The sequence below is a fragment of the Bos indicus genome, chromosome 2 (assembly GCF_029378745.1).
Source record: "Bos indicus isolate NIAB-ARS_2022 breed Sahiwal x Tharparkar chromosome 2, NIAB-ARS_B.indTharparkar_mat_pri_1.0, whole genome shotgun sequence".
Taxonomy (NCBI): domain Eukaryota; kingdom Metazoa; phylum Chordata; class Mammalia; order Artiodactyla; family Bovidae; genus Bos; species Bos indicus.
In genome coordinates, this window is record NC_091761.1 from 57,667,667 (window position 1) to 57,739,755 (window position 72,089).

Here is a 72,089-nt window from a genome sequence, read left to right on the forward strand (position 1 = left end):
GAGATTCCTCAATCAGTTCAGTAATTTTCAATGGATACACATGTCGTTGATATCTTTAATGCTCTGCCATAACAAACTACCCACTCGTTTTCACTGCATTATGCTGAGCATCATTTTCAGTTGGTATGTAAACACCAGTGCCTTGTCTGACTCCTCCAACTATTCTATTTTCTTAATAACAACAGCTGCTGTCGCTATCAGCAGCCTGATATTTGCTAGGCACAGTATTAGTGCTGCACATGCTTTCTATCTTAAATCTTTAACAAAAATCCTCCTCAGTACATATCCTCACCATCATTCTATTAAGGCAAAGATGTTCAGTGAAGTCACATAGCACATTAAGTGGTGGAACTGGCTTCGGGAGCACAAAACCAAGGCTCTCTTCCTTTTCAGCCTCACCCTCAGACCCTAACACATGTTCAGCTTCCTCTGAGTTCTTAATAAACACAGTGACTGACCAAACGAAACAACAGGTTAAAGCATCATTAACAAAACATCGTTAATGTGACTGTGAGTGTAAAAACAGATAAATCGTCACATTAGCCACTTTGCTCTGGAGTCACTTACACAAATACGCACTCTTAGACCTCATTACCTGCCTGGGACTTTAACAGGCAGAGTCTGATTTCTGATCATACAGAATAATTGAACCAAAACTGTTTGCGTGTGTGTGTGTGCGTGCTTTTGCAATCTAATGGAGTTACCTGTTCATGATTCCCAAGAGGGTATTTGCCACCCAACTCAATCAGACCCTGATCCAACATCTATGAATGTTGCTTGCTAATGAATAGGTGTTTAATTTTCTGGTTTTTAAAGCTGAAAACAATGACTTTCCTCTTGGGATTTCCTTGTCCCGGGTGGTTGGTATGACGAGCAGCAGTGCAGGTGGTTAGGGTTGTAATTATACTCTAATGAAAACGGCTATTTACAGTTGAAAGGCACCTCTGTAGTCTGGCCTGGCTCCGAGAACTGACTTTCTTTATGCTATTTCACTTTTTTTAAAAATTAAAAATAAACCTCTTCCAGTACCTGTACGAGGTGCTTAAAATGTCATTACCACCTGCAATTACACGGAGAATCCAATTACCACAGCTAAGGAATCAGATTGGTAGGTACCATTTGTACATGTCAGCTATAAAATTTTAACAGGAGAAGCTCACATAGTGGGTATTTGTGTGGATCTTGTATAAAGCTCTAAAAAGCAGTTACAATGCAAAAAGTAGCATGGAATAATAAGAATAAATGAGTTGCACTGAAGTCCTGGCATTTCACAAGCTTAATGGTGAGCTTCACCTTCAAAAAAGTAGGAAAAAGGGACTTCCCTGGTGGTCCAGTGGTTGGAAATCTGCCGTCCAGGGTAAAGGACCCAGGTTCTATCCGTGGTCTAAGAATATGCCATGGGGTGGCTGGGCCCACGTGCTGCAACTACTCTAGCGCCCGAGTCACAACAGAGTCCAAGTACTACAACTAGGACCCAACATGGCAAAATAAACAAACATATTTTTTAAAAGTAGGAGAAAATTATTACAGCAAAGATGTATAACAACATACTGGTAGAGACGTAGAATTGTTTTCGTGTTCACTGTGCAGACTTGCATAAAAAAAATGAGCGAACCCTCCACAGACACTGAGAGGTTGCTAGGAAAATACAGGGTGGTTGAACCTCTGTGAATGTTGGAATCATGAAACAGAGCCTACCAAACCTCTGTGACATTCATCACAGCAGTTACATGAGTTACACTAAATTATGATCCTTTTTCTTATCGATACAGAAGTGACAAATACAGAACTGTCTGCCAGCTTATTATACGGTCAGTAGCAGTGAAAGGAATGGAAAATGACAGGAATAAATAACATAATCTGATCAGCTAGTGACACAGAAAGACTTCTGGGGCTCTGTTTGGTATGACAATATCTGGTCTCCTGAGAGCTACCATAGAAAGATTGACTTTTGCCACAGATAAGTTCAATTATATGAAGGACAGAAAGCATCCATTTTTATATGCTAGCTAGATTTTGTCTATACTACTTGTGTTTGATGTAAATGGACACTTAGTGCCTTGATATAAAATAAATTGCCATGCCAAGTGGAAAAAAATACATGTTTCCTAATCAGATTGCAACTTCTTCCTTGATAGAGTTTGTGATTATTCACTTCTTTCCAAAATATCTGCAAATATTCATAAATCCAGAGGAACTAGATACCCCAAAAATGTTATATTCTGGATTTTTTATATGTACATTGTGCAAGAATGTTCATAATAGCACAGCCTGTCTCTTGAAGAGTTCCTGGTCCAGACACAAACAATAATCTGAATTTTCAGATTAAGTGGTTAAGTGGGATTAAGTGGTTAGTATTACATAGCACACCAGATTACACGGCCTGATTTATTTGCCAATGAACTTAGTATTGTCAGCTTCTTGAAGATCTTGTTGGATTCTTTCTTTGTATCTTTTACATCATCATGCAGCCGAGACTTTCTTTAAAACTCTCTCCTCTCTTTTTCTCATGACACAATATTCATAGTTCTCCTCTGACTTCAAACCATTCTTTTCAGTCTTTTTGGCTGACTCCTCTATACTTAGTCCTCTTCTCGCTCAGAAATGTCCCTGGCCAATTTCATATACCTCTGTGGTTTCACTTCCATGCATATACCATTGACTTTTAAACCTATGTCTCCAGCTGAGTCTCAGCTCCTGCCGGAAAAATATTTTTAACTGCTTTCTAGGCAGGTCCTCTTCATTTTCTAGAGCCAGGTAAAAACCAGCCAATACTGAATGTATCATTTTCCTTTCCATATTATATCTTCCTCTTAATCCAAAACTTGACTCTTGGAATCACCATTTCAAAATTATAAGCCAGATACTATCAAGTCTTTTTCCTTTCCCATCACTCAAACTAAATTTGTGTGATCTGCATTGGTTAATTAAGACTTAATACAGCCAAAAATAAATAAATTAATTAAAAAATACATTTTAAAAAATAATAAATGCCTGTAAAAACTTAGAATACCCAACTCTTTTGCGACCCCATGGACTGTAGCCTGTCAGGCTCCTCTGTCTACAGGATTCTTCAGGTAAGAATATTGGAGTGGGCAGCCATTCTCTTCTCCAGGAGATCTTCCAGACCCAAGAATTGAACCTGGGTGTCCTGCATTGCAGGTGGATTCTTCACCATCCGAGCCACCAGGGAAGTGCGTCCTAATCCAATATGATTGATCTTCTTACAAGAGGAAGCTAGGACACAAATGTATAAAAAGGAAAGACAATGTGAAGACACTGGGAAAAGACAGACATTGATAAGCCAGAGAAGCCTTAAAAGAAATCAACCCTGCTGATACATTGATCTCTGACTTCTAGTCTCCAAAACTGTGAGGGGGAGAAAGCTCTGTTGATTAGTCCACCCAGTCTGTCGTACTGTGTCATGGTAGCGCTAGCAAATAAATGCACTGATCTGACCTTTTTTTTTTTTTAATTAAGGTACAAATTATATTTGTCAGGATAGTAAAATCTCAGTAGAAATTAGATAAAAGAGCAAAACAGTTAAGAGGTCTCAGAGGTATGCTGAGTCAGAGTGAAAACAATAATCATAATAACTTTATGGTAAATTATATAATACAGGTTCAGATGAGCTCAGAGAAGGTAGGTCACTTTCTCAATATCACACAGATAGTGATTGGGCAAACCATCAATCAAATGAGGCAGTTTACTTCTTGAATCCATGATGTTAACCAAAATAAAAATGAAAAATTCTAGCCATCTCTGTGTTTAGAGTTATTTACAGATGGCTACAAAGGATGAATTAAAAGCTTGAAACAAATAGTCCAAGATCCAAAAGAAAACTGTGAGGGATGAATAATTGCAAGGATACAGAATAAAGTTGGTAGGTCAATTTCAGGCCAACTTGTGACTATAAGGTACAATGCTGATTATGCATCTTTGCATCATTTCAAAAACCGTAATGCAGTTTACATACAATGTGAGGAAAACAGGAAAGACTAAACATGGGATATAGGAGAACAAAACTTCATCTCTTTGTTATGGCATGAAGACAAGGAGATGATATAGGCAAAGTGAGAAGATTCTGTTGATAATATATACACATAATTCTCAATCAGAACACAGTACTGAGAATATAGATGAAGTCAAGAAGGGAAACAAACAAAGTATGGCTTGAGGGTTTTATAGGAATATGTAATCTTGGGTGTGCATGCTTGAAAACTTCTGAACAATGCAGACTTGTTGCTTCTGTTGATGATGATCAAATCAGTGCCCTCGTTCTCTGCACACTGGGCAAGTGCAGCCTCCAAAGTCCTAGCTTCCTCAATCTCTGTCGTCCCAGTCCCAAGCCTTCTTATACAAGGAACCAGAAAGGCCTTTCTTGTGCATTGTTCTCTCCAGGCAGCAACATGGATGAGCTTCAGAGCAGGTGGAGCCACACAGAATCACCTGGTTATAATTCCACTTGGATTATACAGAATTCAGTAACAGTTATTCCTAGTCAGGAATATATACAAAAATGGCTTGTGAAATCTGTAGATGGAGAAAAAGTAAAGCTACTTAATAGCAATATTTATGGACAAAATAAATGTATCACACAGAGTGAAGTCAGAAAGAGAAAAGCAAATATTGTGTGTGTTCATGCATGCTAATCTACTTTAGTCACATCCAACTTTTTATGACCCTGGACTCTAGCCCACCGGGCTCCTCTGTTCATGGGATTCTCCAGGCAAGAATGCTGGAGTGGGTTGCCATGCCCTCCTCCAAGGGATCTTTCTGATCCAGGGATTGAATCCAAGTCTCTTACCTCTCCTGTATTGGCAGGTGGGTTCTTTACCATTAGTGCCACCTGGGAAGCCCCCAAATATTTGTATATTAACCCATATATATGCAGTCTAGAAAAATGGTATCAGTTCAGTTCAGTTGTTCAGTGGTGTCCGACTCTTTGTGACCCCATGAATTGCAGCACGCCAGGCCTCCCAGTCAATCACCAACTCCCGGAGTTCACTCAAACTCACGTCCATTGAGTCGGTGATGCCATCCAGCCATCTCATCCTCTGGCATCCCCTTCTCCTCCTGCCCCCAATCCCTCCCAGCATCAGAGTCTTTTCCAATGAGTCCAATGAGTCTTTTCCATGAGGTGGCCAAAGTACTGGAGTTTCAGCTTTAGCATCATTCCTTCCAAAGAAATCCCAGGGCTGATCTCCTTCAGAATGGACTGGTTGGATCTCCTTGCAGTCCAAGGGACTCTCAAGAGTCTTCTCCAACACCACAGTTCAAAAGCATCAATTCTTTGGCGCTCAGCTTTCTTCACAGTCCAACTCTCACATCCATACATGACCACTGGAAAAACCATAGCCTTGACTAGACGGACCTTTGTTGGCAAAGTAATGTGTCAAAAACGGTATAGACAATCTTATTTGCAAAGCTGAAATAAAGACACAGACATAGTGAACAAAGATATGGACACCAAGTGGGGAAGAGGGGACTGGGATGAATTGGGAGACTGGGATTGACACATATACACTATCGATCCTATGTATAAAATAGATAGGGGCTTCCCAGGTGGCTCAGTGAGTAAAGAATCTGCCTGCAATGTAAGAGACACAGGAGACGTCAATCCCTGGGGTTTGGGAACGCAGGGTTCAATCCCTGAGTCGGGAAGATCCCCTGGAGGAGGGCATAGCAACCCACTCCAGTGTTCTTGCATGGAGAATCCCATGGACAGAGGAGCTGGCAGGCTACAGTCTACAGAGTCACAAAGAGTCAAACACAACTGAAGCAACTAAGCACACATGCACATAAAATAGATTAACAGGGAACTTTTACTCTATGCTCTGTGGTGACCTAAATGGGAAAGAAATCCAAAAAGAGGGGGTATGCGTATACGTATAGCTGACTCACTTTGCTCTACAGCAGAAACTAATGCAACATTGTAAAGCTACTATTCTCCAGTAAGGTTTTTTTTAATTTACCAAACTAAAAAATAGTAGCCATACTTATGGGCAAAATAAGCATATTTCTGTGTGTATAATACACATATATATACATAATTTACTCATAATATATATAAATATGTTTCACATATGTTTAAAACATTCTAAATGATTACACCAACAGTTTTATTGCTCAATAAATATGTTTATTTACTGGTTTTTTTCCCTTGAAGATTTATAACTAACTTATTTTTAAATATTGATCCTATTTTATCCTAAAATGTTGTTTTCTTTATGAATTCTGTTTTTGATAATCAGAGAAATGTAAACCCCAAATAAATGTGCATTCCTTCCTGGAACCAAATGCTATTGAGCCTTGAAGAGAATTTGCTTGTCACTCTCCCCTTAGCCTTGAGCATCATTAATAACCTTTCAACAAACCATTTCTGTCCTACACTGCTTTTTATCTCCTAATCTCAAACACATAGCAAACATTCATTTTCCACAATGGCTCAGTGAAAGCAAGCATTATTTTCCACAGTATTATAAATGAGCAAGGTGAGCTGGAATGACTACCCAAGGGGACTTACTGAGAAGGGCAGAGCACAGAACAAACCTCTGTTGCCAAGAGCTAGCCTGGGTAAGAAATACCACCCACCTGTTCTGTTGAATTAGACCCTACTTCCGTTTGCTAGCTTAAAATTGGGGAAAACATCATCCCTTTGTTTCCTGAGGAAGTTTCTTTCCTACTAATTCACCTTGCCAGACAAATTTCTCGGTATTGGGTGTATTTTAGTGAAGAAAATATACAAAATCTATGTAATCTATCAGTATTACCTATGCTTCTTACCCAGGCTTCCCTGGTGGCTCAGTGGTAGAGTCTGCTTGCCAATGCAGCAGCTTTGATCCCTGGACTGGGAAGATTCCCTGGAGGAAGAAATAGCAACCCACCCCAGTATTCTTGCCTAGGAAATTCCATGGACAGAGGAGCCTAGCAGGGCCACAATCTGTGGAGTTGCAGGTCAGATACGACTTAGTAACTAAACCACCACCACCATATGCTTCTTACCCAGCCAGTCCTTTTTTTGTGCCAGGATTCCACACTCAATATTCTGATTTTCACCTCCTAGTCACCAAGTACAGTAGTTTTCTCAGTTACCACTCTGAGAAGCATGAGAGGCATCTGATGTGGAAGGCTGGGGCTATATTCTTTTGGGCTTATAACCTGTGTAAGGATTTTGAACCTGACCTTACGTAGCAGAAAACACACTGAAAGATTATACACAGGAGATTGGCAACATAAGATTTAGCTTTTTAAAAGATCACTTCAGATGGATGGAGAATTGGATGGCATGGTTGTGGAGAGACCAGTTCAGAGGCAATTGTGGAGCCATTAGGGATGGAGTTGATACTGAAGTGCATAAGATTTGTGTGCTAGGAGATGGAGAAAAACATTTAAGAGACCAGTTTTTCATAACTTAGAGATTTATTGAATATGGGGCACCAGAGAAGACATATAAAGGAGATTCCCCGGCTTCTGAAAACAGAACAGAAAACTATTTTGCTGCTGCTGATTTAAACAAACAAAACTTCCAAGCTTCACCTGTATGGTATGTTAACTATCTGGCAGGGCCCTGGACTTTGTATGTTTCCTTCAGTCAGTTCCTCTTCCATGTCCCAGGCTGAGCCTTTGTTCAGAATACCTTTGTACAGTGAACAGATTATCATCTTGCTCTACTTTTTCTTCTCCAAAAAATTATGGCTGAAAGAAATTCAACAACTTAGAACATATGATATAGAGAGATTTAAATGAAAGATGTGGGGATAAATTTATTGTTGGTGCCTCTCATACACATGTGGTATTTAAATGTATCTTGCCGTTACTTGGCTTCCCTGGTGACTCAGTGGTAAAGAATTCACCTGCCAGCGCAGGGATACAAGTTTGATCTCTGGGCCTGGAAGATTACCTGGAGTAGGAAATGGCAAACCACTCCAGTATTCTTGCCTGAAAAATTCCCTGGACAGAGGAATCTAGCAGGCTATAGTCAGTCCATAGGGTTACAAAAGAGAAACGACCGAATGACTCAGCACACACACACACACACACACACACACACACACACACAAATACACACACATGTATTCAGAATACATCCACTTATAATTTTTGGTGGCAACAGAAATATTATAGCAGAGTTAAAACGAATATATTCTAAATGCTAATTTGTAAATTCCTTCTTTCACATTCATTCCTTAATACAATTGGCTATTTTTAACCACCCAGTGGAACATTTTAGCTGGTAGCTAGAAGGTTGAGCTCATGATATTCCAGAGAGTAGAAAAACTTTTTTTTTTTAAAAAAAGCAAATCCATTGGATACATATGAAAACTGTATCATCCTAGTGAATTCTGTAAATTTAATTTCATTATCTTGCTTTCATTTATCCTTTTAACATTCTTATGACAACTAAACCTTATTCTCAGCTTTCAGGATAATCAAATTGCTACAAATGCACCAACACTTGCTTTAAAAGTCTATTAGGAGCCTCAGGCCCCAGATTGCAGACTTGAGGAATCATATAAATTCCCTCAACCACAAGTAGACCTTCCTATGTCTTCTTGGCTCAAAATTCTTCTCTCTCTTTTCACAATGTGTGACAATTAGAAAAAAAAAAAAAAAAAAGAAGTCTCAAGATTAGGAAAAAAAAAATTCTTAATGCAATTTGAAACTGTGCTACTAGTGATTCTCTTATGTCTGTATCTACTGCAAAACAAATTAAAAATATGAGAGCAGGGAGATAGTGAAGATATTGTGGGAAGAATTTGAGGAGGCTTAAACCATTTAGATATATTGCTTGTATGTGTCTGTCTTGTGTTGTGCTTTGGTTTTGTTTTATGGATGTTACAGGATTTGGCATCATTATTGTCAAACTATTAAGAATTTAAAGAATCAAGTCACATACTTGAAAGAAAAAAAAAATGAGTGGAATGAGTTTTTCTAAGGTTCATTAATAAAGTCTAACTGGTCATTTGCGAACAAGGTGTATCCCTGGAACAAAAGTCACCCTTGTTCTTGATCAAGAAATGAAATCTCATGCAGTGGATGTATGTTTACAGCACAATAGTAAACAGGAAGACATTCCCGTGAGCTGCCTGTAAAACATGACTAGCCCTTTAAAGCTCTCTTCCTTTCCTAAAAATCATAAAGTAGAATATTAAAAGGCTCAAGATACCTAGTGATAACCCATCTGTGTTGCCTTCTCATCTGGGTTGGAAACTTCTCAAATTCTCTTTACTTTCTTTTTCACTTTTGACAAAATGCTTATATTCCATGTGCATATACTACACTCTCTTAGATGTGACAAAGTCAATAAGTTCTTTTGTTCATTAGTGGAGAATGTCATAAGCACAACGGTAGCCTTAAGAGATAGGTATGAGTGTGAAGGTAATGTTTCAACTAAGAAAACCCTGGGGTAAAGATAAAATGTATGCATTCAGACATAAATGCTGCTGGTGTACCTCCCCTGCTTATGCGGATGTTCTGTTCCCAGAGCAAAGATTGGGATTTCTGAGGCTTGTTTTTATAAGAGTAAGTGACAAGAAAGTTTGTGTTCCACCTGGATTTGGTGCCTGACATCAGCATCCGTGCAGCTTTCTTCCCTGACTGGCTGAGAAGGGCCCTTTGCTGAGCTGTAGTTACCCAGTTAATTATTTTCTGGGAACTGTAATCTAGGAACTCAGTTGGGCTTGCTTTCAATTTGCTCAATTTCAGAGAAACCATAATACCCACTGATTTCACTGTCACCTCCTACACTGTTCTTTTCTGAAAGAGCCGGGGACTGAGCTCGAAGACAATCAAAAGGCAATGAATTTTTAGACTTCTGGTTTGTGTGGGAAACTGCCTGTGATTGTTTTTGTTGTATAGTTTGTTGATCCTGTTTATGTCATAAAGAATGAAGTATAACTTCTGGAATGCTGGTCAAGAAGGAAAAAACAAATTCATTATAAAGTTGCCAGTACCAGGACTTCTCTGATGGTCCAGTAGTTAAGACTCCATGCCTCCACTGCAGGGGCCACGGGTTCCAGCCCTGGTCTGGGAACTAAGATCACACATACCACATGGCCAAGAAAGTAAAATAAATAAATAAATAAAAGCGTAACATAAAAACTGGAAGCCAAATGAACAACTAAAACAGTTTTTATTGGTTTGCATAGCATTCCTTTACTCTTCTTGGTCATACAACCTAAAATTTTATTCTTACCCATAAACATTTATATCTCTTTTCCCTGATTTGTCTTTTTTTCTGTTTTGGCCAAAAAGTAAAAATAATATGTCTGACTCTTGGTGACGTGGTGGGCTGTAGGCCACCAGGCTTCTCTGTCCATGGAATTCTCCAGACAAGAATACTGGAGGGGGTAACTGTTCCCTTCTCCAAGAGATCTTATGAACCCAGGGACTGAACCATTGAACCCAGGTCTCCTGCATTGCAGGCAGGTTCTTCTACCTTCTGAGCCACCAGGGAAGCAATAGTTATATTAATAATAATACATGAATTGGTCAAAGATATTAAAAATACTATTGAAATATAAATAAAGCTGTCAGTACTCACTCTTGAGCCCTCACCACCTCTAAATGCAATTATCACTTCTTATTTCCAGAGCTTGGTAAATGTTTTTCCCTGCAATCCCCACCCACCCTGCTCTTCTAGGTGCATTCTGTTCATCCTTCAAGTTCAGCTCACAGTACGATTAGCCTGAAAAGTACATGTGCTGTCATTTGGTCTTCATAGAAACTCTTTGAATCTTCAAAATGCTACTTGTATTTGTTTCCTGAGGCTGGCCTAACAAATGGCCACATATTTGGTGGCTTAAAAGAACAGGAATCTATTCTCTCACATTTCTGATGATCAGAAGTCCTAAATCAAGGTCTTAGCTGGGCCACAGTCTTTGCAGAAACTCTGGAGGATAATGGCAACCAACTCCAGTACTCTTGCCTGGAAAATTCCGTGGACAAAAGAGCCTGGTGGGCTACAGTCCAAGGGGACTGACTGAGTGACTGACACACTGCCTCTTCCAGGTCCTAGCAGCTGTTGGCTTTTCCTGGCTTGTGTTGCATCCCTCAGGTTTGTCTTCTCATCACCTTCTCTCTGGGTGTCTCCCCCAAAGTGCCCTCTGCTTTTGATAGTGATTGCAAGTAGGATTCATGTGGATAATCCAGAATATGCTCCTCCTCTCAAGATCTTTCATTTAATCACACGTTTTGGCTATATATAATACTTTTGCCATGTAAAGTAATATTCACAGATTTTGGAAACTGGTACATGAACATATCATTTGGAGGCCACCAGTAAGCTCACTACACTATTAATATCTCAGTTTTAAAGATAAAGGAACTAAATATTAGAAAGCTGTGTTTGTTAACATGCCCGAGACGACACAACCAGTAATATGCTGAAGTGAGAATTTGAACCATCTGTTTAACTCCAAGTCCATGTCCTTTATTACTAGATGTAATTTCCTTTCACCTAAAGGCTGATATAGGCATCATTCTTAGTGCTCCCTATCATTCTGACACTAAAGTGTTCCAGCCTAGTTTCTCTGATGTTTCCTCTACTACACTGTTCCCTCCTGGGCCATGTCTGTCCTGGTCTCCAGTGGTCACCTGTGCCAAGCAAAATGCCTGACACATAGTCAATGTTCAACAAATGTTAGATCTGCCTCTGCATTGTGCCCAAGGAAACCTGAAACAAAGAGCTGCTTTAAAAATAACAATTTAGTTTTCTAAGTCATCTCCTTCTGCTACTAAATCACATTTTACTTCATTATCTTATACCTAAATAGGCTTTTTTAGCTACTGATACTTTGGCACTGATCTAAATATAATACACTAAAAAGAAGTTAGTCTGTAGACAATCATCTCTCTGATCGTCTGATGTCATTTTCTGAAATAGTATAGATGACTAAGTATGTAACCTTCTCTCAGTCTTATGATAAATACTTGATATTCTTTTACATTCAATTTTTATTGGCTGTGCAGTTGGCAGACTAATAGTTTCACTATATAGAGTCAGTGCAGTGCTTTCAAATAGAGAAGAAATACATATTGAAAATGATATATTTTTAAAGCCTTTAATTATTCCAGTGTAATCAAAAGCCTGTTTGTTAAACAGATTATATCGTTATTTACATTCAACTTTCATTTTCAGGATGAAGAAGGGAGAAAACAGTATTTTAATAGGAAAAAATACAGATGAGTTTCAGCTCTGTCATCTGCTTGAGAAGATGGGCCATTTAACTTGTCGTTTTATTCCAGAATCTGAAAATGGTATTTCTGTTTCTTGTGTGTGTTAGTTCCTCGGTTGTGTCTGACTCTTTGTGACTCCATACACAGTAGCCCACCAGACTCTTCGGTCCATGGGATTCTCCAGGCAAGAATACTGGAGTAGGTTGCCATATCCTCCTGTAAGGGATCTTCCCTACCCAGGTATTGAACCTGGGTCTCCTTCATTGCAGGCAGATTCTTTACCATCTGAGCCACCAAGGAAGTCTCTTCTATTTCTTAGGCACACTACAATATGAGATAAATTAAAGGATTAGAGGGTGGGCAGGCTTAGAACATATTCACACTCCATGCTCAACTTTCCTAATGCAGACAGTAACTATTTAAGGGAAATAGTTATTTTGGTATGTAGTTTACAGTGTTGGTAAGTAAAGAACCATGTAAATGAAAGGTCAAATACTGCAAATAGAATCTAACCTAGAATCAAAGACCATAAGTTTCCATCTTTGAATTGAGTCGGTCATGTGAATTTCAGCAAGGCCTTTAATTGCTTCTTGCCTCACTGTGCTGGAATCATAAAGCTGAAGATCTCCAAGCTTATCTTGTTAACTACCAAACTCATTGTCTGGCCAGCAACAGGGGTCCAGAGCTCAATGATAGAAAAAGTGCCATAAATATATAAAAATGTGTGATAGCTGTGTGTAATAAAATAACAAGTGATGGGAACATTGTTGTGCTCAGTTGCTCAGTCATGCCCGACTCTTTGCAACCTCATGGATTGCAGCCCGCCAAGTTCCTCTGTCCATGGGATTCTCCAGGCAAAAAAACTAGAGTGGGTTGCTGGGCCCTCCTCCAGGAGATCTTCCCAAACCAGGGATTGAACCCAGGTCTCCTGCATTGCAAGCAGATTCTTTACTGTCTGAGCCACCAGGGAAGCTGGATGGGAACACTGACTAATTCAAATTTGAATTTGAAATTTCCCTGATTGTCATTCAATGTGAAATTTCAAGCATTATTGGCCAAATACTTGGACTACTCTATAGCATTTTGATTTGTAGTTTTCCAGATTCTGTGCTGTGTAATAGGGACAAAATCTTCAAATCCCCTTTACAGTTCAATACTTTAAAAACATTTTTTTTTTCATGAATCCGTGAAACAAAGAAAAAGAACTATCTACCATCCAAAGTGGCTAAAATACTTTAACACAGCAAACGATCAGATTAACTTGGCTCTAGAAAGTATTTCTAGATCTAAATTTCTATGTTTTTCTAGATCATCACTCTTCCAAGTGAGGTCGTTAGACCAGCAGCAGTAGCATCACTGAGAACTTGTACAAATGTAAAACCTGATGTCCTACCACATCCTACCTGGATCAGAAGTTGCATTTTTAGGAGGCCAGTTTTTCAGGTTTTGTTTTTGGGTTTTCTTTCTTTTTTTGGCCTCACCAACCTATGGCTTATGGCAATCTTAGTTCTCTGACCAGGGATCAAACCTGGGTCCCTGACCATGAGTAGAAGCATGAAATCTTAACCAGTGGACCATCAGGGAATTTTCCAGGAGTTGTGTTTTTAATGAGATCCCCATATGATTTGTCTGCACTTTAAAATTTAAGAAGTCTGCATTAAAGGATGTAATATGAAAAATTAGACTTAACCTGCTAAAGAAATAAGTCAATAGTTAGTTTTTGCATGAAGAATTGAGATATGAGGCTCCAGGAGAATTTATGCAGTCTTTGTTACCTTGAGATTTTGAAATTATTTCCTGGAGTCTTACTTCTCTGATAGGAATAACACACTTTCTTTCCAAAAATAAGGGGAATGGACTACCTGACCTCTTGTTCTGGTCCAGCCCTGCCGTTCTTAGGATCACATGCGTTTGCTTGAAATTCAGTGTTGTTTTAAATGGCTGCATTCACAGAATGGGTTTCAATTTCTTTCCATCCTTGAGGGAGCAGGAAAAGGTTGAAAGTTCAGCTTTCATTTACACATACAATTTAAGCTTCACACTCCACAGGACTAGTGGTTTTTAAGGAGAAATATTTCTCAAGCAATGTAGATAAAATTGAATATTCTTGGCAAATATGAATTCAGGCCATTGATGAAATGAGTGCTTTTTTATCTGTTCATCAGTTATAAGCCTAAAACGGTTGTGTCAGCATACTTTCTCAGTTCTAAAATTTTTAGGGTAATTTTGTGCATATAATTTTCAGATCCTTTGCAGAAAAATCTTTTCAGGCAGTTCTGAAATATCATTTTAATATTAAACACAAGATAATTCATGACTATTCCTTTTAAAATTGAACACATTGTCTAATTTTAAACATTCACTGAGGAGGTCCTCAGTTCTAGGTAAACAGTCATCTTCTCAGTTGTTTAGGTTTAAATTTCAAAGGTATTATGTGCCAATAAACATGTTAAGCATGTCTTTTTTCATTGGTGAACTCCCATTTCCAGCTTAGAAGTTGAGATAGCATGCATAAGAAATGTTTTAAAGAAACAGATTCACAAACATAGAGAACAGACTTGTGGTTCCCAACAGGAGGCTGGCATGGGAGAGGGGTAGACTAGGAGTTTGAGATTAGCAGATGCAAACTAGTCCAGTTGAATGGATAAACAACAAGGCCCTACTGTATATCCAGTCTCTTGGGATAAACCATAGTGTAAAAGAATATAAAAAAGAATGTGTATTTGTGTATAATTAAGTCACTTTGTTGTACAGCATAATTAGTACAACATTATAAATCAACTATGTTTAATAAAAAATAAAATAAAAATAAAGTGTTTTAAGTGAATAAAAATGGCGCATGAATATATCTCTTCTCTCTTGCTTAGGAATACATCTAAGAGGTGGGGAAGGGAAATGGGTGAAATGTGGGCAAAAGGTACAAACTTCCAATTATAAGATAGATACATTCTGGGAATATAATGGCAGTGTGGTTACTATTATTTTAACAGTACCGTATATTTGAAAATGGCTAAGAGAGTAGCTCTTAAAAGTTGTCATCATGAGAAAAAATATTTTGTGAGATAATGAATGTGTTAACTAAACTCATTGTGGTAATCATGTGACAATATGTACATATATCAAATCATTATACTGAATATCTTAAAGTTATACAACATTATATACCAATTATATCTCAGTAAAAGTGAGAGAGAAAAGGAATATATCTTATGATTGGCATGTTAAATATATTGGAAATTGAGCCTCACCTTTTAAGTCAAACTGAGTGGTAACTATTACCAAACAAAAAGTACATTCAACCAAGATGTTCAGTCATTATTTATGTAATTGTAATTTTTAGAAAACTCCTCTAAGTAGCCAAACAGGATGTTTGCATATGGATGACATCCTGATTAAAAATTGTCTAGCTGCCAACTGGAGAATGGCATTCTGACCTTGCAGGCACAATTAACCTTCTATTTGCTATTAGCATCTGTTCTTACCAGCAGAAAAACACGACGTATCACTCCCCAATTTTCTTTACTTTAGCTTTTATTAATCACCAGTTTGTTGGGCATTGAGGAGGAGATACAAAAAAATGTATTTCTTTTGAAAATGATAAGGAAATTATAGGCCAACATTTTCTTATATGGAAAGATTGCCATTACTCAGAAAACTAATTTTGGAAAGAGACTTTAACTTTGGTCATTCTACAGAGGCAACAGTTTTTGTTAAGCAAAAGTAAGACAATTTAACATTATTAGTCTCTCAAAGAAGGCACTTATTTATTTATTCATTCTTGTCTGTGTCTGTGCTAAGACACTCCCATCATGTCTGACTGTGACTGTATAGATTGCAGCCTGCCAGGCTCCTCTGTCCAAGGGATTCTCCATGCAAGAACATTGAAGGGGGTGGCCAGGCCCTCCTCCAAGGGATCTTCAGACTCAGGGACGGAACCCACATCTCTTATGTCTCCTGCTGGCGAATTCTTTACCTCTAGCACCACCTGGGAAGCCTCTTACTCATTCTTACTCATTACAAATATTAAAATAGGTAAAGAGAAATAATCTCTTCCTCCCATCTAAACATAAGATGGCCAGAAAGTATAACCTGCACACACCACACAAAATAAACACTTTATATTGAGAATTGTGAGAGTCCTGGTCATACAGTTAATTTTCTCTATGCTTGTATTTGTCAAGTAATTCTGTCAAGTGAAGAAGAAAAAGAGACTTTGTGCCATGGGTGATAATACATACAAGATACATAGTCTAGAGTTGGCTATAACAATAATTTGGTTTAGAATATTCATATGCCCACTGTGTGCTGGCATGCATATAACGAGATATTTGGTTACTTCTACTAGAAATACTAATTGTTTGATTTAATAACAGTGTTATAGATTAAAAGACAGGCTGTAGTCCTAATCCCTGTACCTCAGAATGTGACCTTCTTTGAAATAAGATCCTTATAGAAATTATCAAGTTAAAATGAAGACTAGGTGGGACTATAATCCAGTATGACTAGTTTCCTTAATAAAGGGGGAAAGTTTGGACACAGAAACAGACACAGTGGAGGGAAGATAATGTGAAGACACACAAGAAGAACACCAGGTGACACTGAAGGCAGAGATTGGAGTGATGCATTTATAACCAAGAGAACACCAGAGATTGTCAGCAAGCCCTCAGAATCTAGGAGAGAGGCTTGGAATTGATGGTCCCTCACAGGCTTTGGAAGGAATCAACCCTGCTGCCATCTTGATTTAGAACTTAACTTCCAGAAATGTAAGACAGTAAATTTCTGTTATTTCAGCCATTGAGTTTGTGGTACTTTGTTACTGCAGCCCTAAAAGCTTCTGCTGATGGATTGTTGTTCACACAACTATATTACAACATGAAGCTGGATCTTTTGATAAAACAAAATAATTGAAATGTAAGACTGAATGAATCAGTAGCACCTTTTGAGAATTTTTGAAATGATCATGAGAGAATTTTTGAAACAATCATGTTTATCAGTCTTGACCAAGAAAAGATGACTGAATTTGGCCAAAATTCCATAACACCATCTGAGGGTGACGTGAAAATAAACACTCTATCAAATAGATCTGTATTAAGGCTTTTTTTAATGTTGCATAGAGTTGGTACTTTTAAAGATTCAATATGTTCAGTGGACCTTCAGTTCAGTTCAGTTCAGTTCAGTTGCTCAGTCGTGTCCGACTCTTTGAGACCCCATGAATCGCAGCACGCCAGGCCTCCCTGTCCATCACCAACTCCCGGAGTTCACTCAAACTCACATCCATCAAGTCGGTGATGCCATCCAGCCATCTCATCCTCTGTCGTCCCCTTCTCCTCCTGCCCCCAATCCCTTCCAGCATCAGAGTCTTTTCCAATGAGTCAACTCTTTGCATGAGTGGACCTTAACCAAGGTCATTAGTGTGCCTGCAAGCCTTTTCTGTTGTATACATAATTTTTTAAATCCATGAAAATGATATTTAGGGATATTCCTTCAATATTACATTTACTAGGCTCTTGCTATAGACCAAACACAGATGTTAGGCTAGATCATGCTTCAGTAAGAAACAGCTCCCAAATCTAAATGATGTATTGCACTAAAGGGTCATTTCTTCTTATGCCATATATCTACCATTGATCAAGTGGAGGACAGGCCCAAAGTCTCTTAACTTCCAGACCAAAGTCCACAGAGAAGCCATCATCCACATTTACTTTAATATAAGAAAAGGTGTTCTACAAAGTTCACAGACAATGAAATGCTCTGGCCTGAGATTGACACGTGTCACTTTTGCTCATAAGAGATTGGCCAGAACTAATCATTTGTCACCACCCAGATTTGAGGCAGCAAAGAAAAGCAATCCTACCCTGTGCTTAGAAAGCGGAGATAGAAAATCTTTGGTAAGCATCACCAATAGTTACCAAAATTATATCCTTTAATTTTCATGCATTTCTGACTTATAGAGTCAGTGACACTCAGCCAAGATGGTACAGTTCATAAGTGGTGGTTCTGGACTTTGGGCTTCTAACGAAGATACTTAACTCAAAGGCTGCTAACAAAAATGCTACAATGTGTTTCTGCTGTTTCCCACCCCCCCACCCCCCAGATCTGAATTTTTCTATGAAAATTGAATTAAAAGTAGAGTAGAAATGGAAAGAAAATAACTGAAAGACAAACTGTGGAAAATGAGGTGAGAAGCCAGTAAAACAAAGGAAATTCTATGTTTGTTAGTGATTGACCTCTTCCTTGAAATCTCACTTGATTTAATTTTTACCATGTGAATGTTTTTACATTGGAATGTGTGTAACATATTTCATTTTTTTATTTCTACACATGAAAAAGATTTCATTTTCTAAAATCGCATTCTGTGCTCCACAGTATTCCATGATGATATTGCTTATTTCTGTAAAACAAATGGCTCCCTGCAGTATCACTTTCAGATGAGATCATATCAGACTTCCTAAGCCGAACCAAGCAGGGATTGTGCACAAATGAGCTCTCCAAGGAAAATCTAGACACTGTAAGAAAATACTTTCAGGGACTCAATAAATAACATTTGGAGGTGATTAAATAATGATAACAAAAGAACGTCTCACCTTTAGCAAGCTGTTAAAATTCAATATCATGGTACTTAGATGAAATTAAACCAAAACCCTGGATTATAGCAACCTTTGTGTCCATTTTCATTTGTAGAACTTATGAAAGCTTCAGGAACTATCGAGATTCCAAGGACAGAATATCATTATTTTGGTTTGCAGGAATTTCCTTCTTCTTCCTTCAGGATCTCTCCTTTGGATTTCCTAGTAGAGTATTTTGCTTAATTTTGTCCACAGTATACAAGGGAATTAAGAACTAACTAACTACATATATATATATTTAATATACATTGCAAAATATTCATACTATTCAACTATATAAATACATAAATTAATGAAATATTATTATTTCAGTTCTTAAAAAACAGTTCTTAAGGCATGACTTATAGACTGAAGGAGGAAATGGCAACCCACTCCAGTATTCTTGCCTGGAGAATCCTATGAACAGAGAAACCTAGCAAGCTATAGTCCATTGCATTGCAAAGAGTGTGACAGGACTGAAGAGACTTAACACGCACACAAACACCTCCGTGAAGTCATTAGAGAAGGGCTCATAACAGGGCACTGACCAGATGACGTGTAAGTTGTTTCCATTCTAAGATCCTGTGATTCAGTTGATAAAAACAATGTAAATGCTCAACAAATCCTATTCAGCACATCTTACGACTGAGCAGTCATCCAAAAAACAGACCTAATTAATTTTGGGAAATTCTACGAGGTGAAGGGGCAGATTTGGTTATCACAAGAGGTGATGCCAGTTTACTGCAGCTCTAACAACACCTGGCAAAACACTGGTGTTGGAGATGGAGTTTTGAACACTCTGAGTCTCCACACTAGGAAACAAAAATGTCATCAAATTAGAATGTGCAAGGATTGGGAAGAGGAGGTCACATTAAATGAGAAAAGGCAGGAGGTAGAGAAAACAGATTTCTGAAGTTGGGAAAAGGGACATCCTACTGTCAGGCTGTACCCTGTATCAGGCAAGTGCTTTCAGAGGAATAATGAATAAAAGATTAAAAAACCCTTTCCAAAGATTAAGCTCATACCAGCTCCCTAGGGAAGAGAGAAAGGGACTTAGCTGTTATGATGGCAACTTTGAACATCTCAGGCACTTAGCGAGCACACTCCTGGCTCTAAAAGACCAAATCAAGTCCATTAAATACTTAAGTTTTAAAAGCTCCAGTAAGTTTTATCCTCTGAATGCGTGGGTTTTTAGTGGTGGCTTGACAAAGTTCAATAAATAGTTTCTAGGGGTACTTAGATATACAAAGTGCATAAATGTATTGTTATTATTCACAATTTAAAGTACCTAAGTACCTCTCAAATAAATGCATTTGCACTCTGGCATTTTAAAAGCAGCCTGTTAAAAAAAAATCTATATTATTTTAGATTTAGTCAAGAAGAAGGAGATTTGTATGGGTTATAAATGGAGGAAAAAATTGTTTTAGTAAAGGACCAAAGGAAATCCTAGCATATTTTTGATAAATTACATAGTACCTTTCATTTCAAAAATGAAGGCCTCAGCACAAAGGACAGAACACATATAGAAAGAGATCAATTTGCACATCATTTTAACTGATCCACTTCTTTTTGACATTTATTAGTATCAGAAACAAATATACTATATATATTAGTATATAGCATACAATAACTAATATACTATTAATAGTTTGCGAGTGACCACATATGTGGTAACAATATGCTGGAGAAAATGGGAAAGTGGGATGGATCCAATAAGAGACTCCATGTCACACATTCTGTGCATTTCTCTGGGTGAGGGGAAAGGGCCTGGCATCTAACAGCTACAGTGGCGGATACAGATTTGCCTATTTTAGTTACCACAACCCTTAAATCCTCATCATGGCCTGACATGTGTCAGCACATCTGCTTCTCGCATGTTCATTGTCCAACTTTCTGACAACCTGGTGTTGGAAACTATCAGCACAGCACAAGCCCTGGACACAAGTGAGCGATCAAGGGCAAAAAGTCATCGCCAGGAAGCTGGCTTCAAATGTAAAGCTTATTATACATGCATTATCTAAGAGGTTAAGCAAAGTCCTAACTGTTATTGCCCGTTTGTCTTTTCCAGTCCTTGCAGCCATCATGTCCCATGGCAACCAACTCTTAGACTTTTTAAAATTTATTGTTGTTGTTGTTCAGTTGCTAAGTCATGTGTGAATCTTTTTTGACCACATGGACTGTAGCTTGCCAGGCTTCTCTGTCCATGGGATTCTCCAAGCAAGAATACTGGAGTGGGTTGCCATGACTTCCTCCAAGGATCTTCCTGACCCAGGGATCAAACCCACATTCCCTGCTTTGAGGGTGAATTCTTTACCGCTGAGCCACCTGGAAAGCCCTTTAAAAAAAAATATTAAAGTATAACTGTTTTACAGTGTTGTGTTAATTTCTGCTGTACAACAAAGTGAATCAGCTCTATGTATACATATATTTCCTCCCTCTTGGACTTCCCTCCCTCCTACCCACCTCCATCTCACCCATCTAGGTCATCACCAAACGCCAAGCTAATCTCCCTGTGTAGGTTCCCGCGAGCTATTTTATACATGGTAGTGTATGTACTAGAGAAGAAAACAGCAACCCACTCCATTATTCTTGCTTGGAAAATCCCACAGATGGAGGAGCGTGGTGGGCTACAGTCCATGGGGTCTCAAAGAGTCGGACACGACTGAGTGACTTCACTTACTTACTTACTTAGTGTATATATAGACTTTTAAGCATTACTCTCTCAAATATTTGGGGCCATTCAACCTCCATTACTGTGCTTGGGAATCACGATATTCCTATAAGATCAAAAAGATTATCAAGTGGTATATTCTACACGCTGGTGTCTAGGCATCAATTATTTAGTATTTTTGGTCTTTAAGGTGTCCTCAACTCAATGCTTATGTTGAATGCAATTTAGTCGTAGTAAATATTGAATCTCAAAATAGGATTTAGAACAACAGAAAATCAATTGAAAAGGTCATTGTCAGATTTCTCTGGTTCAGTGTCCTGGTATTTTCAGTCTTTGGTATTATCTCCCTGAGTTCAACCACCTAGAAACCAGTGAGGATAAGGATGAAAGAAATTCCCTTGTCCTTGTGGAACATAGTCAAGCAGGGAATCTATTGAGTCTCTTGTTTCTGAATCAGTGGGGGTGACTTAAGCAAGTATCACATTAGTTAAAATATGACTACATCATACACAAACGCACATTTTCATTTGTTGCTTCTAAGAAGAATCAGTGAGTTAAAATAATTCATCCGCACTCATTTTCTGGCACGCATTTAGCAATTGTTTAGTTCAGAATTGCTATACTCTAGTTCAATGGAGCTTGAAATCACAGTATTATTTCTCATTTTGCTCATATGTTATCTGTATGCTTGAATGTACTGCTAAATAGATTTGAATGTGAACTATCAGTACTAAGTAAAAAAATTCTTTTTCATGATTAGAGCACCTTTCATGTAAATATTCTGGGATGTGCTCTAGTATTTTATACTGCATGTTAGATTATTGTGTCATCCTGCTTTCTTAAGGATTTTTGAGCATTCAACAGGGCTCATCACTAGCAATCTAAATAACATGGCAGGGGAATGCATTTTCACTGGCAGTCTGTGTTATGTTGCTTATTTAAAGAAAAATTACTTATTTTCAATAATTTTGAAATGTTGCTCTGCAGACAAGAACCTCATTTCAAAAAAGGTCACATATTGTTTAACATTTAACTTCAAATTACTAACATGTGCTGAAGTATAACTCTTACCTGCTCATTGGCAACATCAGCAGTTAGATGGTCACCAGAAAGTTGCAACAGTGCAAAGATACATGACTCTAATTCATAAGATAACCTTACCTTCCTTCTGAGATTGGTACCATCCGGTGGATCACTTGACTGCAGAAAAACCATTGAAGCATATGCAATGACAAAGCAGCAAATCAAGTAAATTGGAAGAACAGATCTGGGGTAATAGACATCTAGTATTTTTGAGAATGACTGAACCCAGGTTCGGCTGCTTGCCACTCATAAGCCAATAATCAGAGAGGCAAGTGTCAGTAGAAAAGGAAAGGGCTTTAATCAGAACAGCCAGTAATTTGGGGAGATGGTGGATTCATATCCAGAAACCACCTCTGAGCGAAGATTCCACTCGACCACGACAGTTTTTAAATGGAAAAAGGGAGGATTGAGAGAAAGAGTATCAGTGAATCACCGAGGCAGGAGGTTAGGTTCTGCATCCGTGCTTTGTTGCATGCCTACTTGCTGACTCTCTTTTAAGGTTATCTTGCTCATGAGATCTCCCTGTAGAGATCCCCTTGGAGAGGGGAGTGTTGTGGGTAGAGACCTAGTCTTTTTTTTTTTGGCTGTGTAGTGTCTTTGTTTCTATATGGGCTTTTCTCTAGGAGCAGGGGTTACTCTCTAGTTACAGTGCATGGGTTTATTGCGGTGGCTTCTCTTGTGGTGGAGCATGGGCACGGGACCAGTAGTTGTGGTGCCAGGGCTTAGTTGCCTTGCAGCATGTGGGATCTTCCTGAGGGATCAAACCCTTGTCCCCTGCATTGGCAGCTGGATTCCTAACCACTGAACCACTAGGGAAGTCCCAACACCTAGCCTTTTTATCTGGAAAGAATCTACAGTTTGGACAAGACATGGAATGCATTCCAGAGAGTAAGTCAGGAGTTAGTTTCAATTGCTTAATGATTTCCTTCCTACAATTAGATTATTTTAAGGTTACAGGGGAACAGAAGGGGGCAAACAGGAAAGGGGCAAAAGAACTGCTTTCACAGCTAAACAATGTCTTGAATGTGATTTATTTCAACCTCTCTAATCGTGTCCAACTCTTCGCAACCCATGGACTGTAGCCCACCAGGCTCCTCCGTCCATGGGATTCTCCAGGCAAGAATACTGGAGTGGGTTGCCATGTCCTTCTCCAGGGGATCTTCCCAACCCAGGGATCGAACCCAGGTCTCCCGCATTGCAGGCAGATGCTTTAACCTCTGAACCACCAGGGAAGCCCCCAATTTTCTAAATAATAAATGTAGCATTCAGAGACTGAATAAGCCAATAAAATAAAATACAAAACTTTATAGTTTTGTCATTCTTCAACAACTTCCTGTACTCCACCAAAGCTTGTTAGGCAGAAGGTCATTCTTAGCACCACACAGACACTTTCAAATACTTTTCCTGAGCCATGGGAAGCTTAAATATCACTATTCTTTGCCCTTACCTCTATTTAGGGAGGAAATAGAACACCTTGACCTGTATAGCGTCCCTACCTCTTTGGGGGTCTCTTTATTAGTTTATGTACCTTGAAGCTTCAGCTGGAAGGGTATCAGAAATGTGTGGTCCTCTGTTAGAAAATGGACAAGCACTAATATCTGATTCAATAATTGATACAGACTAAGTATCTACAACTGCACTATCACAATAGATATTTATGACATTCATTATTTAATTTATTGTGTTTTGAACATATGATTACACATACATAAGAAGACCTCTTATGCATGCATGGAACTTTGGAAATGTGTCATCTTTGTAACTTTTTTGCAATATAAGGATTTTTTGATGTTTAATAAGATTATTTTTGCTTGACATCCAATTGTTTTATTGCATATGTGCTCCCAAAGTACCACTCAGCTTATGGCATGTTCCTTGTGCCTTGGAACCTTGGTGGCATTGATCTCAGATGCTGTGTTACCATCTGTGATCCTCTCAGATGCTGTGTTACCATCCTTGATTGTCTTGTGGGTGGATTGCATGAAGTTTCAGTTGGTAGTTGTATTAGCTCTGCCTCTCGGTGCAATAGGAGCTTTTAAGGTGCATCTCTGTGGCTTAGAGAGCCTTCATCTCCCATAGTCTGTTTTCTAGTCTGGTCTTCATATTTCTTATTGAGTCAAGGTCATTCTCCAAAGATTGTACACCTCACTGTCATTTCCATTATGTGAAAAATGTAACTTATAGCATTCTCTTCCATTTGCCTGATCAGTCATTTGCCAAGATTCTTCTGGTCCTTCTATATCAGGTCACAAAGGGCTTGGAAACAGGTCATATTTATGCAAGATCCACACATTTGTGGCTTCCATAACCATGGTCAGACTGGAGATAACAATATGGACCTGAAAACTTTTCCCTTCTCTGTATGGTTCTTTGTCATGAAGAGCAGCAACAAAGAGCAGCTTTGTTATTTCTATTTGAAACCAGAACAGATTTATCCTTCTCCTCAGAAAGGTACATAGCCAGATTAACCTTGCAGTTGACTCTGAACTCATCAGCAGCCAGATGTACACTGTAAGTCTGTAAGGAGATGTAAGCATTGGCCAGAGTTTGTAAATATCTGAGTCCACAGCTCTTAGCTAGTCTAAAAATTATGCCCCAGTCCTTCACATGAGGTCCTTTTCTCTGTTTTTCTAATTGTTTCAAATTTCCTTCTCCTGTTTTAGATTATCTATCTCTGTGTACTTTCTTTAGTCTAGAGAGTAGCCTTGGCTAATTTTCAAATATCCCAGGGTCTCCTGTTGGGGTTTCCATAGAGGCTCAGTGGTAAAGAACCCGCCTCCCAGTGCAGGAGACACAAAAGATGCACGTTCAATCCCTGGGTCGGGAAGATCCCCAGGAGGAGGAAATGGTAACCCACTCCTGTATTATTGCCTGGAAAGCTCCATGGACAGAGGAGCCTGGCAGGCCACAGTCCATGGGCTCGCAAAGAGACAGACATGACTGAGAAACTGAGTACGCACACAGGCTCTCCTTCTAGCCTTGGATACCCGCTGTCATTCTTGCCAGGCTCTCAGTCTTCTTTCTGTACTCCCACCAGAATCTGGTAGATAAGGAGTATGGAAAACCAGAGATCCTAATATCAGTGTAGAATTTGGTCAGAGGACCAAACAGGGTCTGGTTAGTCAGACCCTGTGGTAGGGGATCAGGACTGAGCCCAACAGCTAATAACAGAAGAAGAAGGTAGTTGAATAAGTGGGGAAGTTTACTGGAAGAAAGAAAAAAGGCAAGTGGGACACCAACTCAGACAACTGTGTGTTTAATCAAAACTATCGCTGAAGGTCATTATTGTTGCATTACAGACAACAAGAAAGTGTTTATAAATAAATACACATATATGTATATATTTATATTAACACATATCTACTGAACTTGAATTAGTTGTGTAAACTATTTCAAATATCAACAGAGACAAATTTTTAAATCTTAGGATGATGCATGTGATTGGTTCATAAATTGTTATACAAATGTGAGTTAATATTTGTGGTACTTCTCCCATATTCTTAAATAATGTTGTTTTCCCTTCCCACTATGCTGTAGTGTTATAGTATTGGATACTGGAAAGGGCATGTGGAGTGAGACTGTCTGCTAAATAGTAGGTCCCTGGATAATTACATCTGTAAAATGAGAATAACATCATGTGACACATAAAGTCATATAAACTAAATAAGAAAAAAAAATTATTATGAAGTGTCTGGAAACTAGTAAATCCTGAAAACTGTATTATTGTTATTTTTTAAATGAATATTTTAATATATTTTGCATAATAGATTTGAATGTGCTTTAAAAAACTAGAAAGATAATTTAAATATTTGGCATCACAAATTAATATCTTTTAGATGCATTGATATTCTCCTTCTCATCCTACATTTACCACGCCAGCACCTTTCCCTCTTCTTCACTAGTTTTTACAAAAATATACAATGGCATTTACATTTAGGTACATGGAGAAAAGCAGCATCTGATACTAACACATACCTAACTGTACACTTGAATTGCAGTGTGTGACTTTACAAAGTTCTCTATCATCTAATATGTTACTTGCAACACACAGTAACTTCACGAAGCAGGCAGATCTAATTTGATTTCACAGATAAAAAATTTTGAGATCTCCAAAGAGTTAAGCCCCCAAATAGTTAACCAACTTATTTCAAGGTCATATGTTATTAGGTGCAAAAACTGGAATGAAAAACAGGTTTTCCTGCTCCAAGTGTCCTGCTGTCTTGTGGAAACATCCCAACAACTCAGGATATATTATTTTTTTCTTAGTTTTTTAAAAGCAAGCAATCAGTTTAAAAAATGGATTACCAAAACCTACTAACTTTGGGGAAATTAGTAAAAATAATTACAGTTGAATATTTTCTATGGCATTCCTGAGAAAAAAGTAGCATTCAAATATGATTGTTGTTGTTGAGTTGCTAAGTCATGTCCAGCTCTTTGTGACCCCATGAACTGCAGCACACCAGGCTTTCATACCTTTCACTGTCTCCTGGAGTTGCTTGAGCTCACATTCATTGAGTTCGTGATGCTATCTAACCATCTCATCCACTGTCACCCCTTTCTTCTCTTGCTCTCAATCTTTCTAAGCATCAGGGTCTTTTCTTGGACTTGGTTAAATGTTGAGAAATCACTCTATCTCTAAATGTTTCCATTGTGAAAGAGTCTGATGATCAGAGAATGGTTCTTTATAAATATCTGAAATCAGCCTCTGAATCAGATAATTTTTAATCAACAGTCTTTCAGACTCTGTGGGAGAAGGAGAGAGTGGGATGATTTGGGAGCATGGCATTGAAACATATATAATATCATACATGAAATAAATCACCAGTCCAGGTTCGATGCAGGATACAGGATGCTTGGGGCTGGTTGCACTGGGATGACCCAGAGGGATGGTACGGGGAGGGAGGTGGGAGGGGTGTTCAGGATGGGGAACATGTGTATACCCATGGTGGATTCACGTTGATGTATGGCAAAACCAATATAATATTATAAAGTAAAAAAAATAAATTAAATAAAAATAAAGTTTCTAAATCATGACTAAGAATCTATGAACCATGAATTACACTTTATTTTGGAGTATAGTTGATTAACCATATTATGTTAGTTTCAAGTGTACAGCAAAGTGATTCCATTATACACATACATGTATCTTATCTTTTCAAGTTCATTTCCCATTTAGGTTGTTACTGAATATTGAACAGTTCCCTGTGCAGTTCCTTTTTTTTTTTTTTTTCATAACTATTTTTTTTTTATTTTTAAACTTTACATAATTGTATTAGTTTTGCCAAATATCAAAATGAATCCACCGCAGGTATACATGTGTTCCCCATCCTGAACCCGCCTCCCTCCTCCTTCCCCATATCATCCCTCTGGGTCATCCCAGTGCATTAGCCCCAAGCATCCAGTACCGTGCATCGAACCTGGACTGGCATCTCATTTCATACATGATATTTTACATGTTTCAATGTCATTCTCCCAAATCTTCCCACCCTCTCCCTTTCCCACAGAGTCCATAAGACTGTTCTATACATCAGTGTCTTTTTTGCTGTCTCGTACACAGGGTTATTGTTACCATCTTTCTAAATTCCATATATATGCGTTAGTATACTGTATTGCTGTTTTTCTTTCTGGCTTACTTCACTCTGTATAATAGGCTCCAGTTTCATCCACCTCATTAGAACTGATTCAAATGTATTCTTTTTAATGGCTGAGTAATACTCCATTGTGTATATGTACCACTGCTTTCTTATCCATTAATCACCTGATGGACATCTAGGTTGCTTCCATGTCCTGGCTGTTATAAACAGTGCTGCGATGAACATTGGGGTACACGTGTCTCTTTCCCTTCTGGTTTCCTCAGTGTGTATGCCCAGCAGTGGGATTGCTGGATCATAAGGCAGTTCTATTTCCAGTTTTTTAAGGAATCTCCACACTGTTCTCCATAGTGGCTGTACTAGTTTGCATTCCCACCAACACTGTAAGAGGGTTCCCTTTTCTCCACACCCTCTCCAGCATTTATTATTTGTAGACTTTTGGATCGCAGCCATTCTGACTGGTGTGAAATGGTACCTCATAGTGGTTTTGATGTGCATTTCTCTGATATGAGTGATGTTGAGCATCTTTTCATGTGTTTGTTAGCCATCTGTATGTCTTCTTTGGAGAAATGTCTATTTAGTTCTTTGGCCCATATTTTGATTGGGTCATTTATTTTTCTGGAGTTGAGCTGTAGGAGTTGCTTGTATATTTTTGAGATTAGTTGTTTGTCAGTTGCTTCATTTGCTATTATTTTCTCCCATTCTGAAGGCTGTCTTTTCACCTTGCTAATAGTTTCCATTGATGTGCAGAAGCTTTTAAGGTTAATTAGGTCCCATTTGTTTATTTTTGCTTTTATTTCCAATATTCTGGGAGGTGGATCATAGAGGATCCTGCTGTGATGTATGTCAGAGAGTGTTTTGCCTATGTTCTCCTCTAGGAGTTTTATAGTTTCTGGTCTTACATTTAGATCTTTAATCCAGTTTGAGTTTATTTTTGTGTATGGTGTTAGAAAGTGTTCTAGTTTCATTCTTTTACAAGTGGTTGACCAGATTTCCAGCACCACTTGTTAAAGAGATTGTCTTTAATCCATTGTATATTCTTGCCTCCTTTGTCAAAGATAAGGTGTCCATATGTGTGTGGATTTATCTCTGGGCTTTCTATTTTGTTCCATTGATCTATATTTCTGTCTTTGTGCCAGTACCATACTGTCTTGATAACTGTGGCTTTGTAGTAAAGCCTGAAGTCAGGTGGGTTGATTCCTCCAGTTCCATACTTCTTTCTCAAGATCGCTTTGGCTATTCGAGGTTTTTTGTATTTCCATACAAATTGTGAAATTATTTGTTCTAGCTCTGTGAAGAATACTGTTGGTAGCTTGATAGGGATTGCATTGAATCTATAAATTGCTTTGGGTAGTACACTCATTTTCACTATATTGATCCTTCCAATCCATGAACATGGTATATTTCTCCATCTATTAGTGTCCTCTTTGATTTCTTTCACCAGTGTTTTATAGTTTTCTATACATAGGTCTTTAGTTTCTTTAGGTAGATATATTCCTAAGTATTTTACTCTTTCTGTTGCAATCATGAATGGAATTGTTTCCTTAATTTCTCTTTCTGTTTTCTCATTATTAGTGTATAGGAATGCAAGGCATTTCTGTGTGTTGATTTTATATCCTGCAACTTTACTATAGTCATTGATTAGTTCTAGTAATTTTCTGGTGGAGTCTTTAGGGTTTTCTATGTAGAGGATCATGTCATCTGCAAATAGTGAGAGTTTTACTTCTTCTTTTCCAATTTGGATTCCTTTTATTTCTTTTTCTGCTCTGATTGCTGTGGCCAAAACTTCCAAAACTATGTTGAATAGTAATGGTGAAAGTGGGCACCCTTGTCTTGTTCCTGACTTTAGAGGAAATGCTTTCAGTTTTTCACCATTGAGGATAATGTTTGCTGTGGGTTTGTCATATATAGCTTTTATTATGTTGAGGTATGTTCCTTCTATTCCTGCTTTCTGGAGAGTTTTTATCATAAATGGATGTTGAATTTTGTCAAAGGCTTTCTCTGCATCTATTGAGATAATCATATGGTTTTTATTTTTCAATTTGTTAATGTGGTGTATTACTTTGATTGATTTGTGGATATTAAAGAATCCTTGCATCCCTGGGATAAAGCCCACTTGGTCATGGTGTATGATCTTTTTAATGTGTTGTTGGATTCTGATTGCTAGAATTTTGTTAAAGATTTTTGCATCTATGTTCATCAGTGATATTGGCCTGTAGTTTTCTTTTTTTGTGGGATCTTTGTCAGGTTTTGGTATTAGGGTGATGGTGGCCTCATAGAATGAGTTTGGAAGTTTACCTTCCTCTGCAATTTTCTGGAAGAGTTTGAGCAGGATAGGTGTTAGCTCTTCTCTAAATTTTTGGTAGAATTCAGCTGTGAAGCCGTCTGGACCTGGGCTTTTGTTTGCTGGAAGATTTTTGACTACAGTTTCAATTTCCGTGCTTGTGATGGGTCTGTTAAGATTTTCTATTTCTTCCTGGTCGAGTTTTGGAAAGTTGTACTTTTCTAAGAATTTGTCCATTTCTTCCACATTGTCCATTTTATTGGCATATAATTGTTGATAGTAGTCTCTTATGATCCTTTGTATTTCTGTGTTGTCTGTTGTGATCTCTCCATTTTCATTTCTAATTTTATTGATTTCATTTTTCTCCCTTTGTTTCTTGATGAGTCTGGCTAATGGTTTGTCAATTTTATTTATCCTTTCAAAGAACCAGCTTTTGGTTTTGTTGATTTTTGCTATGGTCTCTTTTGTTTCTTTTGCATTTATTTCTGCTCTAATTTTTAAGATTTCTTTCCTTCTACTAACCCTGAGGTTCTTCATTTCTTCCTTTTCTAGTTGCTTTAGGTATAGAGTTAGGTTATTTATTTGACTTTTTTCTTGTTTCTTGAGGTGTGCCTGTATTGCTATGAACTTTCCCCTTAGGACTGCTTTTACTGTGTCCCACAGGTTTTGGGTTGTTGTGTTTTCATTTTCATTCGTTTCTGTGCAAACCCCTTGATATTATTTGCTCACTTATTCAATAACTACTCAACCTAATGTTTTAACGATCTACTACATATTACTCCAGTACTCTTGCCTGGAGAATCCCATGGATGGAGGAGCCTGGTAGGCTGCAGTCCATTAGGTCGCTGAGAGTCAGGCATGACTGAGCGACTTCACTTTGACTTTTCACTTTCATGCATTGGAGAAGGAAATGGCAACCCACTCCAGTATTCTTGCCTGGAGAATCCCAGGGACGGGGCACCCTGGTGGGCTGCCGTCTATGGGGTCGCACAGAGTTGGACACAACTGAAGCGACTTAGCAGCAGTAGCAGCACATATTGATTATTTTGCTAACTGCTAAAAATAGGTAAGTGAACAAGGCTTATGTTTCACAATTCTTCTTATGATTTGACTCTAATATCAGTAATCTAAAAATTAACACAAGTTTTCATTTCATATCATTCAAAAATTAATGTGTTTCCTATGCTTATAGTTCTGTCAGAAAGAATCAGTGACATTAGTAAAATTTCCTCCCAATTCAATTCTCATTATCAAACCATAGTTTGTGTTTACCATTATGCAAAATGTCTCAAATCTGCCTATTCATCTGTCAGTTAAATTGCTGTTACCATGACTACCACGAGGTACAGAAATCTTAAACCTGTTTTTTCCCATTTGGAGTCAAGCTCTGTTTTCCTGTTACCCATCATGTCTTAGGGATATCCTGTATCCTAAATGATCAATGCACACATCAACAGGCTATCATTTATATTTAGATTCTTGTCAGCAGCAACAATTAATATAAATTCTCTAGATTGCCCTCAAATCTGTCTTTAAGAGAATTTCTTAAAAGTCAGATGTTATTCTCACTTCCAACTGTTATTGCTTATACCTGCACAAAAACTGTAAAATACTCAGATCTCTCTCTTTTTCAATTCATTTCAAATACATATACTATGCATGCCCATACTTTCCCTAGAGAAATAATGTGTTAAATCAATATACCCACAATATATATTGGAAAAGTTTAACATACAGTTAAATATTTCCTTAGGGATAAAAACCAGGTGATTAATGACCTGACAAAGTACTTTTAAAGCAAGCTACAAGGGTAGTCATTCTTCAAATATTTCTGTAAAGAAAGATGTAATATAAACATGAATTTGAACACTATCATATAGACAAGAAATTGATTATTTAGTAATTATGTGACCTATAGCACTGTGAGTTTTCTCTAATGCAGAAGCAACAATCTATTGTGTTTTAACTATATTTGGTTTTCTTTCAAGGAAATAAAGCCAGTCCTACCCACCCTACCAAGAAGATACTTTGTTTCTGAAAACTCTTGGAGGACACCATTGTGCAGAATTTTGAGCATAAGGTATGCTGTGAGGGATATCTTTGGAGATGTTGAGATAGATAAAGATGAAGTATGGGGAATTATCCAGCTACCCAGAAGAATTCCATATTCCTATGCATTCACACAGGTGAACCCTCCTCAGTCTCCTTATCCTCTAAAAACACACAGACAAAAAGTACAAAACAAAGTGTGCACAATCTAGAAAATTATTTAATGGAGAGATAATGGCAGTTTTACTTCCTTCCCCAAATACACCTTGATCTGAAGCCCTCCAGTGGATATGGCCTAGGAAGAAAAAGCATTTCGATCTCAAAATACCACTAGTGAGGAACTTCCCTGGTGGTCTAGTGGCTAAGACTCCATGCTCCCGATACAGGAGTCCTAAGTTCAAACTAGATCCCACATGCCTCAAGTATGTGGCTACAACTAAAGATCCTGCATCTTGCATCTAAGACCCAGTACAGCCAAATAAATATATAAAAATAAATATTAAAATAAAAACACTACCTCTGAATTCAGCGGGAAAGAATCTGCCTGCTAATGCAGGAGTCACAGGAGACATGGGTGGGGAAGATTTCCTGGAGAAGGAAATGGTAATCCACTCTAGTATTCTTGCCTGGAGGATTCCATGGACAGAGGGGCCTGGTGGGCTAAAGTCCATGGAATCAAAAAGAGTTGGAAAGACTGAGCAACTGAACAAAAAAACAACAACAAAACCATGAATTAGGCTGATAGCAACATGAAATGGAGGATCCCTAAAGGAAGTATTTTGTCTTCTTTGTGTTGGACACTGAATTCCTATAGGGATCCATATGCACTGAATAAATAGATTAAAGGGAAGGAAAAATGACTCTCCCAGACATAGCTGTTTGCTCAACCTTCCAAGCTGCTTGTCCTTAAACAGGTGATCACAGACCTTATCTAATTGGAATTGATCTGACTTTTCATGTGTTTCATAGTTTTAGAGCCTGTGTGGGGTCAACAGAAAACATTTAGCAAAGGGGCAGAAATAATTTCTAGATTTTTTTAATTGCAAAAAGTAAGTATTATTCCTCCTTGAATTTACTTGATGAATATTAATTAGACACCCTGTAGGAGTCAGATACAGTTATGAGTTACAGAGATCCACAGTGGGGTATGAAATAGACAAGTTTTTGTTGTTATAAATGTTAGATTCTAATGAGGGTGATTCTAATGATGCCAAGCAAATACAAAACAGGCACTGTGAAGAACATTAAATAAGATCATATGATAAAAAGAGTCCTTGTGGTTGGGACAGGTATTATATAGGATTGTCAGGGAAAGAGTTTTTGAGTCAACAGACACAAAAGTAAGCTAGGTAGGTAGAGTTAAGGGGAATACAGTGATCCAAACCAAAAAGATACTCAAAGTGGCAAAGGAACTGAAGGATACCTAGAGAGGAGCATAGGAAGCAAGCATGGGAAGATATTGAACTAAAGTCACAAAAGCAGGAAGGGGCCAAATCCTATAAGATCTATAAGATCTTGTAGGTTATGGAAAAGGGCTGGGTTTATTATAAATGCTATATACCTTGAGTCTTAGAAGGATGGTAGGTACATAGTAGGCAATTAAGTGTTGTTTAATATTGAAATAATGTTGAAAATCTGCTTCTTAATTTTGCCTTCTTAAGCCTAGTTGTTTCTTCGCTAAATTAAGGCCTTATGCCTAAGTTCCACTATCCTTTAAAGCATCCTACTTCAGTTCAGTTCAGTTCAGTCACTCAGTCGTGTCCGACTCTTTGCGACCCCATGAATCGCAGCATGCCAGGCCTCCCTGTCCATCACCAACTCCTAGAGTTCACTCAAACTCATGTCCATCGAGTCATTGATGCCATCCAACCATCTCATCCTCTGTCGTCCCCTTCTCCTCCTGCCCCCAATTCCTCCCAGCATCAGAGTCTTTTCCAATGAGTCCAATGAGTCTTTTCCATGAGGTGGCCAAAGTATTGGAGTTTAAGCTTTAGCATCAGTCCTTCCAATGAACACCCAGGACTGATCTCCTTTAGAATGGACTGGTTGTATCTCCTTGCAGTCCAAGGGACTCTCAAGAGTCTTTTCCAACACCACAGTTCAAAAGCATCAATTCTTCAGTGCTCAGCTTCTTCACAGTCCAACTCTCACAACCACATGACCACTGGAAAAACCATAGCCTTGACTAGACAGACCTTCATTGGCAAAGTAATGTCTCTGCTTTTGAATATGCTATCTAGGTTGGTCCTTTCAAGGAGTAAGCGTCTTTTAATTTCATGGCTGCAGTCACCATCTGCAGTGATTTTGGAGCCCCCCCCAAAATAAAGTCTGCCACTGTTTCCACTGTTTCCCCATCTATTTCCCATGAAGTGATGGGACCAGATGCCATGTTCTTAGTTTTCTGAATGTTGAGCTTTAAGCCAACTTTTTCACTCTCCTTTTCACTTTCATCAAGAGGCTTTTTAGTTCCTCTTCACTTTCTGCCGTCAGGGTGGTGTCATCTGCATATCTGAGGTACTTAACACTCAATAAAATTTTATTTGTATAATCAAGACAACTTAATTAACCAAAAGTTATAAACAACTTCATTTTTAAATGAAGGTTATTTGTCATTAAAGAAGGGGAAAATTCATAAATTTTCTTCATCTTCATTCATCTTACTTGCTATGCATATTTGCTACAATTTAGTCATTAATCATGCCCTATATATAGCTCTAGATAAAAAGGACATGTCCAAACTATCTTTTTAGATTTTATGTCTACTGATATGTACATCATGAACATGAACTTTGTAACATTTTTCTGATGTTTTCCCAGAGGTCATCTTCTTGTTTTTCAGCGTTTATTATAGATTCTAGACACTCTGTACCTATATTTGGACATTTTAAAGGCTGTGTCATCTTTCTAAGCAGAGTATCTGAAAAGAAACAAAAAGTCCTAAAGTAATGTTCTTATTAATCAAAATTTACGGACTTCTCTTCCCTTTCAATCTTTCATTTTTGAGGCTTTATTTTTATTTATTTAGCAAACATTCATAGGGGCAGCTACTTTCTAAGTGCCAGCTACTGTCTTACCTATTTTACAAAAATGAACTCATTAAGTAAAGCATAGCAATAGAGTTGAAGTGACAGTCATGGTTCATAGCAAATTCATGAAACAGGAGTATGATTTTCATCGAATCATTTTGGAAAATCTTATTCAGTGCTGGTAAACATTATCATTAGCTTTTCTTGAAATGACTATTTTTTGAAAAATTAAGTATAGAAAATAAGCTATAAAATTTTGTAGCATATAATCATTTTTTTTAGAGTTTATTTACTGAGAGGTACAAATTTATCAAAGAAACACTGATTAAAGAAATAATTGGTTTTGGAGGAAATAATGGTGAATGCTTTTTGGAAGTTTTAAAATTTGATATGATTGAAGGATATGGAGGTGAGGATGAGCTCTGTCCATTAATGAGATGTAAAACATCAAGGTCTAAAACAATGCCATCATCTGTATATATAGCTATTGTTATCTTTTAAGGTCAGTCAAAAGTCAGCCATGAATACGTTAAGAATGCACTGACTGACAGACCAGCACATAACTACAAGTGGTTAATAATCAACAGAAGCAGAGAAAATTTTCACGTAAAATCTTGTCTTTGTTTAATGAAGGTTAAAAGATCCATTTGTTAAAGGAGAGTTTCTGCTTTGAACAGATCCATCAAAATAATTAATGTGTACTTAGATCTCACAGTGTTGTTGGGATTGCATATTACATGACAGAACAAACGTTGGAAAGTGTCTTTCTAGATACAATCAAGAAAGAACCTTTGACCAAAGGCAAACAGTTATGACAATAGAAGATGAATAGGAACCACAAATTTTAACTTGCTAACAACTGAACAAAGTTGGACACAACTTAATGACTGAACAACAACAATCGTATTAGTATCTATTGTTTGCAATATTTTCTACCTAATCAGATACAGCTTTGTCTTACCAATGACATTTTTGCTATTGTTTTTTTTTTCTTTTCATTCTTTAAGATATTTAAGGACTCTGTGGAAATGTTTGGCCTTACAGAAAACTGTGTCAATCTTGCTCTAATGTTGAAGAATGAGACCCAGCATAATTTAATTGAGCATGATGATGACACTTGGACCTATGGTCATTCTAAGTTGCATCAAGTTTTAAACCTGCTCTCCTATTGGTATTATAAAGAAGAGTTACTGTGATACAGAGTATTATGTTACTGAATCTCTTAACCTATTTGTGCTAGAAATAATGCTATGAGGTGGTCTTCCTAGAGAATTGCTAAAACTTGCATTTCCCCCACTCTTCAAGCCCACTACTAGCTCCCCCAACTGAGCCACAGGTGGAATATAAGCCTGATTCAAGATGGAATAACTGAATTATCTGTCTCATGAGTTTGGATTTGGGACATGAAAAATGGGACTCAACAATGGTGACCTAAGCCTGAAAAGTTGTCTTCGCTGCTTGAGGCCACCATGAACAAATATGTTGGAGACTTATACATACTCAAGGATGAGTATCAAACCATCTAAAAGAAAAATAAGACAGAGAAATATAAACCCCAGAGATTAAGAATAGTAGATAGATGAAGTGGGTAACTTTTATATTTGACTTTCCTGTTACTTGTGTGATTATTTTTTAATACATTTTTTTCCTTTAATACCAGCAGAACTTAAGTGCTTCAAGACACTTCTGCATCTCTTCATTAGCTTCTCCTCAACTTGTGCCTGCCTTTTCTGCTTGCAACCAAGTTATCCTTCACTAAGGTATGTTACTGGATTATACTTACCCTCCATGAATAGGAATTTAAGTGTGTGTATAGGGAAGATAGAAAGGAAGACAGAAAAGCAGAATGTGAGATGGGATTCAATAAATGTGAAAATACTTTTAAAATTTAAGATTAGTATCCCTCTCAAGGAGATGATTCTAAATCCAAATGGAATCATTATAAACTCACACTGCAAAATTTTCCACCTATTTCTTACGTAATTTAAAGTTGAAATTGAGCAGACTTTCTGTTTTATCAGAGGTTCCAAATTTTTACAGTTGATACTGGTCCATTCTCCAAAACATGGAAAGACCATAAAATGGGCTCATAAACCTTCAACATATGACCTGTCACCAGATTATTTAAGAAAAGACTAAGGATTCATGAGACAGGAGAGTGAGGATATCTTTGAAGGGAGTTGAATGAGTCCTGGCAGTTTATCTGCCTCAGGCCAAATTTGGGGAAGAAAATTACATCAGGAGTTTTAGGCTTTGGACAACACAAAAGCCTGTGCTTGTTTCTGAGCTGGAAGCTTTTATTGGCAAAAAATATTAGACTTGCCTGTGTACAGAGCAAGAAGAGAAGATGTGAAGAACATCTATCCATGGCATAAGTATATGAGTTTCTTGTGAACAGAGAGAGTCCTTGAAAAATAGCAAGACTTAAAACATCTGGCAAAAAAAAAAAAAAAAAAAATCCAATAGGAAAAACCTTTATGGAATGCGCTGCAAGCAACTAAGGGAGAGGTAGTCAATGGCTGTGTGAAAGGCATGTCCCTCACAGGTCATAGAGAAGTGGAACGGTTTCACGGAGGCAGTGGGTTAATGATCACTGATGACTCCACAAAAGCCACCCAAGACAGAGGAGATCTTTAGCATCTTGACACACCAAGAAAGCACCACAATAGTCAAGCAAAGATTGGATAAAGAACTGAAAAATTTTAGGATTTATCTCATAAAGAGCATGTTTTAGAAATAGAAGTTTAGATTGGCAAATAGGACAACTGGTTTCAAACTTCAGATTTGCCTCGAATGACACTGCCTTACCTTTCAAGTGGCCCTTTTAGTTACCTAATAAAACTAAGGTAGCCTGCTCTCTCAAATTATGGGGGATGACATTAATCTTTAGAAAAAATGGGGTGGATGTGGGAGGATCTATCATTTCCTCTCTGACGAGCAGACACCAATGGGATGGGGTGATAAACAGAAGGAACAGTCAGTTCAAATTGCTTTAAAAAGTTGGAGCATAATGGAAAAACAAAAATAGCTTTTCTTTTTAAAGCTTCATATTCCTATCACCTGTGACTAGAGACATTAGTGATGCATCAGATGGCCTCTTCAGATTCCCCTCAGTTCCATTTTGCCATAGGTCTATCCCCTTGCACAGCAGAAGAGCAGATGTTTGGGTACACCATTTTTATTTCTCAATTAGACTGCACATTCATTCCCAGCATTTCCTTCCAGGATAAGGTTAGCCAGGGTTGCACAGAATCACACCTGTCAGATTAAGCCCATTTACATTCATTTTTATTCATTGCCACTGCTAATGCTTATAACTATTTGCATGCAAAATCTAACATCTTAAGGCTCCTGTAAAAAGAAGACCATTAAAAAGAAAACTGGTGAATATAAGTATTTTTCCTCTTCAGAGTAAGTTTAATTTGCAAATATGCAACTTTTAGAAATAAAATAAATGAGGTTATCTAGTTTCATTTATGAAGTTCTTTGTTCCTAATTTGAAGCACAGGTTGTTTATCTCTCAAGACATCAACATTTATATTCTATCTTATGAAACTCAGTGTTTGAAGAGTGCTTGAAGTTTTAATAAAAATGACAGCAATAAGCATTCTTTTCAATTACAGTTCTGTGGAATAGCTTTTTCTTCACTTCCAAATTCAGGTTTCAAATCCCCTATGAATATAATTACTAGAAAAAAAAAAAAACACTTGCTGTATTTCTATTTGTTTTCAAAAGAATAGAATCAGAATGGAATATATTGTTGATCTTAAGAAAATCGACTGTCACATTCTGAGAATGCTTACTTCATTATAAATCATGTGACTTCTCTATTCCCAAGATGATTAATGGATTTTAGCCAACTTGTCAAATTTATTTATGTATTTTTCATGCTCTTCTCATTTGAGATTTTATGTCCTTGAAGGTAAATCGAGTTTTTGACTTGGAATACACATGTAAGTAATTTTATCTTATTAACTAGATTGACTGGCCAACCTAGTTCACACACACACACACCCACAGACACACAGATTCACAAAGGATCTCACACAGGTCCAATCTATCTTTTTAATTTAATTTTATTTTTAAACTTTACATAATTGTATTAGTTTTGCCAAATATCAAAATGAATCTGCCACAGATATACATGTGTTCCCCATCCTGAACCCTCCTCCCTCCCCATACCATCCCTCTGGGTTGTCCCAGTGCACTAGCCCCAAGCATCCAGTACCGTGCATCGAACCTGGACTGGCATCTCATTTCATACATGATATTTTACATGTTTCAATGCCATTCTCCCAAATCTTCCCACCCTCTCCCTCTCCCACAGAGTCCATAAGACTGTTCTATACATCAGTGTCTCTTTTGCTGTCTCGTACACAGGGTTATTGTTACTATCTTTCTAAATTCCATATATATGCATTAGTATACTGTATTGGTGTTTTTCTTTCTGGCTTACTTCACTCTGTATAATAGGCTCCAGTTTCATCCACCTCACTAGAACTGATTCAAATGTATTCTTTTTAATGGCTGAGTAATACTCCATTGTGTATATGTACCACTGCTTTCTTATCCATTCATCTGCTGACGGACATCTAGGTTGCTTCCGTGTCCTGGCTATTATAAACAGTGCTGTGATGAACATTGGGGTACACGTGTCTCTTTCCCTTCTGGTTTCCTCAGTGTGTATGCCCAGCAGTGGGATTGCTGGATCATAAGGCAGTTCTATTTCCAGTTTTTTAAGGAATCTCCACACTGTTCTCCATAGTGGCTGTACTAGTTTGCATTCCCACCAACAGTGTAAGAGGGTTCCCTTTTCTCCACACCCTCTCCAGCATTTATTATTTGTAGACTTTTGGATCGCAGCCATTCTGACTGGTGTGAAATGGTACCTCATAGTGGTTTTGATTTGCATTTCTCTGATAATGAGTGATGTTGAGCATCTTTTCATGTGTTTGTTAGCCATCTGTATGTCTTCTTTGGAGAAATGTCTATTTAGTTCTTTGGCCCATTTTTTGATTGGGTCATTTATTTTTCTGGAGTTGAGCTGTAGGAGTTGCTTGTATATTTTTGAGATTAGTTGTTTGTCAGTTGCTTCATTTGCTATTATTTTCTCCCATTCTGAAGGCTGTCTTTTCACCTTGCTAATAGTTTCCTTTGATGTGCAGAAGCTTTTAAGGTTAATTAGGTCCCATTTGTTTATTTTTGCTTTTACTTCCAATATTCTGGGAGGTGGATCATAGAGGATCCTGCTGTGATGTATGTCAGAGAGTGTTTTGCCTATGTTCTCCTCTAGGAGTTTTATAGTTTCTGGTCTTATGTTTAGATCTTTAATCCATTTTGAGTTTATTTTTGTGTATGATGTTAGAAAGTGTTCTGGTTTCATTCTTTTACAAGTGGTTGACCAGATTTCCCATTATCTTTTTCCTAATATCATTTCTTAAGTTGAAAATGATTTTCATTTTGCAAGTCTAGAAATGAGAAAAAGGTTAATTTTCAATCCAACAATTCCTAGCTTATTTTTTTTAATTTTATTAAAAATTGAACAGCTTTTTTCTTTCTTTCCTTTTTTAAAATATCAAATCTCCCATTATACATTTCACTATAGATAGATAGAAGAGAGCAAGTCAGACAGAATTTGACCTGCTGCTGCTGCTAAGTCGCTTCAGTCGTGTCCGACTCTGTGTGACCCCATAGATGGCAGCCCACCAGGCTCCCCCGTCCCTGGGATTCTCCAGGCAAGAACACTAGAGTAGGGTGCCATTGCCTTCTCCAATGCATGAAAGTGAAAAGTGAAAGTGAAGTCGCTCAGTTGTATCCCTACTCTTCACGACCCCATGGACTGCAGCCTACCAGGCTCCTCCGTCCATGGAATTTTCCAGACAAGAGTAGTGGTGTAGGTTGCCATTGCCTTCTCTGGAATTTGACCTAGAAATTATTAAATGAGTTTTTATTTTCCATATTACTATTTGCAATAGTTTTGTTCAACTTGCTGCCACATAACAATATTCCTCCTTATTTTCAGTAACATCTTCTCACTTTCCCTTAAGCCCTCATTGATAGCCTTCTTCAAGCCCCAGTTGTATCCAACTCTTTGTGACCCCATGGAATATACAGTCCATGGAATTCTCCAGGCCAGAATACTGGAGTGGGCAGCCTTTCCCTTCTCCAGGGAATCTTCCCAACTCAGGGATTGAACCCCAGTCTCCTGCATTGCAGGTGGATTCTTTTCAAGCTGAGCCACAAGGGAAACCCAAGAATACTGGAGTGGGGAGCCTATCCCTTCTCCAGTGGATCTTACCAGCTCAGGAATTGAACTGGGGTCTCCTGCATTGCAGAAGGATTCTTTACCAAGTGAGCTATCAGGGAAGCCCTTCAAGCCCTTTTGGTTTGTAATATGCAGCTCTCAACCCTGTAGACTTTCACTAACAGTATCCTAAATGGTCTTCCGAAGTCTGTCCTCTGCCCAATCCCAATCCTGAAGCCAAAGGCACATATGTTAAGTATTTTTACAGCAACATGCTGCTTTCAGGCACGCAGTCTGTTCCAGTGATGACTGTTAAATAACAAACCAGCCTCAAAAATAATGGCTTAAAACAATCATTTATTTTGCTCAAAATTTTCTGTTTTATCAGGGCTCAGCATGGACAGATCATTTTATGAATTTATTTGCTGTGGAACATGACTGAATAACTGAGTATGTACACATATATATAGGTATAGAGAAAATGAAAGCGAAGTTGTTCAGTCGTGTCTGACTCTTTGCAACCCCATGGACTGTAGTCTACCAGGCTCCTCCCTCCATGGGATTGATTCTCCAGGGAAGAATACTAGAGTGGGTTGCCATTTCCTTCTCCAGTGGATCTTCCTGACCCAGGGATCGAACCTGAGTCTCCAGTGTTGCAGGCAGATGCTTTAACCTCTGAGCCACCAGGGAAGCCCAGTATACAGTGAAACAGGAAAAAAAAATGTATTTCCTTTTGAATTTATTTCACTTGAGAACTCTGACTAAACAATAGTAATTTCTCAGATTGTTTGCAAACTGAAAAGCAATAGGTCTGTGAAGCATTAAGATAAACAGAGAGAAAATAATCTTGACCATAAATTTCTTTTTAACTGATCTTTCTTCAGACATTGGCACCATTGTTTTTGATAATCCTCCTTTCATGTCTGAAGATAATCTACAATAATTTTTCTATGATTCTAACATGGTGTGATGATTAAACAGCTACTTCAAGTTGTTCCCTAGCATTTTATGGTATGACAATCCTACTCACACTCAGAGTCTCGACATTTACATAAGGACCTAAGCTTGAGTTTCCCACCAGAATTTCCCACCCCGCTTTCTCTTTTTAAATAACCATTTAGAATTGAGTCCAGAAATAATGACCTCCCCCTCAACCACTTTGTAAGTTATGTGATGCTTGCTACCCTCTATCACCTGCTTGCTCATGAATGTATTGAAACTATACCATAAGTCAAAATGACCCTGGGATATTCACTTCCAATCCACCCTTTGTTGGTGGCCTATACCACCTCATTCAGCAAGTTATAATGTGCATATTCTTAATTTAATACACCACCTGACAACAAAGTATAACATGAAGAGATGAATCGAGTCCAGTGAGTTGAAGAGCACAGACAATGGAAAAAGAAGATATGGCCTGATACAAACTTTGTGACAGAGGGCAGTCATCCATGTCTCTTGGTCTTAATTGGGGCCTTAGACTAAGTGATGACTGAAGTTTTTTCCATTTTAAGTGTCTGTTAAATATCTCAAGTATTTTGAGCTTTTCTATGGACCGTGGATGCTAGATTAAAGCCCCTTTTTACTCAAGGCAGGGATGATATCATTGATAAAGCAATGTAAATTCCAGATGGCTACTTTTTGGAATGGTGCAGTCCTGATATAAATTAACTTCTTTCATCAAGAGGCTTCTATTTTCAGCAAAACCTTCTTTAAAATGTCATTGCCTAAGGAGTGTGAGTAATTTTAAAAGGATCACAAAGATAAACTGTTCTTGATACTTACAAAGTGTGACAATGATATTTTAATATAGAATGAGTACCTCCAAGCTTTTCCCCATAATTTGTGCAGTGTGCATGCATTTTGCTTTAACTTGGCTTTAATAAGACCTTAAAGATGTCTGCAAGGCATTTGACTGAGAGAAAAGATAATTATTTCCTAAAGAGTTATGAAGATATCCATCCAACGGGCAAATTTTGAAGAATTTATTGTCTTTCTTTTATAGGCTGAGCATATTTCCAGAGATTTCAAAACCAGTCTCTTTCAGAGTCTTTTCTTAATGAGAAATGAATGAAAATCTAAACAATATATAGTATTGAGTCATTATATGACCAGTTTAATTATACATACTTAGTTAAGGTATATTATATTTACATATTTGCATATATAATCACCAAAATTATGATGATTTGAGTGATTCTTTTCAGTGGACTAGATTTTCCACTTGATTATAACTCCCTTTAAGAATCTGTTTCATCCACTTAAAAAGATCCTATTTCTCTTTTCAGTATTGGCTCCCTGCATTACAGGTAAGAGGTTGTTTTCATTGATTCTACATTGTAGTTCTACTGGTAACTCTAAACCTTTGTTGTTGTTATTATTGTTTCATCGCTAAGTCAGGCCTGACTTTTTGTGACCCCATGGATTGTAGCCAGCTAGTCTCCTCTGTCCATGGGATATTTCCACACAAGAATACTGGAGTGGGTTGCCATTTTCTTCTCCAGGGGATCTTTGCAACCTAGGGATGGAAACCTCACCTCTTGCATTGACAGGCAGTTTCTATACCACTGAGGCATCTGGGAAGCCCACCAAACCTTAGTTACCCAATAACAATGTATTTAAAAAACAAATACATGGATAAATGGATGTTTCTGAAAAATATCTGCCCCATATTTTCCTCCATTCCTTTCCCAAATATTTGAAATTCTCACTGAGAGGCAAAGCTAAGATGAGAAAGTTTTCTAGGCACATGACATACTACTTTGATCCATCAATGCCTTGGTATAAATTTAACACATTCCTCGCATGTATCCTGCTTGGATTACATTAGACATCTGAGGGGCTGGGGAGAAAGAGGAAAATATAGGGCTTTGGGTATTATCAAAAGTGAACGACTCATTAGAGTCTGGGGCTTGGACATCTCAGGAGCAGTGTGAGTGTACCAGGATTGTCGTTGTTGAGTAAATGGAAAGAGAAGTTGCTCATAGCAGAAGAGAAGGGAACCATAAAAAGTGACCTGTATCACAGTCATGTCTAGGCCACTGCTGAACTAGTTCTCATTTTCATCTAGACAGCAAAGAACTATGGACTTAACTTTAGGGAATCACTATCACTTCCATTTTTAATATACTTTCTAATAAATGTTGTTTCATTCAGACCTTATATCATGTTTGTGGCTGTAAGAATTAACGTTAAAAAGATGAAATCTCTCACCCAAGTTTCCAAGGTTACTAGATAGAGGTGCCAAGGTTCAGTACAGTGCTGTTAGATTCCAGAGATTTTGTACTTAATAACTCCAGTATACACATGTCCCTTAGTAGAAATTCGTGATTAAATGAAAATCTACTAAGAAGAACTTTCTTTTCAATATGAATAGAGTCAAGATAAACCAGTAGCATCTGTCTTTACTCTTGGGGCATAATCTTCTTGGGGTAAGCTGGGATCACTGAGTAACATACTTGCATCTTAACATATTTGATAGATATTCACAAGGCATCTAAGGAAAATTATTTGAACCTTCATTAAACCATCAGGTTTAACCACCTGTTTTAAAGCTCTGCCTCTAACTCTTGTAACATTACACAGTCCATTGCTTTGGTCATCCTCCCAAAATTAGGATATATATAACACTCCCAAGGTACCACATGCCTTCCAAGTTTTCTCTGCCCCTGGAGAATCATATTGGAAAGTCAGGAAGAAAAGGACAGATTTCATAGTTTTTGTCTTTGGACTTGTTACTTAGACATGGAACTGAAAAGATTTATCCAATTTCACTAGAATAAAATGCAAAAACTCATCAAAATGAATTGTGCAGTGGAAGTGGATTTGAAAGAAGTGGTAGATAGATAATGAAGCCATTGGTGAATTTCTTACCATATGCTTTTTTGAAATTATAATATAAGGATGCATGAAGCAGTAACTAGAGAATTTGTGACAGCATTAAGCAAATCTCATGCAAGCAAAGGCTTTTTCTGAGAGAAACTGGTTCATTCTGGTTATATCTGTATTGAAATGTTATTATTGCTAGCAGGAAGCTAACATCATTTCCCTGATGTCTTATAAGCAAAGTTATCAAAAAAATGTACTTTGAACTAATTGGGACCCAGTGGGGAGGGGACAAAGCAGAAAGCTGTAAGATGTCAACTTGAATTTTTCCCAAGCAAGTATTGCAGCCATTAGAACAAATTGTTTTCTAAGTCAAGTTTTCTATCCATCTCCCCACCACCTTGATGAGGACAGTAGCCACAGAAGACTCATATTTACAACTGCCCACACCAAGCTAGAGCAAAATAAGACCAAAGTGGAAGCAAGAAGCTCTGGAAAGGAGGAAGGCTGCCTCAAAAATTATCTGAAGAAAAATTAAATCAAAACTTCCCCCCCCCCCCAGAGAGAAATCGAAGGTCATTGAAAAACAAGAAATCAACAGTTCTTCAAGAAATAAATGTTGATGTTCAAAAAAGGAAAGAGAAGAAAAGGAAATGAAAATTTATTTTGTGAGAAAAGGCCCATAAGGCATCCAGGAACCAGTCAATTAGCCATCAGAAGTAATACTAAACTTAAGAATCTGATGGTGACATTGACTCAGTAGTGTTAGCAGGTCATAATCAGTTAATAGTGAACAATGTCTGCCTTTCCACTGAATAACAAGGTTTTATTCAAAAACTAAAATTTCATGATAACAAAGTTTGTTCATGTTTTACTACAACTATATTCTTTAAAACAAACAAACAAAAGAAGTTTTCACTGTGTTTGGACTGCAACTAAAGTGATCAATGTCAGCAACTGGATGAACAGCAGGGAATAAGAATTCAGAGAACATTAACACAGGCCAGTTCAAACAGGCATTATGCAGGCTTCTGATGTCTTGCCCAAACTCTATCTTTCCTGCCTGCTGAAGGAAGTCATGACTCGAGAAGAAGCTTCCAGGTCAGGAACAATCAGAATGTCTGGAAACAAGAAATGATTTGAGATAAAAATGGAGGCAACCCTGACAAGAGTGTTTTATGGTCATTTTCCTATTAGTAAGTAATTGTGACTTATGAGAAATACTTAAAAGCATATTTGAACATGTGCCCATATATTGAAGTGATTTATGGAATTAAATACAAGATTGTTAAAAATGTAAATGTCAAATATTGAAGCTGCCTGCACTGAGCTTCAGTTATGCACGAATTCGTCCTTCAAATTCTCACCTCTTATCCACTAGCTTTTGAGACATTCTATTATTTTTCTGCGTGGATTTTATGAAGGTTTATAGCAATAAAATATGACTCTAAAAAAATCATATGTCTCAAATATTTCAGTGTAGAAGTTGTTGTGTAATACTTGTCACGTTGAAGAAACTAGGTTATTCCAGCCTTCCAGTTAAAAGTAACCAAATCCATGACCTCATATTTCATGGGAACAGTGGGTGAAGGTGTGACTGAGTTCAGGTAAGAATGGGCATCAGATTCCTGCTTCTGCCAGTTGTCTTTCCTGCTCCTTATTTCTCCACCTTCACTTGTGCATTTCCCACCTGCCCTAATGGTGCTTCCCAGCTGTGCCAGGCTTCTGTGTTGGTGCTTCTGTGTTTATCTCCCTTATAGGCACTGCCCCATGTTCTGAATCCATGTTGACTCCTGAGAACTATCACATTTCCCCTCTTCTTTAATTTCCTTCACTGCAGATGAGCAATTTTCATTATTGCTGTTCTTCCAATTGAAGGAGTGGCAAAGGACTCACTCCTACAGATAAGATTTTTCTCCAACTTTGATTTTTTTAATGGTTTGCTTCCTCAACTGTCCCCCAAGACTTTAGGCTTTTAAAACCTAGAAACAGGGAATAGGTTTGCATATACTTTGCATTCTTTTCTTATATACATAGACTGAGGTGATGAGAAAACAAAAATTGCCTACGCGTTCAAATGAGGAGTCCATCATATGGAGTGAAGTCAGAAAGAGAAAAGCAAATATTGTGTATTAATGCATGTGTGTGGAATCTATTAAAATGGTACTGATGAACCTATTTACAGGTCAGGAATAGAGATGCAGATGCAGAGAACGGACCTGTGGACAAGGTGTGTGTATCGGGGAGATGGGATGAACTGGGAAATTGGGATTGATGTATATGCACTGCTATGTGTAAAACAGATAGCGAGTGGGAACCTGCTATATACTGCAGGGAGCTCAGCTCAGTGCTCTGTGATGACCTGGATGGGTGGGATGGGGGTGGTGACAGGAAATTCCAGAGGAAGAACATAATGTGTACATATAGCTGATTCACTTTGTTGTACAGCAGAAACTAACCACATTGTAAAGCAACAATATCCCAATTAAAAAAAAAAAAGATATGGAAAATATACTGATCAACATTTCAAAAACATTATAGTCTATCATTTGCTAAAAGCTGCCTTTAGGTCATTCCATGAACTACTTTAATATCTCTAAATTTACTTCTAAAATGCTCCCTTGCCCTTCCTGCTAACTCTTATTCAGCCCTACACACCATGGCCAAGAATACTTTCCAGGAATTGCACATAATGTCTGCCCTTCTCATCCTAAACTCTAAAATATATTTGCACACACTTACATTTTACCTACTCTATATCCTTTAAGTCTTTTCCCTTCAAGTCTGAAACTCTTGCCAGGTCAAAACCAGTCGATCTATGAATAAAATAGGTTTTAAAAGTGAAGACCTAGGCATGTTGAAAGGTTCTTTGTCTTCCCATATAATATATGAACATCTCATGATATTGCCTTCACCCCTAACTTAGCAACAATTTTAAGCCTCTTCAGAGATGATCCAGTAGTCCTTTGGTACAAAGATATGACTGGTCATATACACTCTTATTGGAGAAGGCAACTGCAACAGACTCCAGTAACCTCCCCTGGAGAATCCCATGGATGGAGGAGCCTGGTAGGCTGCAGTCCATGGGGTCACGAAGAGTCAGACACGACTGAGAGACTTCACTTTCACTTTTCACTTTCATGCATTGGAGAAGGAAATGGCAACCCACTCTAGTGTTCTTGCCTGGAGAATCCCAGGAACGGGGGAGCCTGGTGGGCTGCCGTCTATGGGGTCACACAGAGTTGGACACGACTGAAGCAACTTAGCAGCAGCAGCAGCGGGGACTAATAAGCATGTCTAGAAAAAATTCAATATTGAGGTGGCAACAAATCTTAATAAATAAACACACACACATCACACAAAACAACTTATCATGCTATTGCTGAGTGCAATTTTTGTTACTGTCTTAAAAGCTAAGGCTTCAGCTATTTCTTTGTAAATTTATATTATCCAGCATGGCAATAATGATCAGTTACTCAAGTGAATATCTCTAAGAATATGAAAGTTATATACCCAATAAGGGAAAGAAGGAACTGCTGATTGCTAGTGGAGGACACAGTCTTGCGGAGTTTGTTAATGGCTCATTAATTGGCTTTCAAAGTCAGAACTCATTTGAATTTTGGAGGGAAGAAAGCATATAATCACATAAAAGAACAGCTTTTAGCTATAAAGAAGAGATTCTAATTCATGTTCAGTGATGCTTTCAGAGGCTCTTCTCACTACCTCTATGATCTCTTATGGAGCCTTGAGTAGCTGTCATATTTGTTCAATGATCGTATGAACCTAATGGGTAAGTTGTAGATTCCTAATATCAGGGTGATTTTTTTCTGCTCAAGAATAATTTTATTTTATCTCTACGAAACTGGTGAAACCATTTAGTGAAATAATAGTTAGACTTAAAACATTTGTTCCAATTTAGAGTTAAGAAAACTATGTATGCATTTAAGAAGAATTGATGTATATCATAAACTGAGCAAGATAAAAGGATGCTCAGTTGCTGGTATCCTGAACCCCATGAGAGAATCCACTGGGACAGATAGCTCAGCTCATTCCAAAATGATTATGTCACTCAAATCTTTAAATAACACATGTACTCTTTGTGCTAGAAAATATCCTGTATCTTGAAGCAAGTAGTTTGTAATTGAATAAATGAGGTATGCCACTTTCTTTTCCTGTTGCATTTTCAAAGAAAACCTGTGGATGCTCCTGGATGACTTTTATGTATTTGGGAAAGGTAAGGTGTTTTTTTTTGTTTGTTTTTTTAAGGAAACATATGATATTATTCCTTTTGAATTTGAAGAGAAATTTGACAAGAAAAACTTCAATGGCATTTATCAATTTTTTGTGAAATACCCACAAATTGAGATGATGTGAATGACTTATTTCATAACATTATATATTTCATTTAGTCTCTTCTATATGAATAAAACAAAATAAAATTTTAAAAGGAATAAAAATAAATTTCTATAAGGAAAAACCGCACACATCTTTATGGTGTTTTTGTTAATTTATTTGTTGTAGGTTATTTATTTAGTTAGCAAAAAAGGAGGGAAATTTGACATTCAATTCACACAGGCTAGGTTGAATTAGAATACACCTTACGTCTGCTGGATTATGGGTTTTGTTTGTCACTGTACAGCTGTTATGAAAGGTAAACTATGCCATGAAGATAAAATATTGAACGTTGATATTATTTTAAAAGATTCTCTTAAAATATAACAACAAAAAAACAAATCTTAGACAAATTAACTTTATCTGCCCAGTACTCAACTTCTACTTCTACAAAAGGTGGACGAATCTAAGATACTTCTGTCCCTAACATGTTCTTTGATTCAAGATATTTATGAAATGGAAATTTATATCCTCACTCTGTATTTTGCAAAATACAAGGTATTACACTTCAGGGGTAAGAGACGTCATTGTTATGTTGGCTGTATGGTAAGATTAAGGTTCTGTCATTGCCTTTAAGGAAGTAGTGGAAATAATGGAAATATTTCAGTTATTCTTTTTTGTATCTTACCTTAGGTATACTACATGGGGTATGTCTGGAGAACATACTTAAAAATGATTTTGAATGCTTGCTTCATTAGCACATATAGTAAAAACGATTGTTGAACCATGACCTGGTATCTGCTCCCTTTTAAATTGTTTCACTTTGTAAAGATAATTTTGTGGTGTCTCCTTCTTCTCCCCTGTTTCCAAAAATCAGGGCTTCCAATAAAACCCAAGTAATGGGGCAACTTCAAGAAAGTGAAACCATTTGAAGTGTTCTCCACTATTTAGAGAAACAAATAACATGTGACATATCAGTCAAAGCGTGACTATATAATCCAGGATGAAATTCCTGTGACTTTTTATAGCACCAAAACTCCAGGGGAAAAGAGATAAATCCAAACCAACCAGGGTCATTTTTTTAACCTCTGGCTGTCCACAAGAAGACTCAAACTGTCTGTTTAAAATTGAGGATATTTGTATCTTTAGTGAGAAAAAAAAAATTGGTAAAAGACTATACATACTAAACTCTTTTTCTTATCTCCTTCTTTATAATATAACATATTATGCCAAGATCTTGTCTACTGTAGAATTAGATATTCTAATATGAATTATTTAGAGTTATTTACTTTTCATACTGAAGATCGAAGGCAGGAGGAAAAGGGGACGACAGAGGATGAGATGTTAGGATGGCATCACCAACTCGATGGACATGAGTTGGAGCATGCTGCTCCGGGAGATGATGAAGGACAGGGAAACCTGGTGTGCTGCGGTCCATGGGGTTGCAGAGTCGGACACACAAAGAGCTGAATGTGTCTCCATGTGTGTGGTGGGAGGGAAAAGAAGAAAGACAGGGAAATAAGGGAGGGAGGGGAGGAAGAAGAAAAGAGAAGAGAGAAGGGTAAGCCGTTATCTTTTAAAGGCATTAAAATAATTCGGATGATTATTTATCTCTGGGTTTCCCACTAGCTTAATAACTACATTGGAACATAGGCCAGTGAATTATTTGAACACAGGATTGTGATAACAAGAACAGAAAAGAGGTTACCTAAAATCTCATTTGGTGGCTCCTTCACAGTAATGAGGCATAATTCCATTTGCCCTCCAAGAACTCACTGCCAAGATTACAAAGTCTGGTGCCAATTACGATGTGGAGACCTGACTGCAGGAAATGATGTGACACTAGCTCATTTCACCTGAGCTGACAGGAAACCACCAGACAGAAAGAACTCTCAGCTCAGGCTATGTCCAGACCAGCTGCCTAGAGGTGAGGAACTGAGTCCATCTCATTACTGATAATTCACCCATCTCATTTCCTAGAACTGAACTCATTCCATACTGTGGAGTTTGAAATAACTTCACTACTATCTCAAAAGAAAGTAACAATGGTCACATTTTAAAAGAACAATCCAAGTATCCCAGGAAACTTTTTCAACATGTCAGAAAGTTGTAGGATTTTATCTTAAAGGATGAATGTCCATGAAAAAGGAAATATTCTGCATGCCAATATATAACTAAGTAATTATTTCACTAAAAAAATAAACATAAAGGCTCAAAATATGAGTTGAAATTAAATGTAGTTTAGTCATGTCTTTCAGGGGCTTACCAGGTGGTGCTAGTGGTAAAGAACCCACCTGCCAATGCAGGATATGTAAAAGACACAGGTTTGATCCCTGGGTTGGGAAGATTCCCTGGAGGAGGGCATGGCAATACACTCCAGTATCCTTGCCTGGAGAATCCCATGGACAGAGGAGAATCCCATGTCCCTCTGACAGAGGACAGAGGCTACAGTCCATAGGGTCTGAAACTGGGGCACAACTGAAGCAACTTAGAGAGCACAAAATAATGTCTTTCACATTAAAAATGAAGTAATGGGCAAAATTAAGTATTCAGGGTATATTTACTTGAAGTAAAGAATCCATCTGCAAAGCAGCAGATGCAAGTTTGATTCCTAGGTTGGGAAGACACCATGAAGAAGGAAATGGCAACCCGTTCCAGTATTCTTGCCTGGGAAATCTCATGGACAGAGGAGCCTGGTGGGCTACAGTCTACGGGGTCACAAAAGAGTCAGACACCACTGAGCAACTGTACAACCACGACTTGAATGTAGATGTATGGGGTTAAGAGTAAAGGTTCTTGGATCCGAATAGTGAATTTGAATCCCAGCTTCACCACTAACAACTCAGCAAATTTGGAGTAAATAACTCACTGTCTGTGCTTTAGTTTCTGAGTCTTACATTGGCAGTGTTGTGGGTGGTACCAGTAATGGGCTTCCCTGGTGGCTCAGTTGGTAAAGAATCTGCCTGCAATGCTGGAGGCCTGGGTTTGATCCCTGGGTTGGGGAGATCCCCTAGAGAATACTACATTTGCATAAGAACTGCAACTAAAATACTTAGAGCAGTGCTTGGTACTTCATGGGCGCACACACACATGCACACAGCAAACAATATAATTAATAAGACGCAAAGTGTCAATTTTCAAGAAAAATTTTTCTATATTCATGTGTTTTTAAATTTGTCAAAATATGATTCTATTCAAGTTTAGACATACTTCTTTCTTCTATTTTGGCTGTCATCACCAACTAATGGCATTGTTTATATGTAGCTCTAAGGATTAACTGGAATTTTCATCCTTGGTCCTGACAAAGTGAGAAAATTCAGGGAAGCCTTGCCTGTATGTGAGCGTGTGGTTCACATACTGTGGGCATCTCATATAATGTTGAGCACTTGCCTTGAATTCTAGTGTTTGTCATTCAAAAGAAACCATCATTTCTTTCACCTATATCTAAAGCTCATCAGGCAATTGTTTGTTGAGGAAAAACAAACAAAATGAAGTAGCAGTAAAGGAAGGACTTCTTACTGCTGTCTGTAGTTTAATAGATAAACCAAGAAAACTATTTGATTTCATTACACATTGTTTACTTTCTGAGAACCAATGGAATATAAACTATTCTCCAACATCAGTATTAAATGTATGTATGTTTTCCATGCATATTTTTTCCCCTTTACAACTAGAAAAATTCTGGGAATCAATAGTTGTTAATTACTTGTCAAGTAAACAGTTCCAACTATCAAAGAGTTATTTTCAGATTAAAGATATCATATGTCACCTAATCTTTGGAATAATGTTGAAAGCTATTAAAATAATAATATATTAAATAAAATTAAAAAGAATAAGATATTCATATTGAATAAGAATAAATGCTCACCTATGTAAATAGCCTCAATTTGTGGGGTTTTCTTCTATTTTATTCCCTATACTAAGAACATAATAAGTAAACCAGAATATGATTGAAGATCATAGAAGTACATCTCAATGTTTTCAAATTCAACAACTGGGTATTGGTTATACTGGGCAAGTTCAATGATCATAGTGGTGAATCTCATCCTTGGTCTGGGCTTATGTCTCAATCTTCAGAAAGCTATCAATTATCTATTAGAATTCCTTGCAAATGAGAACAACATATTAAAACTTGAAGACAATAAGCATGTAATTAATTCTTCAGTTCAGTTCAATAGCTCAGTCGTGTCCGACTATTTGTGACCCCATGAATCACAGGATGCCAGTCCATCACCAACTCCCCGAGTTCACTCAAACTCGTGTTCATCAAGTCGGTGATGCCATCCAGCCATCTCAGCTTCTGTTGTCCCCTTCTCCTCCCTCCCCTAATCTCTTCCATCATCAGAGTCTTTTCTGATGAGTCAACCCTTCACATGAGTTGGCCAAAGTACTGGAGTTTCAACTTCAGCATCATTCCTTCCTATGAACACCCAGGACTGCTCTCCTTTAGGATGAACTGGTTGGATCTCCCTGCAGTCCTAGGGAATCTCAAGAGTCTTCTCCAGTTCAAAAGCATCAATTCTTTGGTGCTCAGCTTTCTTCACAGTCCAACTCTCTCATCCATACACGACGAATGGAAAAGCCATAGCCTTGACTAGATGGACCTTCATTGGCAAAATACCTCTGCTTTTCAATATGATATCTAGGTTGGTCATAACTTTCCTTCCAAGGAGTAAGTGTCTTTAATTTCATGGCTGCAATCACCATCTGCAGTGATTGTGGAGCCCCAAAAATAAAGTCTGACACTGTTTCCACTGTTTCCCCTGTTTCCCCATCTATTTCCCATGAAGTGATGGGACCAGATGCCATGATCTTCGTTTTCTGAATGTTGAACTTTAAACCAACTTGTTCACTCTCCACTTTCACTTTCATCAAGAGGCTTTTTAGTTCCTCTTCACTCTCTGCCATAAGGGGAACTTTAACCAACTTGTTCACTCTCCACTTTCACTTTCATCAAGAGGCTTTTGAGTTCCTCTTCACTTTCTGCCATAAGGGGGCTGCCATAAGGGGGCATATCTGAGGTTATTGATATTTCTCCCGGCAACCTTGATTCCAGCTTGTGCTTCTTCCAGTCCAGCGTTTCTCATGATGTACTCTACATATAAGTTAAATAAGCAGGATGACAATATACAGCCATGACATACTCCTTTTCTTATTTGGAACCAGTCTGTTGTTCTATGTCCAGTTCTAACTGTTGCTTCCTGACTTGCATACAAATTTCTCAAGAGGCAGGTCAGGTGGTATGGTATTCCCATCTCTTTCAGAATTTTCCACAGTTTATTGTGATCCACACAGTCAAAGGCTTTGGCATAGTCAATAAAGCAGAAATAGATGTTTTTCTGGAACTCTCTTGCTTTTTCGATGATCCAGCGGATGTTGGCAATTTGATCTCTGGTTCCTCTGCCTTTTCTAGAATCAGCTTGAACATCTGGAAGTTAACGGTTCATGTATTGCTGAAGCCTGGCTTGGAGAATTTTGAGCATTACTTTACTAGCGTGTGAGATGAGTGCAATTGTGCGGTAGTTTGAGCATTCTTTGGCATTGCCTTTCTTTGGGATTGGAATAAAAACTGACTTTTCCAGTCCTGTGGCCACTGCTGAGTTTTCCAAATTTGCTGGCATATTGAGTGCAGCATTTTCACAGCATCATCTTTCAGGATTTGAAATAGCTCCGTTGGAATTGCTTCACCTCCACTAGCTTTGTTTGTAGTGATGCTTCTTAAGGCCCACCTGACTTCACATTCCAGGATGTCTGGCTCTAGGTGGGTGATCACACCATCATGATTATGTGGGCTGGGGAGCTCTTTTTTACACAATTCTTCTGTGTATCCTTGCCACCTCTTCTTAATATCTTCTGCTTCTGTTAGGTCCATCCCATTTCTGTCCTTTATCGAGCCCATCTTTGCATGAAATGTTCCCTTGGTATCTCTAATTTTCTTGAAGAGATCTCTAGTCTTTCCCATTCTGTTGTTTTCCTCTATTTCTTTGCATTGATCGATGAGGAAGGCTTTCTTATCTCTCCTTGCTATTCTTTGGAACTCAGCATTCAGATGCTTATATCTTTTCTTTACTCCTTTGCTTTTCACTTCTCTTCTTTTCACAGCTATTTATAAGGCCTCCTCAGACAGCCATTCTGCTTTTTTGCATTTATTTCCCATGGGGATGGTCTTGATCCCTGTCTCCTGTACAATGTCACACACCTTCATCCATAGTTCATCAGACATTCAGTCTATCAGATAGTCCCTTAAATCTATTTCTTGCTTCCACTGTTTAATCTTAAGGGATTTGATTTAGGTCATACCTGAATGGTCTAGTGGTTTTCCCTACTTTCTTCTATTTAAGTCTGAATTTGGCAATGAGTTCATGATCTGAGCCACAGTCATCTCCCTGTCTTGTTTTTGCTGACTCTATAGAGCTTCTCCATCTTTGGCTGCAAAGAATATAATCAATATGATTTCAGTGTTGACCATCTGGTAATGTTCATGTGTAGAGGCTTCTCTTGTGTTGTTGGAAGTGGGTGTTTGCTATGACCAGTGCGTTCTCTTGGCAAAACTCTATTAACCTTTACCCTGCTTCATTCCGTACTCCAAGGCCAAATTTGACTGTTACTCTAGGTGTTTCTTGCCTTCCTACTTTTGCATTCCAGTCCCCTATAATGAAAAGGATGTCTTTTATGGGTGTTAGTTCTAAAAGGTCTTATAGGTCTTCATAGAACCATTCAACTTCAGCTTCTTCAGCGTTACTGGTTGGGGCATAGGCTTGGATTACTGTGATACTGAATGGTATGTCTCAGAAACAAAAAGAGATCATTCTGTCTTTTTTGAGATTGCATGCATTTCGGACTCTTTTGTTGACCATGATGGCTACTTCATTTCTTCTAAGGGATTCCTGACCACCGTAGTAGATATAATGGTTATCTGAGTTAAATTCACCCATTCCAGTCCATTTTAGTTCACTGATTCCTAGAATGTTGACGTTCACTCTTGCCATCTCTTGTTTGACCACTTCCAATTTGCCTTGATTCATGGACCTGACATTCCATGTTCCTATGCAATATTGCTCTTTACAGCATCGGACCTTGCTTCCATCATCAGTCACATCGAGTCTCATTGTAAGGAAGACCAACGCTCTGGGTTTTCTGCCTATTTCATGACAATATTCCCTGTCTATTCTCAGCCACATGGTCACAAGATGAACTACTAACCTGCCATTTCACTTTCTTTTTTACTTGTTTAATATTTTTTTCTGTTACTTTTGTGCATTTTCCAGGTTCCTATTTTCCTTTCTTCCCTGAGTTTCTCTCCTCCTTGCTCTGTATCATACCTCCTTTTTTATTTCCTTCATAGCACTTACAACATCCTGTTCTTTATTTGCTGTATAGTTATCTATTTTCTGCTCATACTGTCTCCACTCTTGAAAGTTTGTGGACAGAATCTGTCACAAATAAGCTGTCCATAATATCAATTTTGAATGAATGAACTCATGAAAAAGTGAAATGAAAGTCATTCAGTTGTGTCTGACTCCTTGCAACTCCATTGACTATACAGTCCATGGAATTCTCCAGGCATAATACTGGAGTGGGTAGCCTTACCCTTCGCCAGGGGATCTTTCAAATGCAGGGATCAAACCCAGGTCTCCTGTATTGTAGGCAGATTCCTACTGATCAACTCTCCAGGTAGAAAAATAAAACAAAGTACATTTTCCCCAATATATATAAAGGAATTATTTATGAACTAAGGTGAAGACTTCAGTAAAATACAGTAAAAGGGTAAATATAAAGTTCTTCATTTATGAACAATACAAGATTTTAAAACTTAAAGACAATTACATATGGGCTTAAAAAACACTAGCTACTTAAGGAGCTAGGACAGGTGCATGAAAAAGGCACAAGAGCAATATGAGCCCCAATGATTGCTTAAATCAAAGGTAATAGAATAAGAATTATAACCGATTCTACTCTTGGGAAATAGTGTTCTTACTTTTTAAGTAACAATAAATCAAGAAAGTCACATGAAGGACAAGAAAAGGCTATTATCCTTAACTTAATTATTTCCAGTTATATTAAGTAATTCATTCTAATCACTTATTATTCTTTTTGATGTATTGGATTTCAAAAACCTTAAAAAGAAACATTGATCTCAGCTTCTAATGCAGATACCTAAATTTTACTTTCTTTTAGAGATAATGACAAACATGAGTCTAGGACTTGAAGTCGCCTGTGCTTTCCTCCTTAAAGTAAGCTCCGTACGTACGAAGGAGTTCTGTCCTACTTGTGTTTGTTTGTAAGTCCAACAAAGTTAGCCTAGATACTAACACAATCGGCTATATCGTATGATTCAGTAATAGGTTTATAATACTTTTCACACAAATAACACATTAAAACAAACACACAAAAATAAATAAAACATTTTTAATCTTATAGTACAGTACTTTGAAAAGTACAGTAGTACAGGATGACAGCTGGCCTACGAGGGTTGGCATCTGGTATCAAGTGAACAGGCAATAAGGGTTACTGATTAGAGGAGGGAAAGGAGGTGGGAGATGGTAGAGTTGAAGGGTCATCAGCAATAGGAGATGGAGGGAAAGCTGATACTTCACTCACACTTGCCCTTGATGGCACAGGTTCTGGTTCCTTGCTGGATTCAGTTCTATCTACCCTCTTGAAAAAATGATCCAGTGATGTCTAGGAAGTAGCTCTTTGTTACTCATCATAGATAGCACTGAATTGTTACTTGTCGTAGATAGCACCTGTAATGGTAGCACTGGATTGCATTCTGGACAGCTGCTGCAACCCTATGTTTGGGTCCTTTGTGTCCTAAACACAGAAAGTCCCCTTACAGTTTCCTGAAGCATAAATCCCTTTGGTTATTCTGTTACTTCGACCTCTTGTCTCTCTTCATTCTTTCTCTGGGCCCCCAATACCCCCAGGTCTTCATCAGTAAGTGCCTCATGTTGTGCAGCAACAGAAGTATAAAGTACACAAAAGCTTGTAGAACACTTGTAGAAGATGCACAGGTGAAATGTGTACCAGACATGTGAACTAACTGGTATGATTGGACACACGAATGCACGTTTGTATCTTTGAAAATTTGCAACTTGAAGGTTCACCTGTGGGGGACTTAGTGTAGTCAAAAAAAATGTACATTAAATGAATGTTTAACACACTTTGGACTCCCTGGCCGACTTCCCAGTTCTCAGGCTGTCTTTTCTGCTGTTACTAACAGAGGCCTGGTCCTCTCTAGTCATCCAGAATCTTATCTCTTGATTTCTAGACCATTACCTAAGCCTTGCTTTCTCTCTCATGCCCCACCCATCTACCTTTGGTCAATACAAACCCTGAACTTTGCCTATGAACTGCTCTGCTACCCCTACCCTGCTTGCACTAGTGCCTCTTACGTCCCTCTAACCTTTCATCATAAAAAGCATAGAGCCTTTTCTGCACAGCACTTTCAGCATCTAGTCTGATCATCAACCCGACTGAAACTAGATGAAGCATTTGGTAAAGGTCTCTTGAATCAAGCTTCTAGGTGTTTGATTTCATGCTGGTGCATTAGTGAGTGAAGACAAAGGGTGACTTCAGTAGTATTTGAAAGATTCAAGAATTCAAATACTCCATCCTTTTCAAACCAAGTCTGAGAAGTATGTGAATCTTTCTTGACTATTACACAGTGTTTCCTTGTCAGAAATAGTAACAAGCTGAAGGATGTCACGAAGAGACATTTCAGTCTTGAGTCTAAGGATACTATGAATGAGAGTTAAGATTCATTTGCTAACATGAACCATGTCTCTTAGACATGATAGACTGATTTGTTTCACACCCCCTTCTACTTGGCAGAGTATATATTTACAGAGCTTCATTTACTGTTATTTCACTACAACATAAATTAAAAGTATGCATACATTTTAGAGTTTAAAAATAAGCCCTATAAACCCCAAACTAGATTGTCTATATCTTATCATGATTACCAAGGTGTAAAATATGTGTTTGTTACGGTGAAAATTTTTTGACAGAAAAAGTGCTCAGAAAAACATACCTCAAATCAGTGGTAAGTGAGATCACATTTATTAAGTAAGTACTATAATTTGATTGGAAATGTTTAGGGGAAATTAACATAATGCTGAATTATAAAGGAAATGCTTCTCACTTCCTCTTCCATTTTTGAGGTGTCCCTGAGACTCACCTTTATGTAAACCAGTTAAGGTTTTCCGCCACATATTTAAACATGATTGATTAAGCAATATCACCTCAAACAAGTGAGAGATTTTATTTCAGAAACTAAAGCATGAATATTACTTTCTAGACTCTGCACCTTAGGCCAGCTCCTAAGTCTCATTTTTGGACTCATTCATTGCACCAAAATATTCCAGGGTTGCCCTCTGTTGTGTCCTTTCTTCCTCTATATTTCTAAGTATTATTTCCTGCACCAAAACTTTCTTCTTTCATAGTCAACATTTGCCTTCTGTAAGCATTATTTATTCAGCCAACTCAAATGACAATGTAATTAGAATTAAAATGGTAATAGGCTGAGTAATATTCCATTGTATATATGTACCACATTTTCTTTCGATAAAGGACAGAAATGGTATGGACCTAACAGAAGCAGAAGATATGAAGAAGAGGTGGAAAGAATACACAGAAGAACTGTACAAAAAAGATCTTCACGACCCAGGTAATCATGATGGTGTGATCACTGACCTAGAGCCAGACAACCTAGAATGTGAAGTCCAGTGGGCTTTAGAAAGCATCACTATGAACAAATCCAGTGGAGGTGAGGGAATTCCAGTTGAGCTATTTCAAATCCTGAAAGATGTTGCTGTGAAAGTGCTGCACTCAATATGCCAGCAAATTTGGAAAACTCATCAGTGGCCACAGGACTGGAAATGGTCAGTTTTCATTCCAATCCCAAAGAAAGGCAATGCCAAAGAATTCTCAAACTACCACACAATTGCACTCATCTCACATGCTAGTAAAATAATGCTCAAAATTCTCCAAGCCAGGCTTCAGCAATACATGAACTGTGAACTTCCTGATGTTCAAGCTGGTTTTAGAAAAGGCAGAGGAACCAGAGATCAAATTGCCAACATCTGTTGGATCATCGAAAAAGCAAGAGAGTTCCAGAAAAACATCTCTTTCTGCTTTATTGACAATGCCAAAGCCTTTGACTCTGTGGATCACAATAAACTGTGGAAAATTCTGAAAGAGATGGGAATACCAGACCACCTGATCTGCCTCTTGAGAAATCTGTATGCAGGTCAGAAAGCAACAGTTAGAACTGGCCATGGAACAACAGACTGGTTCCAAATAGGAAAAGGAGTACGTCAAGCTGTATATTGTCACCCTGTTTATTTAACTTCTATGCAGAGTACATCATGAGGAACGCTGGACTGGAAGAAACACAAGCTGGAATCAAGATTGCCGGGAGAAATATCAATAACCTCAGATATGCAGATGACACCACCCTTATGGCAGAAAGTGAAGAGGAACTAAAAAGCCTCTTGATGGAAGTGAAAGTGGAGAGTGAAAAAGTTGGCTTAAAGCTCAGCATTCAGAAAACGAAGATCATGGCATCTGGTCCCATCACTTCATGGGAAATAGATGGGGCAACAGTGGAAACAGTGTCAGACTTTATTTTTGGGGCTCCAAAATCACTGCAGATGGTGATTGCAGCCATGAAAATCAAAGACGCTTACTCCTTGGAAGGAAAGTTATGACCAACCTAGATAGCATATTCAAAAACAGAGACATTACTTTGCCAACAAAGGTCCGTCTAGTCAAGGCTATAGTTTTTCCTGTGGTCATGTACGGATGTGAGAGGTGGACTGTGAAGAAGGCTGAGTGCCGAAGAATTGATGCTTTTGAACTGTGGTGTTGGAGAAGACTCTTGAGAGTCCCTTGGACTGCAAGGAGATCCAACCAGTCCATTCTGAAGGAGATCAGCCCTGGGATTTCTTTGGAAGGAATGATGCTAAAGCTGAAACTCCAATACTTTGGCCACCTCATGCAAAGAGCTGACTCATTGGAAAAGACTCTGATGCTGGGAGGGATTGGGGGCAGGAGGAGAAGGGGACGACAGAGGATGAGATGGCTGGGTGGCATCACTGACTCGATGGACGTGAGTCTGGGTGAACTCCCAGAGTTTGTGATGGACAGGGAGGCCTGGCGTGCTGGATTCATGGGGTCGCAAAGAGTCGGACACGACTGAGCGACTGAACTGAACTGAACTGAACCACATTTTCTTTATCCATTCATCTATTTTTGGACATTTAGGTTGCTTCCACGTCCTGCCTATGAGGGGATGTATTTATATGTATGGCTGATTCATTTCACTGTACAGTAGAAACCAATACAACATTGTAAAGCAACTATACTTCAATAAAAATTAATTTAAAAAAAAGAAATGGTCAAGTTACAATAAAGAGAATAATCAGTGCATCAGGGTAGGGAAGGAAGCAAAGTGACATCAGGTAAGAAGGTTATTAAAAATGACTTATGGATAGCCACAATAAATATTAATGTGAGGAAATAAATTTAACATTCATTCAGTCTTGAAAAATATGGGCCATGTGACAGGATGGGTTACAATTCTTCAAGATCTCTCTAAACAAACCATTTGAATGACTGTCTTCAATAACCGTTATAAGACCTAGGATCCCTAGATACGGTGGTGTATGCTGTGCACTGCACAACAGCATCAAACTGCGGGAGCAAGTGGGGACTGAAATGTAGACTACACCCTACTTGCCAAGTACACTCCCTAGCATCAAGCTACATCAATCTAGCATACAGGGAATCCTTTCTAATGCATACAAAGAAACTTAGCTATTCGCCAGGCAGTATATTCCCAGAGGAAGAAATCTGCTTAGACAGGGCACTGGGTTTTGCTAATTTGCATAAAAGCACGAGTGGATGAGCTATCGATCTTAGCAGATCTGATATGCTGATTCAGGGGCCTGACTGGGAAGGACTAAATCCTGGAAACTTGAAATGGTTACATCTGGGTTGGAGAAGTTAGAAACCTTGAATTCCCAGATATTTCTGAATACTTTAGGTCACCACTAGCCTATTCCTCTCTCATTTGAATGCTCTATGTTCTCTCTTCGCTTAAATATGATGTAAACCATTTTGTTAGATAATACATTCTCCCTTTAGACCTACCGTTGTCTACCTTCTTACATATCAGATCACTAAACAGGTCAAATCACAACATAATTCTGCCCTGCTCATGAGTCCAGGGCTTGCTAAGGAAGAAGCATGAGACAGTCTGTGGAAGGAACTGTAGAACCTGGGCTACATGAAGGGGCAAAGACGTGGAGAGTGTTTGTGGGGGTGGATGCTGAGAATGCTGGGTCAAAGGAAGAAAGAATGTAAAGTAAAATGAGAGAGAATATCAATATGGGAGCATTCACATCTAAGACAAGATTTTTAATCCTGGAGCTATAACCTATAAACACTCCCCTGGGAGATGCTGTTCATACATCCCAGTGGTTTATAGAAGGTTGGATAAAAAGATGGCAAACACTAAGAGAAGTAGAGATGACAGACTATTGTGGGCAAGAGTGGAGAAAAGGATCAAATGTCTCAGAGAAATGAGCATTCTAGAGTGGATGTACTGTTGGAAACCAGAACACTCATGGTGGTTTAGTCATTAAGTCATGTCTGACTCTTTCCTGACCCCATGGACTGTAGCCCACCAGGCTCCTCTTTCCATGGGATTCTCCAAGCAAGAATACTGGAGTGGGCTGCTATTTCCTTCTCCAGGGTATCTTCTCCACCCAGGGATCAAAGGTCTCCTTGCATTGCAGGCAGATTCTTTACCGACTGAGCCACCAGGGAAGCCCTAACTAGCTGACTACAGTGGGAGGCCCACAGGACACTCTACTTACCAAACTGCTAATGGATGTGCTGTCCAGATGGTCACCACCATTGTTAATAAACTGAGTGAAGCTGCCCTCTGCAGACCAGAGATAGTGCTGAAGGACAAGGTGTGCTGAGAACAATGTGCTAGTTCACTCTCTAAATCCTAGAGATTGTGTGGTAGCATTTGACCATTAAAGGTTCAATGCACGATACTGGATGCTTGGGGCTGGTGCACTGGGACGACCCAGAGGGATGGTATGGGGAGGGAGGAGGGAGGAGGGTTCAGGATGCGGAACACATGTATACCTGTGGCAGATTCATTTCGATATTTGGCAAAACTAATACAATATTGTAAAGTTTAAAAATAAAATAAAATTTAAAAAAAAAGAAACAATGATCAATGAAAACAGAAAAAAAAAAAAAGTAGAATGCAACTCTCCCCATGAGTATTATGGTTGGAGATAAAAAGCAGACCTGTATTCCCTTCTTTTAAAAAACATAAACTATGAGATTTGTCTTTTTCATCTTGCCAGTCAATTAGCTAATCTAAATAAAATATTTAGAACTGGATTAGATAGTACTGCTGCTGTTGCTACTGCTAAGTCGTTTCAGTCATGTCCGACTCTGTGCGACCCTATAGACGGAAGCCTACCAGGATCCCCTGTCCCTGGGATTCTCCAGGCAAGAACACAGGAGTGGGTTGCCATTTCCTTCTCCAATGCATGAAAGTGAAAAGTGAAAGTGAAGTCGCTCAGTCATGTCTGACTCCTAGCGACCCCATGGACTGCAGCCTACCAGACTCCTCCGTCCATGGGATTTTCCAGGCAAGAGTACTGGAGTGGGTTGCCATAGTCACAATTTTGTTAAATCAATTTTGAAAAGGCAAAAGAAATTGAATGAAGATTACCTGGATTTTAGGACCATGTCTTTCCCCTGATCTATAAGATGTAATTCAATAAAGCCTACCCAACATACAGAGGGTAATACTCCAAGGAGGACAGTTGTGAAAAGCAACTGGAATGCTCAGAAGTGGGAAATAAAACTGCTATAACTATTATCAGAGGTAGGCTTGGAAAGATTTATACCAGCATCTTAACAGTAGTCAATTCTAGGTCATAGGATCACTGATATGTTGGTAATTGTCTGCTCCTCCACGTCTGTTCTCCTCACTTCCCTGGCCTGACTGGTCTTCGGGTGTTGTTACTTATGGACTCCATCTCTCAGGCTCTCTTGCCTACTTTTGGTTCAGCCAACAAGAGGAAATCTTGCAGATGAACAGTGGAGAAAAGAAAAGATCTCAACGTAAGACCAGAAACTATAAAACTCCTAGAGGAGAACATAGGCAAAACACTCTCTGACATACATCACAGCAGGATCCTCTATGACCCACCTCCCAGAACATTGGAAATAAAAGCAAAAATAAACAAATGGGACCTAATTAAACTTAAAAGCTTCTGCACAACAAAGGAAACTATTAGCAAGGTGAAAAGGCAGCCTTCAGAATGGGAGAAAATAATAGCAAATGAAGCAACTGACAAACAACTAATCTCCAAAATATACAAGCAACTCCTACAGATCAACTCCAGAAAGATAAATGACCCAATCAAAAAATGGGCCAAAGAACTAAATAGACATTTCTCCAAAGAAGACATACAGATGGCTAACAAACACATGAAAAGATGCTCAACATCACTCATTACCAGAGAAATGCAAATCAAAACCACTATGAGGTACCATTTCACACCGGTCAGAATGGCTTCGATCCATAAGTTTACAAGCAATAAATGCTGGAGAGGGTGTGGAGAAAAGGGAACTCTCTTACACTGTTGGTGGGAATGCAAACTAGTACAGCCACTATGGAGAACAGTGTGGAGATTCCTTAAAAAACTGGAAATAGAACTGCCTTATGATCCAGCAACCCCACTGCTGGGCATACACACTGAGGAAACCAGAAGGGAAAGAGACAGGTGTACCCCAATGTTCATCACAGCACTGTTTATAATAGCCAGGACACGGAAGCAACCTAGATGCCCATCAGCAGATAAATGGATAAGAAAGCAGTGGTACATATACACAATGGAGTATTACTCAGCCATTAAAAAGAATACATTTGAATCAGTTCTAATGAGATGGATGAAACTGGAACCTATTATACAGAGTGAAGTAAGCCAGAAAGAAAAACACCAATACAGTATACTAATGCATATATATGGAATTTAGAAAGATGGTAACAATAACCCTTGTACGAGACAGCAAAAGAGACACTGATGTATAGATCAGTCTTATGGACTCTGTGGGAGAGGGAGAGGGTGGGGAGATTTGGGAGAATGGCATTGAAACATGTATAATATGTATGAAACGAGTCGCCAGTCCAGGTTCGATGCACGATACTGGATGCTTGGGGCTGGTGCGCTGGGATGACCCAGAGGGAGGGTATGGGGAGGGAGGAGGGAGGAGGGTTCAGGATGGGGAACACAGGTATACCTGTGGCGGATTCATTTCGATATTTGGCAAAACTAATACAATATTGTAAAGTTTAAAAATAAAATAAAATTTTTTAAAAAATTGTAAAAAAAAAAAAAGAAAAGAAAGGGTGAGTGATGTAGTCTCCTGCCTCCTCCCATCCTGGCTGTAGTTTTCAGTTCTGTGAATTAATTCATTTCCTATTCGATGCCCACTCTCCAAAGGTTATAATTCTAGTCCAGTTTCAGTAATACTATTCCCTCTCTGTGCCTTTGAAAGCAGAGGAATTGTAATCCTTTCCCAGGGACCTCAGGCTCTGTATGTTTAAGGGCTGCTTTGGGGTTCTTTAACCCTGTCCACACTCCTATAAATAATTCCATTATTAAACTCCTTTCCATTAAATAAACCCTTTCATATGTCAATCTGTTTCTTGCTGGGATTTGGACAGATAAAACAGGTGAAATTTTGTCTTTTATCTGTATTTGTTTTTCTTATAAACACATATATTTGTAGTGAAAAGACAATGGAATTTTAGGTTTTACATTATTATGTTACATTTATCCCTTATCTTGAGAAGCAAAATGAGAAATTTGTGAAAAGAACATTTTTCTTGCAAACATTAATAACATTACACAAGCTGATGCAATGGCTATTTTGGTTTGGCTTTAATGGTTAATTCCAAGTGGAAACATTTCAGAGAGGTGGAGGTAGGGAATGAAGGCTAGATGATTTAGGTTTTGCTTTGTTAGGACATGGAGCACAGTGAAATCTGAACTTCTTTCTTCCTGTGTTTCTGTTCAGAGCTAAAACCTGTGCTGACAAGTTGAAAGGTTATGTTACTGACAGTCAAAGCTAGAGGTGAACAAGATTATCAGGGATATATACAAGACTGAACACATAATTAAAAAAAAAAAAAAAAAAGGCAGCACCTGCAGGATATTTGTTCTCCTAAGCTTATTGCCATATATATTCATCTGTTTCATCTCACTGCTTATTTAAGGTGCAAGTGAATTCGCTCAGTCGTGTCCGACTCTTTGCGACCCCATGGACTGTAGCCTACCAGGCTCTTCTGTCCGTGGGATTTTCCAGGCAAGAGTACTGGAGTGGGTTACCGTTTCCTTCTCCAGGAGAGCTTCCCAACCCAGGGATCACACTTTACCATCTGAGCTACCAGGGAAGCTTATTTAAGGTAGTGCTTAAAAACTCCCCATTGTCACATAATAATATATGCAAACGCAGTCTCTTTATCTAGATTTCAAGCATTTTTATAGAAAAATAAAAGTTGTGGCTATGTTTAAAATTGGCTAAAGTAGGAAATGCTTGTCTAATTCAAAAACTTACCTTGGATTTCAATATCTAGAGATACTCTTCCTCCCCCATGTATTATGATGAGAGAAGTAATTAAGTTCCTATATTTAGAAAGAATTAGTTTGCTGTTTAGACACATCATTTACTTTTTATTCAACTACTCCCTGGGAGGGCAGACAGATAGAGCTTCCTGTGTGTACCTCTGCATCTGTGTTGTGCATGCAAAACAAACACCCAGGCTCTTTTGGGACCAGACAGTTAGAAAGTGAAATAATGAAAATATCTTATCAGGAGGGCCATATCAGTTTCTGACAAGCTCATCTCTGTGGTTACCCTTTCAGCTGAGGTATTAAAGAAGAAAATATGTGGCCATATATCTTTTAAAACTCGTTTTCATTTTTATTTTGGGAGGGAGGGCTGCACTGGATCTTCCTTGTGGTGCGCAGCCTTCTCTAGTTGTCACCCGAAGGCTCAGTTGTCCCAGGGCATGTGGGATCTTAGGGGACATCATCCAATGTCCCCTGCATTGGAAGGCAGATTTTGACCTGGACCACCAAGGAGTCCCTATTATATGGGCATATATCTTATATAAGATTCATAACATTATGCTTGTCCCTTCCCAAGAATAGTCTGAAATTAGGTGTCTCTCCTCTATGGGATGAGACATCACTATTTAGTGTTGGAAGAGATAATAGGGATCATGCTGTCCAATCCTTTCCCTATTATGGATGAAGAAAATGAGACTCGGGTTAAGAAAATTCTCCAAGCTTACACGGCTGCTTACTACCAGTGTGCTTGTCTCTCTGACCAGTTCACTCCAGCACATCAAGCTGCCATTATTGCTATAATTTAACTTGGTTTCATATTTTCTTATATTCTATTATGCATCCTTTTCAGTTTCTTTCCACATCCATTCATTGAGAATTTAATATGAGCTCAGTGCTGTGCTTGGTGCTGGAGACTTTATGGCAGACATTGGAAACTTTGGCTGAATAGCAACCATGATTATTAAGAAGGCAAATATTAAAAAAATGAATTAGTACTTCTTAAATAAGATTAGTAAGAAGGGTGTATTGAGGATTGCAAATGCATAAGTTTTTTATAAGAATGAGTCCCATATTGAGTGGCATTCACTGATCAGTTCCACTCTGAAACATCTAAGTGTTGTGAAAAAGAATATAATTGTTGTAAGTAAATATTGATGGCTTGGCAAAATGTTCATATCAGTGAAACTTGAAGCCATAGCTATTGGTAGATTGCCCGGGGAGTTTGATAGAATGAGAGAAGGGAGGAAATAAGAAGTGTGGAACTCTGAGAAACATCAACATTTAAGATGTAGTGTCAGAAAGAAATGCTTCAAATGATACCAAGAAGCCACAGCCAGGATAAGGGAGTTAAAAACTCAACTGCAAATGATAGATCCTAAATCACAATCAGAAAGGGGCTTTAAAAAAAAAAAAAAAAAAAGCTTTTTCTTTTCTTTTTTTTTTTTTGGTGTGGACCATTTTAAAAGTCTTGATTGAATTTGTTACAGTATTGCTTATGTTTTTTATTTTATTTTTTTGCCCCTGAGGCATGTTGGATCTTAGCTCCCTGACCAGGGATCCAACCCACACCCCTTGCACTGGAAGGCAAAGTCCTAACCACTGAACCACCAGGGAAGTCCCAGAAAAGGTGTTTTGTTAGATTAGTTTGCTTTCTCTAACCAATTGGAATAAACATCATTGTTAAATAATGCAAGAGATGAAATCATTGAAGAATTTACTAGTGTACATTAATTTCAGCATTTATAAAAATTATTGTTTATACAGGTTCAATAAAGTTGTAAAAGTGGAACTATAGCTACAATGAGATAAGGAGCTAAGAGGAGGTGAGAAGGTGGGGGAAGGTATTCATCTCTTTTTTAAAGAAATTAAACCAGAGTTAAATGTGGTTGAAGGAAGGTATTGTCTGTGAAAGGAAAGAGGTCTGGGGACAAGTCCTAGATTTAGAGACTAAAATATATTCCTTTTCTGTTTCTTGCCGCCCTAAACATCCCTAGTAAGATAATGACCAAGGAGATACAGATTTCCTCTAAATAACATATGGACAAATAGGTTTGGGGGGAGTGTGTGCAGGTAGAATGGAGATGGGAAAAGTAGTTCTTAACTCAGTCTGTTATGTCATAGCATCATCAGTGTAGGTTCATTAGGCTTGGTGATTCTGTGAGTCAACTGCACTCTTACATTGCGGCTGCCACAGATGGGAGTATTACCAAATCTCACTGTGATGATTAGCCCTGACAACTCAGTCCTGACAGATTCCCTCAGATCTGCTGTTGTGAAATGACTCAGACAGAGCTGAAGAGAGATTTACCAACAGAAAACTGCCAAATGACACTAAGGGATTGAGGTTAAAAAATAAATTACAACTCCTTCACCTGAGTCACTCATCTTAGACAGATTCCTGCCACATGAAACGGTCACTCTGAACTGCCTCAAGACAAAATAGAAGTCTGAGAGTTTCCCCAGTATTTCTCTAGTTTCTGTAAGGTACCCCCCTTCCAGGAGAAAAAGTCCCAGTATTTCCATAAGAAAGGTTGGGTCCCTTCTAGTCACATATATAGAGGTGAAATTAAACCATGTATCATCTTTAACCAAAATTAGCTGCATGCTCAGAAACAGTAAAATTTTCAACACGCTGAAGATATTCTCAGCATGGATACATTCCATGCAAAGGCAGGCTGCCAGACTGTTTAAAATTAGCTCACATTATTCTTCAATGACGTGTCAAATGAAATTAGGTAAAATAGATTTGATGTTGCTATCCGGTCACCAGGATGCAGCAAGCTGTACCACAACAGAATCAGGCGATGATGTTAAAATAGCAACAGCCCGACATTCTCGAATATTCGTGGAGTCAGTGGAAAAGCAGTGTCTCTAGCAACCATGGGCACTACCTGCCACATTGTATGCTTCCCTGCCCAGTAACAACTTCCACTCTTCAAAACCTAAGAATCCCTGGAGTTCTGGAGCTTCAGCTGAGATGTTGAAGATCTTACTCCTAATCCAGCTGCAGCAAAGAGAAAGAATGTTTCAGAACTTTCTTGTGTGATCAGTTCTTCAGGGTTGAGTGAGTATTATTTCAATCCATACCACCTAGAAAAAATGACAAGAAAGACTCAGATTTTTCTTGAGATCTTTAGAACTTTCTTCCTGCCTACCATCATCTCAGAGCCTCTCCAAACTTCTGGCCATCCCAGTCCTAAAACAAGCCACCATGACAAGGGAGTCATGGACAAGAGGGCAATGATCCAAGGTCTCTCCCAGAAGCCAAGGGCCACTCTGGTTTCCTATGAAGTCACTCCTGGCATCAAAGTCTGACCTATTCAGTGTAGAGATATAAATGGAGGAATAAAAGATATCTGCTCATCCTTCAGTCTTACCCTATATGTGAGTCTCCACAAAACAGATTTCTCACTTGAATCCTAGCATTGAGAGAGAGTGGCAGGTTTGAAGCTTGCCAAGTTATCAGAGATCAGAAGAAACCCCATATCTAAAAACCAACAAAATTAAATTTAGGGTGAAGGAGAATATTAATGTGATTCTTCATTACTTACTAAATATGTTATTCTGGCTGGTTAATAGTGTAAAGTGAAGAAGAACTAAAGAGTCTCTTGATGAAAGTGAAAGAGGAGAGTAGAAAAGTTGGCTTAAAGCTCAACATTCAGAAAAGAAAGATCATGGCATCCAGTCCAATCACTTCATGGCAAATAGATGGGGAAACAGTGGAAACAGTGGCAGACTATTTTGGGGGGCTCCAAAATCACTGCAGATGGTGACTGCAGCCATGAAATTAAAAGACACTTACTCCTTGGAAGAAAAGTTATGACCAACCTAGATAGCATGTTAAAACGCAGAGACATTACTTTGCCAACAAAGGTCCATCTAGTCAAGGCTATGGTTTTTCCAGTGGTCATGTATGGATGTGAGAGTTGGACTGTGAAGAAGGCTGAGTGCCGAAGAATTTATGTTTTTGAACTATGGTGTTGGGGAAGACTCTTGAGAGTCCCTTGGACTGCAAGGAGATCCAACCAGTCCATCCTAAAGGAAATTAGTCCTGAATATTCACTGGAAGGACTGATGTTGAAGCTGAAACTCCAATACTTTGGCCACCTAATGTGAAGAGCCGACTCATTTGAAAAGACCCTGATTCTGGGAAAGATTGAAATCAAGAGGAGAAGGAGATGATAGAGGATGAGATGTTTGGATGGCATCACTGACCCAGTGGAGATGAGTTTGAGTAAACTCCAGGAATTGGTGATGGACAGGGAGGCCTGGTGTGCTGCAGTCCATGGGATGGCAAAAAGTCGGACATGACTGAGCCACTGACCTGAACTGAACTGAATAGTGTAAAGGAAAGTGGAGTCTGTCCACTCGCTACTAAAAATCCATTAAAGAGGCCAGGTTGGTGGAAAGTTTGCTTTATTTTGGATGCTGGCAACTGGTAGAGGGGCAAGTGTCTGTCTAAAGACTGACTCTCCCCCCACCCCCTGACAATCAAGGGGCAAGAGCTTTTATAGACAGAGGAAA